Source organism: Podarcis bocagei (assembly GCF_964188305.1).
Source record: "Podarcis bocagei genome assembly, chromosome: 5".
Taxonomy (NCBI): domain Eukaryota; kingdom Metazoa; phylum Chordata; class Lepidosauria; order Squamata; family Lacertidae; genus Podarcis; species Podarcis bocagei.
Window position 1 is genome coordinate 1,801,541 of NC_138129.1, and position 70,407 is coordinate 1,871,947.

The 70,407-nt window shown below is 47.0% G+C and overlaps 4 protein-coding genes across 4 annotated transcripts in view; all 4 read right to left on the reverse strand.

The window, feature by feature from the left end:
• The window catches only part of LOC308587749 (uncharacterized protein), a gene marked incomplete at its 3' end in the record, with an annotated part of 14,580 nt that extends 6,740 nt beyond the window's left edge, over positions 1-7,840 (reverse strand). The window contains exons 1-5 of the mRNA XM_081195515.1: positions 7,409-7,840; positions 6,086-6,160; positions 4,979-5,122; positions 3,741-3,890; positions 1,026-1,253 (exon numbers count right to left, since the gene is read on the reverse strand). Coding sequence (XP_081051641.1) covers positions 1,026-1,253; positions 3,741-3,890; positions 4,979-5,122; positions 6,086-6,128 — 565 coding nt within the window. The 5' untranslated portion in view covers positions 6,129-6,160; positions 7,409-7,840. The remainder of the gene's footprint in view (positions 1-1,025; positions 1,254-3,740; positions 3,891-4,978; positions 5,123-6,085; positions 6,161-7,408) is intronic.
• A 3,707-nt stretch (positions 7,841-11,547) lies between these two features.
• LOC308588093 (uncharacterized protein) lies at positions 11,548-38,798 on the reverse strand. The gene is made up of 13 exons (XM_081196353.1): positions 38,604-38,798; positions 37,104-37,295; positions 31,122-31,262; positions 28,978-29,121; positions 26,489-26,632; positions 25,040-25,150; positions 22,933-23,079; positions 19,632-19,784; positions 18,199-18,348; positions 17,242-17,304; positions 16,168-16,233; positions 14,294-14,431; positions 11,548-11,714 (listed from the first exon to the last, which is right to left on the reverse strand). Exons 1-13 carry the CDS (start codon positions 38,668-38,670, stop codon positions 11,671-11,673), a joined length of 1,560 nt encoding a protein of 519 aa, XP_081052479.1. The 5' UTR covers positions 38,671-38,798; the 3' UTR covers positions 11,548-11,670.
• Positions 38,799-43,638: 4,840 nt separating this feature from the next.
• On the reverse strand, positions 43,639-48,404 carry LOC308588319 (waprin-Phi1-like). Its single transcript, XM_081196796.1, has 4 exons — positions 48,284-48,404; positions 47,118-47,267; positions 46,316-46,468; positions 43,639-43,706 (listed from the first exon to the last, which is right to left on the reverse strand). Exons 1-4 carry the CDS (start codon positions 48,390-48,392, stop codon positions 43,684-43,686), a joined length of 435 nt encoding a protein of 144 aa, XP_081052922.1. The 5' UTR covers positions 48,393-48,404; the 3' UTR covers positions 43,639-43,683.
• A 20,721-nt stretch (positions 48,405-69,125) lies between these two features.
• Positions 69,126-70,407, reverse strand: part of LOC308588321 (WAP four-disulfide core domain protein 2-like) — an 8,212-nt gene continuing 6,930 nt past the window's right edge. Inside the window, exons 3-4 of the mRNA XM_081196798.1 lie at positions 70,255-70,407; positions 69,126-69,307 (exon numbers count right to left, since the gene is read on the reverse strand). Of these exons, the coding sequence (XP_081052924.1) occupies positions 70,256-70,407 (152 nt within the window). The 3' untranslated portion in view covers positions 69,126-69,307; position 70,255. The remainder of the gene's footprint in view (positions 69,308-70,254) is intronic.

Below are 70,407 nucleotides of genomic sequence, written 5' to 3' on the forward strand. Positions count from 1 at the left end.
GTGTGGGGGGGGTGACAAAAAATTTTCTGCACCGGGTACCACCTGACCTTGCTATACCTCTGGGTGCAACCAGCATCTGCAGGAGCCTCTCCCTGTTTGCCTTGGACCACTGAGAAATGGGTGGGGGGATTTTCACTTCCTAAAGACAGTCAATGGCTATGCAGAACTCTAGACTTGGAAGTAGCAGCTCTCCAAGGCTCTTGGTTCCTTTCACCCCCTTTTTATGGAACCTCAGACTGAAGCCATGAACAAAATCTTCTAACAAGTACAATGTGGGCATGACTTTAAGTTAACACCTTACATTAAAAACCCGACAGTACCAAATTATCGAAGGTTATTCACCAAAGCCAAAAGTCTTTCCTTCTGCAGTATTGGATGGCAGGTTGAGAGGAATTCCCTACCAGGACAGACTTTGCTCATGTGCTCAAGACATTGATTCTATAAAACATATTTTGCTGCACTGGGCGAAATATGAGCAAGCCAGGGCAGAATTGATATTATTCTTGCTGGTACCTTTCCCGGGAAAATCAGAGGCTCACTATGTCAGGTTCCTATTGGAAGACCGGACAAATGCTAGAACATTAGCAGTGGGGAAGTCTTTATCGGTGGTTGCAAGAACAAATGATCCCTGTCTTTAAGTCTGAACAAAATGCTTGTTTAACCTGGAGGTAGGCTGTCTGAATTGTGCATTGTTTTGTAATGATTTGTTAGGTCTCTGGACCGTAATAAAGATTGATTGATTGAAAATCAATCTCCTAAGAACACACTTCCTTTGGGACACCTGCCCAACTGTGGAAGACCCACCACCCCACTTCTGTCCCTGTTCGCTGCTGCTGCTTCTGGAGCCTCACTTCCATGTTTAGCGCAGTTTAGTGCAGCGCACAGGGACTCACCGGTTAAACAACCCTCGTGAGCCACTTGTGGCCCATGGGCCTTAGGCTGCCGACCCCTGCCCTAGAGCATTGCAAGGCCCTTGGGTCCCTGCCAACTCTACAGTCCTCTGAGTCTGTGGTTCCACAACTCACCTTCCTCCTGCCCGCCATGCCCGCTGGGCTCAGCCTTCTCCCTTTCCCAGAGCTGCCTTTCGCGCTGCCCGCTGCCCTGATGGTGAATCTCGGGGTCGACACACTTCAAGCCGCAGTCTTTAAAGCAGCACTTCTGCCCAAGGCTGCAACTTCGGTCGTCCTTGCACTCGCTGTCGCACAGGCGGAACGTGGGCAAAAGGCGGCTCTTGGGGCAAAGGCCCCTTTTCTCTGGAGAGGAAGGGAAGAGTGAAGCAGGGGAAAGGCATACTGAGTCTGTTGCCGTAAGAACTTAAGGACATAAGTCGAGCGATAGGAAGAAGTTGCATTGGAGGAAATTTCGATTCAAAATCATGACCAGTGATTCATGTATATGGATTGACAAAGGAAGATGAAATCTACTTGATTAACTGGGGAAATAGTTAAAGAAAAGTCTCAGCAGGAATTGAACATGAGCAGTCAATGGCAACAGAGAATGGATGGGAAAGTAATAGAAATTAGGAAGTATTTTATTGTGAGCAGCAAAGGAGGGAGGGAAGAGAAACGTTTTGAATGGGGGGTTAAAAGTCAACTTTCAAGTCAAGTACTTTATTACGGTCATAGACCAGTATAAGCAAAACATCCAAATAAATAGCATAACAGTGTGAATCTAAGCAAATAATTATTAAATAAATAGGAGCAAGAACCAAACGTAGATTTAAACATATATATAGAATACTTAATTAAGCATAGATAATAGGTGAGTAAAAATGAAGTCGACATTTAAATTTGTGTTAAATTTGAATTAATTTGCTGTTAATCTATTAAAAATTTGGAAGATCAATGAAAATGAATTGGCAAAAAGCAGAGCCCTAAGAGGAGGCTGCAGGATCAGGCCAGTGGCCCATTTAGCCCAGCCACCCTGGCTATGCCAAGTCATCTTCTGGAAGGGGAGGAGCAGACCAGGCAGGGGATGCCAATGGACTCTTGGCTTGAGCCATGTCCGTGACACACAACCCTCCCTGCTCTCAGGTCTGCTGATAAGGCAGGGTCATCCTGACACACCCTTAGCACCTTTGGCACCAAACCTTCTCCTGTGGCTGCATCATGGCTGGCCAGCTGCCCAGGGGGCTTTTCCTTGCCAAGGACAACAAAGGTTGGTGGGCAGGACTGAGGGGCTCTTGGGTTCAAAGTCTGAAGGAGCATCTCCACCCCCATCATTCAGCCTGGACACTTAAAGGTGACCTGGAAACTGTAACTAATCCAGAATGCAGCAGCTAGACTGGTGACTGGGAGTGAAACACTGGTCCTGAAAGACCTACATTGGCTCCCAGGACATTTCCAAGCACAATTCAAAGTCTTGGTCCTGACCTTTAAAGCCCTAAATGGCCTCAGTCCTGTATCCCTGAAGGAGCATCTCCTCCCCCATCATTCAGCCCGGACACTGGGGTCCATCTCTGGGGGCCTTCTGGTGGTTCCCTCCCTGCGAGAAGCGAGGTTACAGGGAACCAGGCAGAGGGCCTTCTTGGTGGTGGCTCCCGCCCTGTGGAACGCCCTCCCATCAGATGTCAAGGAAATAAACAATTAATTGACTTTTAGAAGACATCTGAAGGCAGCCCTGTTTAGGGAGGCTTTTAATGTTTGATGCAATATTGTATTTTAATATTTTGTTGGAAGCCGCCCAGAGTGGCTGGGGAGGTCCAACTGATGGGCAGGGTGTATAGACATATACATATATGCAGGTTTTGGTGTCTTCGGGTGTCTTCCCGTGTAAGATGACGAGTGAGACCTCGTCGAAACGTCGCCTAGACACCCCAACTCTTACACGGGAAGACACCCGAAGACACCAAAACCTGCATTCCTGTACCCGTGAAAATCTACGAAAGCATATACATATATATATATAGGTCTGAAGCTCAACATCAAAAAAATGAAGATCATGGCCACTGGGCCCATCACCTCCTGGCAAATAGAAGGGGAAGAAATGGAGGCAGTGAGATATTTTACTTTCTTGGGCTCCATGTTCACTGCAGATGGTGACAGCAGTCACAAAATTAAAAGACGCCTGCTCCTTGGGAGAAAGGTGATGACAAACCTAGACAGCATCTTAAAAAGCAGAGACATCACCTTGCCAACAAAGGTCTGTATAGTTAAAGCTCTTGTTTTCCCAGTAGTGATGTATGAAAGTGAGAGCTGGACCATAAAGAAGGCTGATTGCCGAAGAATGGATGCTTTTGAATTCTGGTGCTGGAGGAGACTCTTGAGACTCCCATGGACTGCAAGAAGATCAAACGTATCCATTCTGAAGGAAATCAGCCCTGAGTGCTCACTGGAAGGACAGATCCTGAAGCTGAGGCTCCAAGACTTTGGTCACCTCATGAGAAGAGAAGACTCCCTGGAAAAGACCCTGATGTTGGGAAAGATGAAGGGCACAAGGAGAAGGGGATGACAGAGGACGAGATGGTGGGACAGTGTTCTCGAAGCTACCAGCCTGAGTTTGACCAAACTGCGGGAGGCAGTGGAAGACAGGAGGGCCTGGCATGCTCTGGTCTAGGGGGTCATGAAGAGGTGGACACGACTAAACGACTAAACAACAACAAATATGAATCAGGGCTGGGAGCAGGTGCTGGGAGAAAGGATCAACTCTTCTGCCTCCCAGTGCTTGCTTTGGCCCTTCTGGAGGCCCCTGCAGTGTGGGGTGGGGGTGCTGGGGCCTCAGGTGTTTGTCACGGCCGGTACCTGGCTGAGCCTTGGTGCATCTCCTGAGACCACCCCTCAAGCAACACTTCTCCTCTGAGGTGCACTGGGAGTCATCAGAACAGGGGCTGGAGGAGGAGGAGGCAGAAGAAGCAGCTTGATCTTCTGAGTGGGGACAGTAGCCGCGATGCACTGCAAGGGAAGAGGGCAGTCAGTGGGTCTCTTGCGCCACAGGCGAGCATTCTTCTGGGAGCTGCTGGGTTTGCTGCTGCTGGAGGTGGCCATAAATGAAGGCCGGAGCATTGCAAGTTATTTACAGTCATACCTCTGGTTACAGATGCTTCAGGTTGCGTTTTTTGGGTTGTGGACCACCAAAACCCAGAAGTACTAGAACGGGTTACTTCTGGGTTTTGGCAGTCGCGTATGCGCAGAAGCACTTAATTGCAACCCGCACATGCGCAGACGTGCCACTGTGGGTTGTGGACGTTGCGGGTTGCGAACGTGCATCCCGCACGGATAACATTTGCGACCCAAGCATCCATTGTATTTATTTCAAAAAATGTAAACGCCACCGAAAGAATAAAATAAAACACTAATCAACAACAGCCATGTAAGGATTTTGAAAAGTTAAAATAGGGCTGCCATACATCTCGGAATCGGGCTGCCAAACAGCGTCTGGGCGGATTTTTGCTGAATCGGCAAAATTAAGACTAAGGTTCCCACAGATGCAGAACGGGAATTTTGTGGCACCTGCAGTAGTGCCCATTCCACTGATTGAAGTGGTGGAGTGGGAACATGTGAGGTAAGCTGATCTCGTAGGTAAACTGGTCCCAAGTTAAGCATTTTACTGTATATAGTTGGCCCATTTGCAGAGGGCAGATCTCTGAGCACAGGAGTTACATGCTGAAGAGGTCTCACTCCTGCCAGTGCAAAGTGCTTTACCTCCTCATCCACTCAGGCCACTGTAAGGCCACTTACCAGTGGCAGAGAAGATGAGGAAGGGGGTTTTCTTAGGGTGAGGCTCGGCCATTGCACCCTGTGACTCCTCCAGATGCAAGAAACTCAACTCTAGAATTCATGGTTGTGCGCAAAGGGCAGTGTAGGCAGAATCCTTTCTCAAGGGCACTCTGACAAACAGCAGGCAGTTTCAGAGGGCTCCTTAAGGATCTTGAGCATTGCTCCATCCCAGCCAGGGAAGTAGCTGCTGATTTCTAGAAGACCCGTGTCCCTTTCCACCACGCATGGCACTGGGATATGGGCAGCAGGGGCAGCATACATACCTCCTTCTGGAAGGACACACTTCAAAATATTCCCCACACGGCAGCACTTCTGGTCTCCTGGGCAGGGCTTCCTCTCGCTGCAGTAGGCAGCTCCCAGGTGGTGATGGGTGATAGTAGCAGGGCACTTGCCGGGTGTCGGGGACCCTGGGCAGGAAAGGAGACGAGAGGGCACCATTCACCAAAGCACAAAGGCAGTGATGCCCACCAACCTGGGTGGCTGTAAAAGAAGACGAGACGCTTCCACGGAGGAGAGGGCTATCATTGACTGCTAGACACGATGGCAATGATGATGATGATGATGATGATGATGATGATGATGATGACTATTATTATTATTATTTATACCCCGCCCTTCCCGGTTCAAAAGCCGGGCTCAGGGCAGCTAACAACAAATTTAAAACACTTCATTATAAAAGCAGCATAAAATACAGTATAAAAACATAAATAACAATAAAATTCAAAAATCAACTTAGGGGAAATAAGCATTAGATAATCCCCAGGGCTAGCTGGCTGAATTGGTCCTACTTGGGCCAGTGTGGAGACCAGGGGAGAATGAGCTGTGGGGTCTCAGAGCAGGTAATCTTCATAAAAAGGGAGGGAAGGGGAAGAAAAGATCAGGCTGAATTCAGATTAAAGGCCAGGCGGAATAGCTCTGTCTTATGGGCCCAACGGAAGGAGGTTAAATTCTGAAGGTCTCCTGGGACAGAGCAGTCCACCAGGCCGGAGCCATCACTGAGAAGGCCCTGGCCCTGGTGGAGGATAATCTGACTTCCTTAGGGCCCGGGACCTCTATGGTTGTTCATGGACCTTAAGGTCCTCTGCGGGGCAGACCAGGAGAGGCGGTCCCGTAGATACGATCTCCACGGCCATCTGAGTACCAGCTGCTGGAAACTGCAGGAGGGGGAGAGTTTCTCTTATGCTCAGATTCTACTTATGGGCCTCCCATAATGGGACTTGGCTGGCCGCCATGAGAAAAGGATGCTGCACTGAGTTTCACCTGAACGTGGACCGATGGCCACCTGTGGCGTCTTTGGTCCACAGCTTGAGAAACGCTGATGTCCCAAAAGCTTGCTAGACTCCTGCTGAACTTTGCAAATAGTTTCTCACCATTTGTTGAGAGCGCTGGAGTCTGGAAGGTCTCCTCATCCATGTGAATTTCTCCTGTCTCGTGATGATACGCACCTACAAGGAGGAAATAAAAATAATTGATTAGGTGCTCAGCAGAGCCTGTGGGCTTTTCACCATCAGCAGCTCAGCACGGAATTAACCCTCCATACAGCTCTTAATAATAATAATAATAATAATAATAATAATAATAATAATAATAATAATGACAGTTAATAATAATAATAATAATAATAATAATAATAATAATTATTATTATTATTATTATTATTATTATTATTATTATTTATTTGTACCCCACCCATCTGGCCGGGTTTCCCCAGCCACTCTGGGCAGCTCCCAACAGAATATTAAAAACACGATAGAACATCAGACATTAAAAAATTCCCTAAACACTGGGCTGAAACTGTCATTGAGCCACCTTCCACAACCCCAAAATCTCCTTCCTGGTCAGTCCACACCAGTTCAGACTCTGTGATGTGTGTACATGTGAACAGTCGTCACTTCTATGCCTCAATGCACATCACTTTACACTTGCTTAAACTCAACAGCGTTTGTTGGAAGATTCAGGACAGATAAATCAAAGTACTTCTCCATGTAGAGCAGAGTTGATCCCACAGTAGGATCAAACTGAGAAACAAAGGCCCAGAACTTATAAATTTGTTTCTTTAAAAAATCCCCTTTTCTCTCTTCCCAGCAGCTTCTGCTGTTCTTAACAATGTTGTTTACTGATTATAGCTCGGCTTTTAATACCGTTCTTCTGGACATTCTTATCAATAATAATAATAATAATAATAATAATAATAATAATAATAATAATAATAATAATAATATCTTTCTTGTCATTGCCCCCATCGCGGACAACGAAATTACTTGGATGGAACTAGACCTTTCTTCTACCATCTGTGACTGGATTAAAGACTTTCTGAGGGATCGGACACAAACAGTGAGGATTGAGCCTGTAACATCTACCTCCCTGAAGCTCAGCACTGGTGCCCCACAGGGATGTGTGCTGAGTCCCTACCTGTCCTCGTTGTATACACATGACTGTATTTCATCTGATCCATCCACTGCAATTATTAAGTTTGCAGATGATACTACCATAATGGGACTAATTACAGGTGGAAATGAATCAGTGTACAGGGGGGAGGTTCAAAAAGTATCTACATGGTGCTTAGAGAATAACTTGCACCTAAATATTAGCAAGACAAAGGTTGGACTTTCAGAGGAAGAGAGGGGAACTAGCCCCATTATATGGGGGGTTGTGTGGGGAGAGTCTCTTCCTTTAAATTCCTGGGAGTTTACCTTAGTGAAGACCTCACTCTGAAAAACAGTATAGCTCAGGTGGTAGAGACTCCATTTCCTCAGGGTCTTGCGAAAGAACAATCTTAAACAACAATTGATGACCTCCTTTTACTGGTCCACACTAGAAAGTGTCCTTTCATATTGTATCACAGTGTGGTACATTGGCTTGACAGCCACAGACAGAAAGTCTCTACAGAGGGTGGTGAACACAGCACATGATATCATGGGCTGTCCCCTGAGCCCACTAGATGACATCACAAGGGATTGTGGCCTTAGGAGAGCAAGAAAAATTCTCAGGGACGATTCTCACCCTGGCCAGCACCTCTTTAATCTTCTACCCTCGGGCAGGAGATATAGAAGTAGAATCAGTCATAGGTAAAGGTAAAGGAACCCCTGACCCTTAGGTCCAGTCGTGGCCGACTCTGGGGTTGTGGCGCTCATCTCGCTTTACTGGCCGAAGGAGCTGGCGTACAGCTTCCGGGTCATGTGGCCAGCATGACTAAGCCGCTTCTGGCGAACCAGAGCAGCGCATGGAAAGGCCGTTTCCCTTCCCGCTGGAGTGGTACCTATTTATCTACTTGCACTTTGACGTGCTTTCGAACTGCTAGGTTGGCAGGAGCAGGGACTGAGCAACAGGAGCTCACCCCTTTGCGGGGATTCGAACTGCTGACCTTCTGAACGGCAAGTCCTAGGCTCTGTGGTTTAAGCCACAGCACCACTCGAGTTCCATAATCAGTCATACCAGCAGGCTAAAAAACAGTTTCTATCCGTGGACTGTTAGGCTGCTGGACGCAAAATAATATAGCGCAACTGACTTTCGGGGTTGGTGTGTTGTGTGACAAGCGCACAGAGTGCAATGAGATTGAGTGTTTGTGTGGTGGGGAGGGAGGCTCGGTTAATTTCATTGTACACAGGTTGCACATTGGCAATAAGGGTATTACTACTACTACTACTACTACTACTACTACTACTACTACTACTATTAAGGTCGTGGTTTGGGAAAGGCTCCTAGGGCTGGATGGTGGGGCAAGGCAGCTGGAAACAGCCATTGCCTGATGAGCAGCACAAAGTCTCTCTCCCCTCACAGTTCTTCCTCTGGAAACAGCTCCCTTGGGAAGCCTCCTAGGGCTGGAAGGTGGGGCTTCTGAATCCTAGTTTCTGAAAGCTACAGGAGAGGAGAGGGCCACTCTTGGGCTCAGATCCTGTTGGGAATTTGACAACGTGCAATTCTGTGCAGCTGCACACAGAGTCAATTAAGAGTTGGCCAACAGCCAAGGATGACTGAGCAGAAAGGAGAATTTCTGCCTGGAGAGATAGGAGCCTGGCAGTGGCGTAGCGTGGGTTGTCAGCACCCGGGGCAAGGCAAGTAATTTGCGTCCCTAACCCGTGGATTTGCGCCCCCTAACCCCCAGATGTTGTGCCCGGTGCGGCCGCCCCCCCCCTGCACCCCCCACGCTACGCCACTGGAGCCTGGAAACAGCTCTACCGTTGGTCAAGGTCTCACACAGGCATAATGATTTATGACCTACTGACTGGAATGTGTTTGTGAACTCTGCGCATGCTCTGCTAAGGTCCTGCAACAGGTCAAAGTTGCAGAACACCAACAGATCCTGCTTGGGGGCTTCTCCACTGGGGCATCTAGTTGGCCATGGTGAGGATTCTGGACCAGATGGGCCACTGGCCTCATCCAGCGGGCTATTCTTAGGTTCTTATTTTTAATGCCCATTTCCTGGGCAGTCACTGCCACTTCAGACCCCGTTACTCCCCATGTAAAGTTAGAATTTCCGCCCCCAATATGCATCATTTTACACTTGCTTATGCTGAACTGCATTTTTGTTTTAGCCAGGCCGAACATTTCTCTCTCTCAGCAGCAAATTTGGCTACTTCGCCGCTGACTGCTCACTCCGAACCATTTATGAACAAGTTTAAAAGGAAAAATTTCAAAGTTGCTGCTCAAGGGACCATCCGGAAAACTCCCCATTCATTCCCACTCGCTGGTTCTTGCCATGTGGCCGAGTTCTGATCCATCGGGGGACCTCTCTCCTCTTACTACATGACTGCTAAATTTCTCCCAGAGTCTCTCTCTTATAAAGCCACCCCAAGGAGTTTCTTAGATCAAGAGCAACTAACAATGACCATCGCCTCAAAGGCTGTGGGCCATCACTGCCTCCAGAGGCAGGGAGTCCCACAGTTTAACTATGTGTTTCATGAAGAAGGGTTTCCTTTCATGCGTCCTGAACCTTCCAACATTCAGCTTCAGGATGTCTGCGAGTTCTGGTGTCAGGAGAGAGGGAGAAAACCTTTCTCCTTTGCCGCTGCCTGTCATATCAAACCCAGAAGCCCCTCAGCGCCTTCTCCTGTGTTTCCCTTGGCAAATCAGTGCTGGGGTTTCCAGCAATTGCTTTTCAGAAGCATTGGCAGTATCTTATTGGGGGGAACAGAAGGATATTGTGCAAATATCCTCTTTTGCACTCTTTCTTTGAACAACGAGGATTCCCTAAGCAAGAATGATTCCGTTTCTGCCTGGAATGATTCTGGAATGGAAATGCGGGGAAGCAGAATTTCTGCAAGCACCAACCTTGTTCGCCCCACCCACCCGAACAGCAGAATCAGCACTCACCCTGTGCCCTGTGCTTCATCATTTTGGCAGAACTGGGCTCCACTTGGAAGGCCAAGAGCCCCAGAAGGAGGAGAACGGCAAGGTGGGCTCTCATGGCTGTGGCTGGAGCTGGCAGTGCCTCTGCCAGGGTGGGCGAGGCTGGAATATAAACCCCCCAGGCTGGACCTGACTGTTCTGCTTGTGACACACACAGCTACCTGCCCACCTCTTGGTCAGCTGGTGACAATTCCCAGAATCCTGTGTGCGGGTCACTCTGCCAGGGTGTGTCAACAGCCTTATCTAGTGGCCCAGCAAATCTGCTTGGGGCAGGTCAGCGTGACTCTGGCAGGAAGGCAAATGTTGTGAGCTTTGCAAAAACTGCCTGCTTGGGTCTTTCACCTCGCCACCCTTAGCAGCCACCCGGCCAGCCTGGCAGACTCTGGTCTGCAGGGCCCCATGAAGGTGGCCTCACCCCTTGAGAAGCATCTTTTCAGCCACCACCTGGAGGTGGCTCAGTCTCAGATGGGCCGACAGCAGCACATCCCAAGCTGGACCTTCCTTGGGCCACACATGGACATTTGCCTGATGCTATGCATCTTCTGCTTCTTGGGAGTAAAGCAATGGCAAACCTAGACAGCATCTTAAAATGCAGAGACATCACCTTGCCAACAAAGTTCTGTATAATTAAAGCTATGGTTTTCCCGGTAGTGTATGGAAGTGAGAGCTGGACCATAAAGAAGGCTAATCACCGAAGAATGGATGCTTTTGAATTATGGTGCTGGAGGAGACTCTTGAGAGTCCCATGGAGTGCAAGAAGATCAAACCTCTCCATTCTGAAGGAAATCAGCCCTGAATGCTCACTGGAAGGAAAGATTGTGAAGCTGAGGCTCTAAGACTTTGGCCACCTCATGAGAAGAGAAGACTCCCTGGAAAAGACCCTGATGTTGGGAAAGATGGAGGGCACAAGGAGAAGGGGATGACAGAGGACGAGATGGTTGGACAGTGTTCTCGAAGCTACCAGCATGAGTTTGAACAAACTGCGGGAGGCAGTGGAGGACAGAAGTGCCTGGTGTGCTCTGGTCCATGGGGTCACGAAGAGGCGGACATGACTAAATGACTAAACAACAACAAACATGCATCTTCCAAGCCCTCTCCAGGATCCTGGAGCAGTTGGACCCAAAGACATTGCACAACCGGAGTTTCTGCTCCTCTGTTCCCCCTTGCAGAAGTTAATTTATACAATAAAGAACATTTCCATGATAAGATTCTGGCCTCGTTTATTCCGAAGGGAAGAAGAGCTGAGAATCGCACTCAAGCCAGCCTCACCGTCAGACTGCAGCATGAATCAAGACAGTCAAGTTTCACGCAGGCAAAATGAGGCCTGGGTTACCCGCGGCACCAGTCCAGTTTGGTCTTATATATACTGGGCTATTTTCCAAATAGCTGGTGTGCTTAATCCTAGCTCTGACTCCAGTTAATTCTACATTTCCAGGTTTTGCTGTTCTTTATTGCGTTAAAAGAACAACAACCACACACGATATTAAATACTGAACTTTATTTGTTCCCTTCAGTTTCAGCATAACAGTGTCAACAGTTAAAATAAGAGTGTTAAGTTCCAGGTGAAATATTTACTTCATTTTAAGCAGCCTATGGGTTCTACTGGTTATTTATGAACTCTGTAGACAGAGGCCTTCTTGGTCATCACACCTGTAAAAGATAATGCACACAAGTGACAGGTGAATAGGAAATTTTTAGTGAATCATAGCCTCAGACACATTAAGGCTGGGATTTCTGGGCCAATGCCTCCTTAGTTTGATAATCTCATCCCCAATTTTTGCAGAACTGGAAGGGGCACAAAGGGTCATCTAGTCCAACCCCTTGCAACACCTGTGAAACAGCTTGTGAGCCAAGAGCTTGGCCCTCTTCCCATTATGGCATTTCATTATTCTCATTTAAATGGGTAAAACATTCTTTTCAACGCTGCTTCACTTTACTGCAAACTCTTTCTTAACACGGAGTTCATAACTGTGTAAGTAGAATTTGGCTTGAAAATTATGACCACCTATTTTGTCCTGGTTACACATATTTAGAAATGGCTCTACAAGACTGCAGAATCTTCTGATTCATCAAATGCTTTTTTTAGAGTCGAAACAAAATTAAAAAAATCCTTCCAGTAGCACCTTAGAGACCAACTAAGTTTGTTATTGGTATGAGCTTTCGTGTGCATGCACTATCTGAAGAAGTGTGCATGCAAAGTGTCTCTGAAGAAGTGTGTGTGCACATGAAAGCTCATACCAATAACAAACTTAGTTGGTCTCTAAGGTGGTACTGGAAGGAATTTTTTATTTTTTATTTTGTTTATTTTGTTTCGACTACAGCAGACCAACACGGCCACCTACCTGTAACTTTTTTTGGAGTGTGTGGGTAATCAGAAAAGGACAGTATTGTCAGCTGGCTGAGCAGATTGTGCTAAATATGGTCTTGCCACAATTCACCATGGGAAGACCCCAGACTGCTGACCTCGGGTTCAAGACTGATGCAGGAGCCCACAGGTGAAGTTGGTGCTTCAGGACCATGGATAGCTCCAAGCGAGCCACTTGATCCCAAAAATGATGAGCGCAGATTGATGTTTTTGAAACCTCTATCTCCTGACCCCCTATTCTAGACTCCACCCCCTTGCAGAGACTTTTCTAGATTCATACAGGACCAATACTGCAGGAAATGCAGCTCACTGGGTTTAAGCAGCTTGGAAGTTTCCTAGACCTTCTCATGTATAAAAAAAAAGGATATGGACAAGCTGGATGGGGTACAGAGGAGGGCAGCCAAGACAATCAAGGGTCTGGAAACCAAGCCTTAGGAGGAACAGTTGAGGGAGTTGGGAATGTTTAGCCAGAAGAAGAGGAGACTGAGAAGCGATAGGATAGCCATCTTCAAATATCTGAAGTCACCTGGATGAGGAAGCAAGCTTGCTTTCTGATGCTCCAGAGGAGAGGACTCAAACCCATGGATTTGAATGATAAGAAAGGAGATTCTGACTCAAAATTAGGAAGAACCTTTTGATGGCAAGAGTTGCTTGACGATGGGAAAGACCACCTTGGAAGGTGGTGGACTCTCCTTCAATGATGGTTTTTAAACAGAGGTTAAATAGCCCCCCGCCCCCCGTTTGATTTGATTTATTGTGTTTCCTTGCTGCTTTTCATTGAAATGAATCTTAAAGCAGCTTACAAACATTAAATAACAATAATCAGAGCCAGTGTAGTGTAGTGGTTAAGAGCGGTGGACTCGTAATCTGGGGAACCGGGTTCGCGTCTCCGCTCCTCCACATGCAGCTGCTGGGTGACCTTGGGCCAGTCACACTTCTCTGAAGTCTCTCAGCCCCACTCAGCTCACAGAGTGTTTGTTGTGGGGGAGGAAGGGAAAGGAGAATGTGAGCCGCTTTGAGACTCCTTAAAGGGAGTGAAAGGCAGGATATCAAATCCAAACTCTTCTTCTTCTTCTAATGTAATAAAACATAATGGAAAAAAACACCCATGATTTAACTGGGTCACTCGTTTCATGATCCTGGAGGACCAGAGGACCCCAGCCCGTGTTGCATTTGGGTGAGCTGTCTTAACAACGGGCATTATGAGTATTTTATGTGTAGTGAACTGAACAGAAAGATTATGAATCACGGAGGGCAAGGAGAGAGTGCATATGAACTTAACAATGCTCAGCTTATTTTTTTAGTTGCTGTTTTGTTAATGCTCTTTTATAGATTATAGAGTGGCTGGGGAAACTCAGCCAGATGGGCGGGGTATAAATAAAGTATTATTATTATTATTATTATTATTATTATTATTATTATTATTATTATTATTATTATTATTATTAATGCCATATCAATTGCTAATCGTGTGATACGCCTTTTGCTGTAATTGTGATGTTTGGCTTATTTTTTTTAGTTGCTGCTGCGTTAATAGCGTTTCATAGATTGCAGTTGTTTCATGCATGATATCAAATAGCCATTTGTTGGGGATTTTGATGCTGTGATGCCAGCACTGCAGGGGGTTGGACTAGATGACCCCCCGGGGACCCCTTCCATTTCTGCAGTTCTATGATTCTATGAATTCTGGCCTCCACAATCTCTTTGGTGCTTTGCAACTCATCATGGTTAAGAGCATTTTGTCCAGAGCAGCTGGAATTGTGGGTGTTGAGCAAAGGCTCCTGTTGCAAAGGGATAAAGCTGAGTGACCTCCTCTTGCCAGGCAGAAGGTGGGGGGTGGGGTGGGGGGTCTGACTGCCCTTACCTGGCTCCACACACTTCCAGGAACAGCCACTCAGGCAGCACTTCATGGTCCCACTGCAGCTGCTGTCGCTCTTGCATTCATGGGTGAGCATTGTCTTCCCACACTTGTATGCAGACTCCCTGCAATGGCCTGGTTTTGCTGTGCAAACAGAAAGACACCCGAGAATGGAAAGGCTTGAGTCCCCTGGCCAAAAGCTCTGGGCTCAGGCTGACTTCACATTGCCTCAGATGCTGGGATGGGAGCCTCTGGCATGGGAGAAGCAGAAATTACACCCCCCCCCACACACACACCCAATGTTCTCCCCCAATGCCTTCCTCAGCACAGTTGATTGGGCTGGGGCTGCTGGGAGTTGTATATACAGTGGTGCCCCGCAAGACGAATGCCTCGCAAGATGGAAAACTCGCTAGACGAAAGAGTTTTCCGTTTTGGAGGTGCTTCGCAAAACAAATTTCCTATGGGCTTGCTTCGCAAGACGACAATGTCTTGTGAGTTCCTGCTGGGTTTTTTCCCTCCCCCCCCTTTCTCTAAGCCGCTAAGCCGCTAATCAGCTGATCCGATCAGCAGATAAGCCGCTAATAGCGCTAATCCGCTAATCCTTCAATGGGCTTGCTTCGCAAGACGAAAAAACCGCTAGACGAAGAGAATCACAGAACGGATTCTTTTCATCTTGCGAGGCACCACTGTACTTATATTCAGGTCATTTATGAACCGCTACGTCTTTCTTTCTTTCTTTCTTTCTTTCTTTCTTTCTTTCTTTCTTTTCATTGTTCGTGCTCAATGTTTTGTATTTTTATCCTACCTGTTTCTCCAAGGAGATCCAAGCGGCATTTTTTTTAAAAAAAATAATTTCAATGCAAAATTACAACAAAAATTACCAACATTGAATCCAAAATAAAACAGTACTAACAAGCAAAAAGAAAAAAAAAACACAAAAGAAAAAAAGAAAAAACCCCAAAAAACATAAAGCAAAAACACACATCTACAAATAAAACCATATCATCATTCTAATCTAGTCATTACCTACATATACACATGTTGACTTCCTTCCTTTCTTCTAAGACCTCGAAATTTTTACTCTTTCTAAGTTGTTGTGTCTAATGTAGATTACCTCTATCTTTATACTTTTCGCACCATTTTTCTCTTTCTTTAACCCTGCAAAGCATCGTTCTAATGAATGAACTGCTACGTATTTCAAGGAAAATCTCCTAAGCGTTTACAACATCCTAAAAAATATTATAGACAGAAGTCCAATACAACAAGTACAGTTTTTTAAAATAAATAAATAAATCACATTTTAGAGCAGCATAGATAACAGGCAAGGGATCCTTCATCATCAACATGAACTGAAACAACTAGCATGCAGGGACTAGAATGAGTATTAGGAGATCAAAAATTGAGAAATACAGGGAAGAAAAACAATCCCATCCGCCAGTTAAATGACTTTATAGGTGGAAGAAGCACTCTCACTTCTGATGTTTTAAGGAACTCAAAAATCTGCATTTTTGAAGAGCGGGGCACTCCTCAAAACCTGATTTTCCAAAAACTGGACCTACAAATCATTTGTTGCCAGGATTATCTGGTGTAGGGAGACCTTGTTGGTCTATTGCTTAATGGTTTTCTGCAAGTGGATGGTTTTATATTTCACTGATCTTTATATGAAGAATGCATGAAGTTTCACTATTGACTTTTGGGGGGGGCAGCAGGTGAAGGTCCTTCAGCAAGGTTGTGCCTTTCTAACCCCCCCCCCCCAGAGACGAGAGCTACCTGAGCAACCAGCTATGGCCCCTTATTGGTCAGACAGAAAAGGTTGCAGTCCATCATGTCTAGCAGGTGCCACGTTGGCGAAGGCTCTCCTCTCCTCTCGTCCTCCTTACCTGCTGATATCGGTGACTCTGTTGGCTTCTCTGTTTTCCTCAGAAGAGGCGTCAGAGTTGGAGCCCCTGGGGAAAAGCACCATGAAAGAAACAAGAAGCTGTAGATGGACACCTTAAGCCTTGATATTTAATTGGTTCTTGGAATTTGGGCAATTTTCTGGGTGTACCGGACTGCCTCTCTCTAGCAAGAAATACCAACAATAGAAGATTGGCAGATGAAGATGTTGGTTTTTTTGGAGCTGGCTGACTTGACTGGAAGAATCCGCGACCAGAAAGGAGACACAAGAGGATTGGAAGAAATGTAAAGAATATTTAAAGAATATTTGTAATATAAGATTAAATAGAAAATTCTTGGAAGTAACAAATAGGCTTAGGGGTAGAATAAGAATATGTGGTAGTAAACATTAATGATTAGAATAATAATAAAGGAGAAGAGGTTAGTCAATGAAAGGAGTTAATATGATTAGAAATATGAAATTGGAGAACTGTTACACAGGTGATATAATGAAATTCAGGTAGAGGGGATTCGAGGAAGGCAGTTACCAATGTTAAGAGATTTAGGTATTTGAAGTAATAATTTTCTTTTGTGTTTATTTTCTTTGTTGTGTGTTTTGTCATGTTTTTGTCATGTGTGAAAAATCTGGAAAATAAAATAAAAATTTTTGGGGAAAAAGACTGCCTCTCTTTAAAGAGTCTCCAATGGCAGAGTTTCTGACAGAAGAGGGAAGGTTTTCAGTGGGAAGGGATAAAAGCTGGCATGGTGTAATGGTCAGAGAGTCAAACTAGGACCTGGGAGAGACCAGGGTTCAAATCTCCCCCTCAGCCATGAAGCTCCCTGGGTGACCGTCTCTCAGCCTTGCCTACCCTCCCAAGGTTGTGGTGGGGTTTCCTTGAGGAAGCAGGGAAGGATGTACGTTACCTTGAGGTCCTTGGAGGAAAAGGTGGGATATAAAGGTGAGAATAAAATGGGACCCTTGATATCCTGGGCACATAGGGGTCCTTTTATAAGTCCACAGGGGGAGAAAAAAGGACCAGCCCCCTCCCCTCTTCCTTCTGTTCCTTCTCTCTACCAACCTGTGGCTCCAAGTTCCGTCTGGGCTTCAGCGCTGAATGTCGGCAGTTCCATAGCTGGACTATCTAAGAGAAGAGCATTATCAACAGCTTGGCATTAATGTTGCCTGGAGGCAGCAATGGGCCACAGGAAAGCGAACAAATGGCAGCTTAATCCAGACCAGACAAAGGTGCCCATCATCATCATCATCATCATCATCATCATTTATTACTTAAACCCCACCCATCTGGCTGAGTTTCCCCAGCCACTCTGGGCGGCTTCCAATCGAGTGTTAAAAACAATACAGCATTAAACATCCATCATAACATGAATCCAGCCTGTTTTGGATGGGTATGACTCCCATTCAGCGGTCCAGATTACAGTCTAGGGGTGTTCCTGGACTTAACCTCATTCATTCATTCATTCATTCATTCATTCATTCATTCATTCATTCATTCCCTATACCACCCTTCACCAGCAGTTCACAGGGTGGTTCATAATATATATAAAAAACAAAAATACATACCATAATAGCAAACAAAAACAAGAACCCCTCGACATACCATTTAAAAAGCCATAGATTGATTAATCAGCCAAAGTTCTTGTTATAGAGAAACCCCTGGCGTTTAATAATAATAATAATAATAATAATAATAATAATAATAATAATAATTTTTATTTATACCTCGCCCTCCCTGGCCAAAGCCAGGCTTGGGGCAGCTAACACCAGTAAAATTACAATGGAAACATAATGGGGGGGGGACCCCAATTTAAAATACAGGTTAAAATGCAATTTAAAAAGCAGCCTCATTTTAAAAGTAGCCCATAAATCAAAACCGTAAGGGGAATAATTAGTGGAGGTGCCACCCCCAAATGGGCAAAGGAACCTCCAGTCTTCAGCCCTGACTCCAGGATGTGCCCAGTTCATGTGCCACCCCCCCAAGTATCCTCTGCCCTCCCCAGCCAATCCTCAGCCTCACCTGTGACAGCCAGGCAGACCCACCCGCAACTCAGCCAGCAGCACTTCTCGTTGGGCCCGGAGCAGTCATTGTCTCTGACGCAGAAGGTCAAGGTGGAGCAGTCCGGCTCCTGGCTCTTTGCAGCTTGGAGGGGGCAGGTCCCAGGGCGCACTAAGGGGGGGGGGGAATCAGAGGGGAGGAGGGAGAAACTGGGGCCAGAGGGGGTGGCTACAGTGGACAGCCACAGGACTCTCTTTTCTTGGCATGAACGGTGGATTTACTTCCAAAACGTGGCCAGAATTTGAATCTATACATATAAATTAGCATATGCAAGTTTTGTGCAAATTTGGGCCATAGGACTGCAAAACGAATCTCTTTAGGGCCTATAGCAATGCATCCAACTGTCCGGGCTCCCAAAACACAATGGCGGAGGCTCTTACTTGTAGGTGAGAGTAGTAGAATTGCAAAGTTGGACGGGAACCTGGGGGTCATCTAGTCCAACCCCCCCCCCCCCAAATGCAGGAATCACAGTTGAAGATTCCCTGACAGATGGCCATCCAACCTATGTTTGAAAACCTCCACGGAAGAAGATTCCACGATCCTCCAAAGGAGTCAGTTCCGTTGTCAATCAGATTTTACCCTTTGGAAGTTCCTCCTAATGTTTAGGCAGAATCTCGTTTCTTGCAATTTGGAGCCATTGGTTCAGCTCCTAGCTTCAGGAGGAGGAGAAAACAAGCTTGTTCCATCTGCCATGTGACAGCCCTTCAGATATTTGAAGATAGGACTGCCAATCGTCCATCAGAAATAGTGTCATGGCAGAATTTCTGAACATTCCCTCTTAAAAAATATGGTGGTGCATTTTTGTTTTGTTTTTTGAGATTTTGCAAAAAAAGCTCCACAACTTTGTCCAAAAAAGCTCCAGATGTTCACTTATTGAAATATGGCAACGCTATCTGAAGATTGCTCTCATATCTCCTCTCGCTCTCTCTCCAGGCCCTTTGTCATCTTGACCCCGTCCTCTGTGCACGCAAGGAAAATATCTTTTTTAAAGCAGAGTAATAGACTCAGCGGATGTAACCTTTGGTGAAAATGTAATCATACTTGGTGACACAGTAATCGTATAGCAATCTGAATGCAGTACTTTATGGAAACGACCATAAAGAGTCAGGAGAGGAAGAATATATAGACTAGAGCAGATCCCAGGGTTAAATGTGGCAGAGTTTGTTTAAGCCTTGAGCAGGACGCAGCCCTGTGGATCGCCCAGTCTCTTTCCGCTCAGCTCCCCATTAACTTCCGTCTCCAAACTTGCTGGCCGCCCAGTGTGTGTTTCTGTGCAGACTCATCTGTGGCCCCCAAGAGCCCTCCTAGCCAGGCCCAGGAACTGGAAGGGAGGGGAAGAGACAGGATGGGTTTGTGTGGCCCCCAGAGCCTGGGGAGAAGCAGGGCAGCCTTACCTTCTTCGGCCTCCTTGCAGACATTGGTGCAGCTGATGGAGCAGCATTTCTTGGTGCCCTCGCAGTCAAAGTCATGGCTGCAGTTCTTCAGGGATGGTTCTGGGCAAGGCCCCATGGAGCCCCTGAGCTGCAAAGGACACGCTCCAGGCTTCACTGCAACACACAAAACCCATGGACCTCTGAGGCACAAAGGCAATGGTGGTGAGGATCCCACCAGAGCAGGCTGGAGAAGGGTCAGGGGACGAATGAAGCAGGAAAGCTTTCCAGCGTCCATCTGGCTGGACAGTGCATTTCGCAGAGAGAAGGAGCTGGGAGATGGTGACCAGGAGATAACCTAGGAAGCTACCATTAGCTCATCTCGCTCAGTAATGTCAGGGCCGTCTTCACCCACAAGGGGTGTGGGGCACCCGGGCGCTGAATTCTGGGAGGCGCCAGGTGCGTGCTGCTGAAGCCCCTAAGCTCTTAACTATCTACCTATTATGAAATAATAAATAATTTTGATGAAGCTAGAAAAACAAAATACATATATAGGAAAGGTATTAGGAAAATGTATACCTACTGTTTCACTAAAGAACTTTTGACTTTGTGTGCTCATTTACCAAAGATGTGCCGCGCCAGCAGCGGCACTTGTCATTCTCAACGAAATTAACTCTTGCATCAAAATATTAAGTTATGTATTGTAATGAGCTGCTATGTGGCAGCGGGGTCAATGGAACCTTGGACACAACTGATGTTTCTCCTAAGTAGGTGCCCAACAATACTTATAAGTTTAAGTGTGGTGTTGTATACTTAAGTACAGTGGTACCTCGGGTTAAGTACTTAATTTGTTCCAGAGGTCTGTTCTTAACCTGAAACTGTTCTTAACCTGAAGCACCACTTTAGCTAATGGGGCCTCCTGCTGCCGCCGTGCCACCGGAGCACAATTTCTGTTCTCATCCTGAAGCAAAGTTCTTAACCTGAAGCACTATTTCTGGGTTAGCGGAGTCTGCAACCTGAAGCGTATGTAACCTGAAGCGTATGCAACCCGAGGTACCACTGTATAAGTGTATTGTATTGTATTAAGTATAAGTGTATTGTAAATAAATGGGCAAATAAAAAAGTTTGTTTCTTTTTCCTCCCTTCTTTCATAAACAAGAGATAAGGCATAAGCGTGGTGTCTGACATAAGCATAATAAATGTTAATTTGGGGGCTAAACTGAATTTGGGGGCGCTGGACACATCTTTACACCCCAGCGGTGCATATGCTCAAGACGACCCTGAGTAATGTCCACACTGACCGGCCACAACTCTCTGGGGTTAAGGCACGGAGTCTCTCCCAGACCTACCTGAAGATCCTGGTGGGGACTGATACTAGTCAACCTCCTTGCAATGCAGGAAAAACAACTAGAGAATTTTGTGGATAGTTTTTGGGCAAGGACTACTCCTTAAATAAAGAGGAGGTTGGGGTTTGCATGCCACACTAAGCTACGGTTAATGTTAACGATGGTTTGTAAACCAACTACAAGCCTCTAGCCACACTTAATAAACCTCAAGTAAGCTCCTGAGCTGCGTTCACACACAGCAGTAAGCCACAGCTTACTGAACCATAGCTTAGCAAACCATGGTTTCGTGTTACGTGTGAACCAGGCTACTGTGGAAGATCCTGAACTAATGGACCAATGGTCTGACATTGGATAAGGCAACTTCCCATGTTTCTATGCAAAATACCATTAAGAACATCAGAAGAACATCTGCTGGGTGGGGCCAATGGCCCATCAAGTCCACCATCCTGTTCTCACAGTGGCTAATCAGACGCCCCAATGGAAACCTCACAAGCAGTTGTTCGGCACATAGCCTCCAGACTTGATTATTGTAAGTCGCTCTGCGTGGGGCTGCCCTTGAGACTGACCCAGAAACTCCAGTGGGTGCAGAATGCTGCAGCGAGACTCCTTACGAGGTCTTCGCTGCGAGAGCACATTCATCCGGTATTATACCAGCTGCACTGGCTCCCGGTGGAGTACAGGATCAGGTTTAAGGTGCTGGTTTTAACCTTTAAAGCCCTACAGGCCTAGGACCCATGTACCTACGGAAACGCCTCTCCTGGTATTCCCCACAGAGGACATTATGGTCTTAGAACAAAAACATATTGGAGGTCCCGGGCCACAGGGCGGTTAGGCTGGCCTCAACCAGAGCCAGGGCTTTTTTAGCTGTGGCCCTGATCTGGTGGAACGCTCTGTCACAAGAGACCAGGGCCCTGTGAGACTTGATATCTTTCTGCAGGGCCTGCGAGACAGAGCTGTTCTGCTTGGCCTTTGGCCAAGGCACAGCCTGACCACCTCTCTCCTTTGGTAATCCTCATAGCCCAATGGTTGCCATTAATTTGTTTCTGAATTGATTTTAGAATGAATTGATTTTAGAATGCTGTGTTACTTTTATTGTTGTTAGCCGTTCTGAGCACGGCTTCAGCTGGGGAGGTTGGGATATAAATAAAATATTATTATTATAGCCCTTTCCCCCTCCTGCAGTTTCCAGCAACTGGGATTCAGACGCATGGCTGCCTCCATTCATGGACAAAATAAAAAAAATCCTTCCAGTAGCACCTTAAAGACCAACTAAGTTAGTTCTTGGTATGAGCTTTCGTGTGCATGCACACTTCTTCAGATACCAATGAATTACTCCATTCATGGAGTAATCATTGGCAGCCTCCTCCTCCTCCATGTATTCATCTGATCTTCTCTCAAAGCCTGCTCAAAACCACATTAGTGCACCACAGCCGCCTCTCTTCTTGTGTGTCCTCTGAAAGCCACACTCCTCATGTGCATGATGCAGAATGAAGCATGTTTCTGCAGCATCCCTAATACCTGAAGGAGCGTCTCCGCCCCCATCGTTTTGCCCGGACACTGAGGTCCAGCTCCAAGGGCCTTCTGGTGGTTCCCTTGCTGCAAGAAGCCAAGTTACAGGGAACCAGGCAGAGGGCCTCCTCAGTGGTGGCGCCCGCCCTGTGGAACGCCCTCCCACCAGATGTCAAAGAGATAAACAACTACCTGACATTTAGAAAACATCTGAAGGCAGCCCTGTATCAGGAGGTTTTTAATGTTTGATGTTTTATTGTGTTTTTACTATTCTGTTGGGAGCTGCCCAGAGTGGCTGGGGAAACGCAGCCAGATGGGCGGGGTACAAATAGTAAATTATTATTATTATTATTATTATTATTATTATTATTATTATTATTATTATATTATTATTATTATTATTATTATTATTATTATTATTATTATTATTATTATACCTGACCCGTAACCCCCTCCAAGAGGCAACTTACCCAGGAGAGGCACCAAACAGACGCGGGCACAGCCATTCCAGCAACACTTCCTTGCTCCGGGGCACTCGCTGTCAGCCCTACACCCCTGCCAGCACCACCGTGGGGTATTTGGGGGCATGACAGGACAGGCTCCAGGCCGCTCTGCCTCTGATAGGAGAGGGAAGCAGAGGGGGAGAGTTTAGGAATTCCATTTGTTTCCACGATTAAAACTTGTTCATTGGTTACCCCATAAATGCCCACTTTGCCTTTCTCTGTGTTTGACCGCTTTGAACACCAGAACAGGCACTGTTAGTGGTGCTGCACAAAACCCCTTCTGCATTTCTAAGACATTGATGTTCCAGCACCCGCACTTTGGAACTGCCTGCCTCTTGATATCAAGCGGCCGCCTTTACCTGCGCCGTCTGAAAGCACTCTTGTTTAATAAGCAAGCAAATTCTAATTAGGAATTTTAGGACAAGATTTGCCAAAAGATAAGAAGAATCTATTCATGTACACGACAACAGCAGCCAGAATTTTATTAGCTCAAAGATGGAAAAGTGATGAAATGCCAACGAAAGAATAATGGCAAGAAAAGTTGGTGGAATACGCTGAAATGGCAAAATTGCCTGAAAGACTTAAAGACAAGGACAGTGATGACTTCAGTAAAGACTGGGAAGCTTTTATGATGTATATACAGAAACAATGTACTGAAATGGACTCACTTGCAGGATTTGACTAAGGCACTTACAATTAACAAATAGAAAAAATGTACCGTATTTTTCGCCCTATAAGACGCACTTTTCCCCCTCCAAAAATGAAGGGGAAATGTGTGTGCGTCCTATGGAGCAAATGCAGGCTTTTGCTGAAGCCTGGAGAGTGAGAGGGGTTGGTGCGCACCGACCCCTCTCGCTCTCCAGGCTTCAGGAAGCTATCTGCAAGCCGTGGGAGAACTGCGTGACTTCACGCAGCTCTCCCACAGCTTGGGGAGAGCCTGCCTGCACCCAGAAGCTTGGGGCGCGCTGAGCTCAGCACGCCCCAAGCTTCTGGCTTCGCGCAGCTCTCTGCTAGCCGTGGGAGAGCTGCGTGAAGTCGCTCTCCCACGGCTAGGGGATAGCAGCCTGTTCTGGTGCTAGGTGCGTCCTATGGGCCAGTGCGCCCTATGGGGTGAAAAATATGGTAATTATGTGGATAAAATGTTGAAAATAGAAAATGGATCAATAATGTATAACTTTAATCTTAGAAAATAAGGTGTATATCATAAACATAAGAAATAAATATGTGATAAACCAGGAAGGGAAGTTGGGAGAAGTCATGGGGGGGGGTGTAATTATGAAATGTAAAATGTAATTTGAATTCTTGATTATCTTAAAATTTGCTGCAAATTTGTAATAAAAAAAGAAGAGAAAAGAGAAAAGAAAGCATTCTTCTTTAGACCAGCCAGCACAGACGCATTGGGTGCTGCTGGAGCACCTTTAATCTGTGTTTAGTTTATTGCAGAACTTATTTTTTGAATGTTTTCAAGAGTGGCTTTCAATGACCATTTTATTGTTTCATTCTCTTTGTGAACCGCTTTGAGGGTTGTTTCTGGGGTTTTTCAACCATGAAACGGTGCACAGATTTCAAGACCCAACTGGCACAAAATACTCCGCATCCCCTTCCTCCCCGCTCCAAGGGCTCAGAAAGAGGGAGGGACCTTGTTGCCATAGCTACATGCCTGAGTGAGGATTGGCTGAGCAGTGCAATAAGCTGACCAAGGAGGAGGAGGAGGAGGAGGAGAAGGGGAAACTGGCAGAGATGCCCCTCTATGGGCTCCTCCGCACTTCACTGGTGCCTCACCCAGAGAGCATGGCAGTCTGGAGAAACCTCATTGTCCCCTGGGGAAAACCACTCTCTAGTGCTCAACGGGAGCAAGTAGGAATTTTCTCTGGATGGCCATGGTTTCTAGGCTAGGCAAGGCACAAGAGAATTGCGAATGAGCCCCTACAAGGGACCTAAAAGGTGTGGGGAACAGGAAAGGTGTGTGGCTCTGAGATTTTGAGGAGGGTTTTTTGGGGAGGGGAAAGATTCTTGAGTTTCCAGGGGAGGGCTGTGCCCTTGTAGCCCCAGTACTCCCTCCAGAGTTACTCACCTGCAGGTGGGTGGGTCAGGATGGGGCCCTTGCCCGGCTGGCCAGGTGCAGAAACGCTGGCTGAGGTGGGTCCCATGAGTCTTGGCACCGCTGTGTTTGTTTTGGTTGCAGCTGGGGGGGGGGGAATGGGGCAGAATCAAGAGCAAGAGAAGCGCTTCCCATTAAGACCAACTAGAACAGGGATGTCCAACCGGTCGATCGCAATCAACCGGTCGATCGCGGGGCCTTCCTGCTTGATTGCGTGATCCTGATTGATCGCCGACGCCCCCCAGAAGAGCTCAACAACTTTGCTGAAGTCTCCCCAGAAGAAGCTGAACAACTGTGGGGGTTCCTCCCCCCAAAAAACTCAACAAGCTCAACAGCTTGGGTCAATCCATTGGGCAGATCACTGCCAGTGTTTTCATAGTGGGAGTAGATCACAGTCTCTTGGGAGTTGGACATCCCTGAACTAGAACAATAGATCTAGTTAAGGTTAGGTAGCAGTGTTGGTCTGCCATAGTCGAAAAAAATAAAATAAAAAAAAATCCTTCCAGTAGCACCTTAGAGACCAACTAAGTTTGTTATATGCCTGTTGTCTTTGTCCATGGAGTTTTCTTGGCAGGGATACTGGAGTGGCTTGCCAGTTCCTGCTAGACAGCATCTTAAAGAGCAGAGACATCACATCACTAAATGACGAAGGTCCGTATAGTTAAAGCTATGGTTCTCCCAGTAGTGATGTATGGAAGTGAGAGCTGGACCATAAAGAAGGCCAATCACCAAAGAATCAATGCTTTTGAATTCTGGTGCTAGAGGAGACTCTTGAGAATCCCATGGACTGCAAGAAGATGAAACTGATCCATTCTGAAGGAAATCAGTCCTGAATGCTCACTGGAAGGACAGATCGTGAAGCTGAAGCTCCAAGACTTTGGCCACCTCATGAGAAGAGAAGACTCCCTGGAAAAGACCCTGATGTTGAGAAAGATGGAGGGCACAAGGAAAAGGGGACGGCAGAGGATGAGATGGTGGGACAGTGTTCTTGAAGCTACGGACATGAGTTTGACCAAACTGCGAGAGGCAGTGGAAGACAGGAGTGCCTGGCGTGCTCTGGTCCATGGGGTCATGAAGAGTCAGACATGACTAAACAACTAAACAACAAGTTTGTTATTGGTATGAGCTGTCGTGTGCATGCAGGTATCTGAAGAAGTGTTCATGCACACGAAAGCTCATACCAGTAACAAACTTAGTTGGTCTCTAAGGTGCTACTGGAAGGAATTTGTTTTATTTTGTTAGAACAATAGAATCACTGAATTGCAGACCTGCAAGGAACCCCAAAAGACATTCAGCCGAACCCTTGCAATGCAGAGGTTTATACTGGGTGTGTGTGTGTCACCTGACAGACTCCAGCCTTCCTGCGGTGGCTTGAGAAAGAAGTTGACCTTTCAGGAGTGCCACTAGGGGAAGACAAGGTACCTGGGTGAAGCGCTGAACACTTGAAGCCGCAGTCCGTGGAGATGCACTTCTCGCCTGCTGGGCAGTCAAAGTTATCCCTGCAGAAATCAATGCAGCTCTTTGGAGTGGTTTCGGCTGGTGCCTCTGAACACGGAGTGGGAGTTTCTGGGGGGGGGGGAGAGGGTTGTTCACAATCACAATCTTGCTCACTGCCTCCTGCAGGAGGGAGTTCCACAATTTAACCCTGCGCCGCATGATGAGAACACTGTCTTTTATCTGCCCAGAACGCAGCTTCATTTGATGCCCACAAGTTTTAATGTCCTTCATTTATTTTATTTTTTATTTTTTAATCTGTGTATCAGGGCAGTTCACAACATAAAAACACAAGGTAAAAACACACATAAGTAGTTAAAACAAAAACAATGAAACAATAGTACCCCCAGCTAAAAACAGAGTGCTTTTTCCCCTTAAAAAATGCTTAGGGGTTTGACTCAAGAAAACCACCTTTTTATAGTTCAAATCGGGAAAAACACTGTAAATGGACAAAAGTACAAAGATTCACAAAATGTTTGGGGTATGTGTCCCCCCAGAGAAAAGCACTGTAAAAACACATTTGAAAGGCTGTAGAATATTAATCAGCCAAAGGCCTGGTTGTAGAGGAACATATTTTAATTATGGATGTTGATATTTTAATGACTGTATACTGGGTTTCTATGCTTGGAAACTGCACGATAAATAATAATAAGAGTTGGTTTAGCATTTTAAATCAAAAGGAAGAGAAGCATTAAAACCTGAGAGAAAGGGTCTGGCAACCCTTTAAATTGCACAAATAAATCACTGTACCAAAAAATACATTTGATTTGTCATTTGTCCCATGTGCCACATTTACTGTGTGATTAAAGAGACACATGTGCACAGATGACCTGCAAGGGACTGCTTTTCTTTCAGGTCACACAAGCCCACGTATTTAAAACTTTTCCAATGATGTCTTTGGGTTGTTGTTTTTTCGGCTGCTTTTATTTCACTGTGTTTTATGTCATTGCGAACTGCCCTGGATAAACATTAGGGAGAACTTCCTGACAGTAAGAGCTGTTCGACAGTGGAATTTGCTGCCAAGGAGTGTGGTGGAGTCTCCTACTTTGGAGGTCTTTAAGCAGAGGCTTGACAACCATATGTCAGGAGTGCTCTGATGGTGTTTCCTGCTTGGCAGGGGGTTGGACTCGATGGCCCTTGTGGTCTCTTCCAACTCTATGATTCTATGATTCTATGATAAATATTTCCTAAGTAAACATGATGGCAGAAAGTGAGGAGGAATTAAAAAACCTCTTTATGAGGGTGAAAGAGGAAAGAGCAAAACATGGTCTGAAGCTCAACATCAAAACAACAACAACAACAACAAAAAAACACCAAGATCATGGCCACTGGTCCCATCACCTCCTGGCAATGCGGGAAGACCTGGGTGCACTTCTTCCAAATCCTTCATATTTTAACCCTAAGCTTAAAGACACCCCTGTCCAGGAACAACCCTCTCCCATTCTCCAGGCTCCCTGGCCCACAGCCTCTCTGAGCTCAGCCCTATTCCTGGGAGACAGTTGGGAAAGGCAGAGGTTTGTTGTGTGAAGAGGCCTGAACTGGCTGCGGAGGATTTTCTCAGAGCCTTGGGAAACTGGCTCCTGGCCACCTTCTCTTAGATCCAGCAGCGAGTTTGGCAAACAAAACCTGCTGGTGCATTTCATTGAGCAAATAAGGTTAGCAGGAGGGTCACTGGCACAAAACTCCCTCCTCCCTCTGCTCTCTCCTACAACTGTTTTCCAGGTATCGCTGCCCCTCCTTCATCCCTGCCTTGTCACGTGACACAGATAACTGTAAGTGTCTGTGGGTCCATTTAGTTTAGCATTGCCTGCACGGACTGGCAGCAGCTCTCCAGGATTCCAGGCAGGGATTTCTCCCAGCCCTACCTGGAGATGCTGCCAGTGGGGATTGAAGCTTGCATGCAAACCAGGCGCACTGCCACTGATCTGCGGCCCTGCCCTAGGGCTGCTTCATTCCAAACTTGCTTTCTGTGGGGACCAGAAACCAGGACGGACATCGCTTGTCCGGGACTTTTCTGCCCAGGAAAAGGTGCCCAGTTTGGAGAGTCTGTGAGTTTCCCTCTTTTCTCTTCTGGTACGATGTGGCTGGGCTTGCTTCCTTGAGCCACCTCCAACAATTTGCACTGTAAGCAGCTGACTGCTAAGGTCTGGGTGGCCTGGCTTGATCTGTGAGAGGCCGGCTGGCTAGCAAGTTTGGTGTCATGGTGAAGAATCAGACGGGATGGCCATGTCTGCGTTTGCAACCTTTGGCTGGATGCACCTGAGAGTTTAGAATCACAGAATGATAGAATTGTAGAGTTTGAAGGGACGCGAGGGTCATCTAGTCCAACCCCCTGTGACGCAGAAAAGTGAAGCACCCGAAAACTCCCCACCCCCATGCTTTGTGCCCCAGAGATGCTCATGAGACGGCTCTGGTACCTGCAGAGAGCTTCAGGCATTCAAGGCCACAGCCAGCAAAGCAGCACTTCTGGTCCTCAGGGCAGTCTCTGTCATCTTCGCATTGGTTCCGGCAGGGGGTGCCATTCGGCCATGCCATCCTCCGTGGGCAAATGCCAGGCCTAACTGGGGCAGAAAGAAGCACAACGCCATTCAGTCGAAGCCTTTGTTCTCCTGCTCCAAGGTTGCTGCCCAAGAGCCTTTCAGTATGACATATATTGCAGTGTCTACACTTTGGGTTAGACCCAGAATGCAGATTTCTCAGAGGCCAGGGGTGCCCATACCTCCCCCTCCTCAGAAGCGACATTCCTGTCCTCTGGTGCTAGTTATGCAAGTTTATTGATTTGGAGTGTTTATTTTGCTCCCCGATCTCGGGACCGCCAGGCCTCTTCCTGCCTCTGCCCATCAACGCTGCCATTAATCTTCTGTCCCAGTGACCTGTTTCAGTCTGTTCCCTAAACATGAACACCATGATTTAGAAGAGGCAACACGGAGGGCACCTACCGTTTTCGCAGGCAGCGAGTGCCAGAATGTTGTCATTGTTGCCACCTGGAAAGCTCAACCCCTCGCAAGCGGAGAAGGAACGTTATGTGCCCATTACGGAGGTCAAAGCGGTTGGCGGGATACTTAGATTGCGGGGGAAGGCGATTCTTGGACCGAACTGACTCTAAGTTGTGGAGGGCTTTATCTACTCAAAGGGAAACCTTTGAATTTGGCCAGGTAACAAATTGGCAGCCAGGGCAGATCTTTGAAGAGGGAGGATTTCTTCACTCAGCACATCTGGGCGTTAAGCCATGTGCAAATAAATAATGTCTGGTATCAGCAGTGCTCCCCCCCCCCCAGAAAAGTAGGTGCTGGCCATGAAGTTGTTGCACTAAGTGCCACCCTTTTTAACAACAACAAAAAGAGGTGCCAGACTACATACCCTTGAGTGCCCCCTGAAAAAAAGAACTGGGTATAAGCAACCTCACAATGCCTGCTTGAAATCATGGAGAGCTGCTACCAGTTTGTGTAAGCAGTGCTAAGCTAGGAGGCAGCAGCTGCTTGTGTTCCTAGGACCAGCTCTCAATTGCCTTCATTTGCTTCATGAATTTGTCTGATCCTCTTTTGTTGTTGTTGTTGTTGTTTAGTCGTTCAGTCGTGTCCGACTCTTCATGACTCCCTGGACCAGAGCACGCCAGGCCCTCCTGTGTTCCACTGCCTCCCGCAGTTTGGTCAAACTCATGCTGGTCACTTCAAGAACACTGTCCCACCATCTCATCCTCTGTCTTCCCCTTCTCCTTGTGCCCTCTTTGTGACTCTCAAGAGTCTCCTCCAGCACCAGAATTCAAAAGCATCAGTTCGGCGATCAGCCTTCTTTATGGTTCAACTCTCACTTCCATGATCCTCTTTCAAAGCCATCTAAATGAATGGCCATCACTGTACCAGGTGGGAGCAAATTCCATAGTTTAGCTGCATGCAGAGTGAAGGATTCCTTCCTTTAGTGACTGGTCTGAATCTCCCATTTTTTTGCTTCGTCTTATGCATGTGGCATAAGGTCTATTCTACCCTTGGTCCAGTTCTGGACAACAGAGAATGAGAACGACAGAGGATGAGAAGGTTGGACAGTGTTCTTGAAGCTACCAACATGAGGGAGGCAGTGGAAGACAGGAGTGCCTGGCGCACTCTGGTCCAGGGGGTCACGAAGAGTCGGGCACAACTGAATGACTAAACAACAAAGCCTGGAAAAGAGGAGTCTGAGCAGAGATATGATAGTCTTCTTCAAATATCTCAAGGGCTGTCACATGGAACAGAGAAGAAGCATGTTCTCTCCTGCTCTGGAGGGAAGGACTCAACCAATGGATTCATGTTACAAGAAAGGAGATTATGACTAAACATCAGGAAGAACATTTGGACAGTAAGAGTTGTTTGACAGTGGAACGCACTTCCCTCGAAGGGTGTGTCTCTCCTTGGAGAGGTTGGAAGGCCACCTGTCAGGGCTTCTTCAGTTCTGATTCCCGCCTTGTAGTGGGTTGGACTTGGGGATTCTTTCTGAATCTACAGTTCTGTGATTCTTTGGTTAGGAAGACAGGCGAGAGCTTCCATCTCCCAAGCTGAGATCTGCCAGCTCAAAGACCCCCGCTTACCTGGGGCAGCTGCCACACAGCGCATGTGGCAATCGTCAGGGCAGCACTTCTCCCCGGGGCCACACCAGGTGTCATCCAGACAGTTCACTTGACAGGCCTCCTTCAGTCCAGAGCAGAGCTTCGGACAGTAGCCTGGGCTCACTGGGGAAGAAGAGGGATGGGGGCCAAAATCATTTCCAAACTCAAGTTCAGTTCCCCATATTGCCATGGATTTTCTTCATGAAAATTCACCATATGAACATAGAAAGAGCTCTGCTGGATTAGACAAGTGGCCTATCTAGTCCTGCCTCCAGTTCTCCCAGTGGACAGCCAGATGCTTCAACAGGAAACCCACAAGCAGGATCTGGGTGCAAGGTCACTTTCCCCTCCTGTGGTTTCCAGAAACTGGTATCTGGAAACATTTACTGTGTCTGACATGGAGGCAGAGTATAACCGTCATGGCTTGTCACCATTGGCAGACTCTTCTCCATGAAAATATACATGCTTGTCTATGCAGTTTGGCTGAACATATTAGTTTCACATATGCATGCATTTTTATGCACACACTCCCCTGTTATTTGCACTCTTGTACACATTTCTCATACATATTTTTTAAAGTATTATTTTTTATTTATGATTTTCAGTTATATACATTTCAATAATTTTACAATCATTCTCACATTTCAGAAACCGACTTCCTTCCTTCTCTTTCTGCGGTTCCTTAAATTATTATATATTTTTTTACATTTCCTGCATATTCTAACTTATTAACTTATTCTTTCATCAGATTTCTCATGTGGGAAACTGTGCTGTGCTGGAGAAGTGCAAAATTTGGAGGATGCCTGCATTTTTGGAAGGAGCAAATCGGGCAGGTTTGTCTGGAAGTGTGACCTGAACGGAATTTCACCCCATTGGCGAAGACTTCAGCGAGAGGCGAGTTTCTTCCAGGAATGTTCTTGATTTGAGGCCAAGCCAGGTGGGAGCAGGTCAGGGACTGAGTTAGCAGAGAGTGAGGAGGTCTTGTGGGTCTGTCCCAGCCAGGAGGAGACAGACCAGAAGGGATGCTGTGTTCCCACAGCAGAAACCCCTTTGGCCAGGGAGCCTGTCCCTCAGAGTGGCCTCAGGGCTTGTGCTGGTGACTCAGCGCTGAGGGAAGATTCATCCTGACCTTCTCCTCCCAACTCCAGCTTGATAGATAAAAAGTTGTGGTTGATTCACCTGCAGGAGGCATCAAAGTTCTGGACTGGATTCAGGAAGATCGGACGACTCAATAGAGGTCAAAGAAAGAACACAATGCATAGATAAACTATGGAACTCCCTGCCACAGGAGGCAGTGATGACCACCATCACTCACCATTAGAGGGAATAATAATAATAATAATAATAATAATAATAATAATAATAATAATAATAATAATAATATATTATTTATACCCCACTATCTGGCTGGGTGGCTTCCAACAAAGTATTAAAATACAGTAGTCTGTTAAACTTTAAAAGCTTCCCTAAAGAGGGCTGCTTTCAGATGTCTTCTAAAAGTCTGGAAGTTGTTCTTCTCTTTGACATCTGGTGGGAGGGCATTCCACAGGGCAGGTGCCACCACCAAGAAGACCCTCTGCCTGGTTCCCTGTAACTTGGCTTCTCGCAGGGAGGGAACCGCCAGAAAGCCCTTGGAGCTGGACCTCAGTGTCTGGGCAGAACGATGGAGGTGGAGACGCTCCTTTGGGTATACTGGGCCTTTGAGGCCGTTTAGGGCTTTAAAGGTCAGCACCAACACTTTGAATTGTGCTTGGAAACGTACTTGGAGCCAATGTAGGTCTTTCAGGACCGGTGTTATGTGGTCTCGGCAGCCACTCCCAGTCACCAGTCCAGCTGCCACATTCTGGATTAGTCGCAGTTTCCGGGTCACCTTCAAAGGCAGCCCCACATAGAGCGCATTGCAGTAGTCCAAGCGGGAGATAACTAGAGCATGCACCACTCTGGCCAGACAGTATGCGGGCAGGGAGGGTCTCATCCTGCATGCCAGATGGAGCTGGGAGACAGCTGCCCTGGACACAGAATTGACCTGAGCCTCCATGGACAGCTGTGAGTCCAAAATGACTTTAAAAGAGAATTGGACAGATTCATGGAGGAGGACAGGACCATGGATGGCAGGGTGGCTCTGCTGTGCCTCAACAGATGGAGGCAGCAGTGCTTCTGAATCTCAGTTGCTGGAAAACAAAGGAAGGGAGATGGTTCTCGTGCTAAGGTCCTGCTGGCGATTCTTCCACAAGAGGCATCTGCTCAACCCTTGCGAGAAGAGGATGCTGGCCTGGATGGGGCCCCTTTGGCCTGATCCAGCTGCTACTGCAGGTCTTTGCTGAGGTTATTCCTGGAGCTGATTCTTTCACCCTGGTTTGACAGTCATCTTGCCAAGAAACCGAGCTAAATGAAAATCATGGCCCCCTTCCCACTGACATTTTTTCTCTAAAATTTATGTAGAACAGAAATAATGGTGCCTATCTACCGACTTCAATGTATGTGATTTTTGCATTGAAGAGAGTTGGATTAGATGAACCTTAGAGTCCCTCCCATCTCTACAAATCTATGATTCTATGAAGGTTTGCTGCTGGAAAGGCAGAATCAGGAGGTATGTTTCAATATCTCTTTCCTGTTCACGGAATATAAGCATTTTATCTCTGAGCCACTTTTTGTTAGCATTTCAGAACAGAGTCTTTCCCCTCAAAAACACTCAGAGTGTTTTTGAATATTAATGGCAGAAAGTTGGCTGAGCCAATGGCCAGGGGTGAGGGGAGGCTTGAGAAGATAAGAGGAGCCCGGGTGAATCAGGGCAATGCCCATCTAGTCAGAGAAGCATAGAAGCATAGAATTGTCGAGTTGGAAGGGGAGCCGAGGGTCATCTAGTCCAACCCCTGCAATGCAGCTAAAGCATCCATGAAAGGTGGCCACAGGCCCAGACAGAGGGGGGGGGCATATGGCCCACTTGGCCTGGGCCTCAGATTCCAAAGGGGGCCTCAGTCAGCATATTCACAAAATGAATTAAGTCTTTCTTTCATAGAATCATAGAATCATAGAATCATAGAATCATAGAGTTGGAAGAGACCACAAGGGCCATCGAGTCCAACCCCCTGCCAAGCAGGAAACACCATCAGAGCACTCCTGACATATGGTTGTCAAGCCTCTGCTTAAAGACCTCCAAAGTAGGAGACTCCACCACACTCCTTGGCAGCAAATTCCACTGTCGAACAGCTCTTACTGTCAGGAAGTTCTTCCTAATGTTTAGGTGGAATCTTCTTTCTTGTAGTTTGGATCCATTGCTCCATGTCCGCTTCTCTGGAGCAGCAGAAAACAACCTTTCTCCCTCCTCTATATGACATCCTTTTATATATTTGAACATGGCTATCATATCACCCCTTAACCTCCTCTTCTCCATGCTAAACATGCCCAGCTCCCTTAACTGTTCCTCATAAGGCATCGTTTCCAGGCCTTTGACCATTTTGGTTGCCCTCTTCTGGACACGTTCCAGTTTGTCAGTGTCCTTCTTGAACTGTGGTGCCCAGAACTGGACACAGTACTCCAGGTGAGGTCTGACCAGAGCAGAATACAGTGGCACTATTACTTCCCTTGATCTAGATGCTATACTCCTATTGATGAGGCCTAGAATTGCATTGGCTTTTTTAGCTGCCGCGTCACACTGTTGGCTCATGTCAAGTTTGTGGTCAACCAAGACTCCTAGATCCTTTTCACATGTACTGCTCTCAAGCCAGGTGTCACCCATCTTGTATTTGTTCCTCTCATTTTTTTTTGCCCAAGTGCAATACTTTACATTTCTCCCTGTTAAAATTCATCTTGTTTGTTTTGGCCCAGTTTTCTAATCTGTCAAGGTCGTTTTGAAGTGTGATCCTGTCCTCTGGGGTGTTAGCCACCCCTCCCAGTTTAGTGTCATCTGCAAATTTGATCAGGATGCCCTTGAGTCCATCATCCAAGTCGTTGATAAAGATGTTGAATAAGACCGGGCCCAAGACAGAACCCTGTGGCACCCCACTAGTCACTCTTCTCCAGGATGAAGAGGAACCATTGATGAGCACCCTTTGGGTTCGGTCAGTCAGCCAGTTACAAATCCACTGAGTGGTAGCAGAGTCAAGACCGCATTTTACCAGCTTCTTTACAAGAATATCATGGGGCACCTTGTCAAATGCCTTACTGAAATCAAGGTAGGCTACATCCACTGAGTTCCCTTCATCTACCAGGCTTGTAATTCTGTCAAAAAATGAGATCAGGTTAGTCTGACATGACTTATTTTTCAGAAATCCATGCTGACTATTGGTGATCACAGCATTCCTTTCTAGGTGCTCACAGACTGTTTTCTTAATGATCTGCTCCAGAATCTTCCCTGGTATTGATGTCAGACTGACTTTCGATCAATAATGGCTCAAGAACGCCTAAATGGTTTAGCAATGATAAACATAAACCACGATAAGGCGAAGTTGCTTGATTTTTCCTGCGTAATTCAAGAATTTGCAGAAAAGAAAGCTAGGAAAGCATTTTTAAATGTAGATACTTAAAATAATCCTTTCCCCTATGTATTTTTAAAAAGCACTATTGTATATCTATATTTTCCATTTTGTCTTTATATGCAGATACTGTTCAAGCCTTGAAATAAAATTATTTGTCAGCATAACTTTTGGGAAAATTATTTATATACTTACTTATTTATAAGATAAGACCTCAGTTATCCCCAGGGTAAAAAAAAGGGGGGGACAGATTATCTACCTGGCCTGGGCCTCTGCCTGGCTCTGCCAGGCCCTGGGTGGCCATCCAACCTCTGATTAAAAACCTCCAGTGATGGAGAGTCCACAACCTCCAGCTTCCTCTTCTCACAGTGGCTCACCAGACACCCACTATGGGAAACCTGCAAGCAGGAGCTGAGGGCTACTCTCTCCTCCTGTATCTTCCAGCAGCTGGTACTCAGAAGCATCACTGCCTCTGACTCTGGAGGCAGAGCAGAGCCATCGTGGTTACTAGCCATTGAGAGTCCTCTCCCCCATGAACTTGCCTACGGTATTTTTTGCTCCATAAGACACACTTTTTCCTTCCTAAAAAGTAAGGGGAAATGTCTGTGCGTCTTATGGAGCGAATGCCTGGTCCCTGGAGCCGAATTGCCCAGGGGCAAAAAGCAGGTCGTGCTTTTTTTTGAAAGAGGGAAGGGGGTGTCGAAACAAAGCCTCTGATCGTTTGCCGATCAGGGAGGGAGATAAGGGACGCTAGAGATAAAGGAGGCTGCCTGGGAGGGGGGAGGTAAAGACAGCAAACTTGCAAAGCGGGGGGGGGGGACAGGAAGACTAAAGCAATAAGGAGAGAAATTAGAAGAAAAGGAGGAGCAAAAAACTGCTCTGGCTAAGGAAAAGACACTAAGGCAAACAAGAGGGAAGGGAGTGTTGAAAGGAAACAGCTGATCGGTGGGATCGGAAGAGAGATAAGGGACGCTAGCGGAAGCTGCCTGGGAGGGGGGAGGTAAAAGCCCATGGATCCTCAGGATTTTCACACTGGGTCACCCCAAATTCACCATCAGATCACATAGCATGTCCATGGCCACAGCCTGCACCAAAAAAATCATGCTTCCACTGTTTCCTGGGGCTGCAATGCTACAAAAAGGTGGTAACGAAGCATGGATCCACATGGATTTTTGCATTGGGTCACCCCAAATTCACCATCAGATCACATCTTTGTGGCCACAGCATGAACCACAAAAATCATACATCCACTGTTTCGTTCAGAATTTTTCTTTTCTTGTTTCCTCCTCTAAAAACTAGGTGCGCTTTATGGAGCGAAAAATACGGTAATTTTCTTTTCAGGGCATCCAGAATGGTGGACACCACCTGCCCTTTGTGGGAGAGAGTTCCATAGTTTAACTCTGTGCTTGTGGAAAGTCAAACCATTTGGCCTCCCCTAAGCAGGTGGTTCTCACCATCACTGCTCCCATCCTCTGTCTGCCCCACTTACCCATTGCAGGATGTGCACAGATCCTCAGAGTCCCCACGTTGCAGCACTTCTCACTGCCAGGACAGGAAGCGTCGGAGAGGCAGAAGACCTTGGAGGGCTGGGCATCCGGATTCCTCCCTGGTGGGCACAGGCCAGCTTTCTCCAGGGCAGAGGCAGGAGTTGAGGGCAGTGGGCTTCCCTTTCCAGCGCCTGCTGTGGAAAAGAAGAGACCATTCGGGCAGCAGAGCCTCTCAGAGAAAAGTCGCAGCCTCCCAGCTTCCTCTTGGTTGGCCGGCCTTTCCTGTGAATTCCTCTGCACCAGAGGAAGGAGAGAGGGTGTTTCTCTGGAGAGGAAGGTCTTCCAGAAAAGCTGCCAGTGGGGGCTGCTGATCCCTCAGTGCCAGAGCAGCTGCCTTGCAAGCGGAAGGTCCCAATCCCCAAAGGCATCTGCAGGTAGGGCTGGCATAGAGTCCTGCCTGAAGCTCTGGAGAGCCATTGATTCCAGCCATTGTAGGCAACACTGGACTAGGTGGACCAACAGTCTGATTCAGGAGAAGACAGCCTCCTAGTGCGAGCCAGTACAGTGTAGCGGTTAGGGTGTCAGAGTAGGACCTGGGAGAGGCCAGGGTTCAAATCCAGCTCTGGCTATGAAGCTCACTGGGTGTGACTGGGAGGGGGCAGATGGTGCCTCTTAGCCTAGCCTACCTCACAGGAGTGGGGATTAAATGAGGAAGGGGGGGGGAACCACGTACGCCACTTTGAGCTCCTGGGAGAGAAAAAGGTGAGATATAAATGCAATTAGTAAAATAAAAAATAAATAGTCCCTGAGCTGTAAATCCCTTCGTAGCAGCTCCTGGAGAGGAGAGGAGAGGAACTCCCTGCTTCTGCAGGAGAAGAAACACATCTCTTTCTTGCGACTTGTACAAGATTATGATTCTAGCTGGAATGGCATTTATTGCTCTGGGATGGAAAGAAAAGGCCAAATGCAATATGGAAAAATGGATTGGTTATGTTTTTGAACATGTACAATCAGAAATATTCACACAGATAGTGGCAGAGGATAGATGGGAAAATAAATGCCAAAGAATCACAAATAAATGGGCATTTTACAGGAACTGGATAGAAAGGGGGGAAGCGAAACCCTAACATACAAGCTCGAATGAACAGACTGTGTACATGGATAAAAATATGATGGGGGGGGGAGAGGGTTGGAGGGGAGAGGGAGGGGGGGAGAAAAAGGTAAACCGGATGGTATTTTGAATTGATTTTGTTATGTAAGCCTTTTTTTTCAGAAACCATATATATTAATGTTATGTAGTTATGCATTGTAGCATGAATGAATGTTGTTTTGTATTCTTTGTTTTATAGAATATATATAATAATGTTATGTTACTAAGCAAATTTAATAAAATTAGGGAAAAAAGAGATCTCTTTCTTGCAAACCCAAACACACACACACACACAAACACACACACACGCGCGTTTCTGTTTGGCTCAGCTTGCACACCCTTCTCCACTAACCTCCCAGCCCTGGCTTGGCCACTGAGACGATCAGCCCCGCGAGAAGGCAGAGGGATGGGAGCTGCATGGCGCTGCATGGAAGCGGCTGGCCTGCCCAGAGTTGGACCGCCTTGGGCTATATATATACATTGGCCTGGCGGCCCTCCCTCCCTCGCCGCCTTCCCAGGAGAACAGGGGGCGCTTGCACAGGAGTTTCCCATCTGAGGCGGTGGTGGGTCCCTGCCAGCATGAAAGCAGCCTCTGCCCTCCTTCTCCAGGGTTTGGTTATCCTGGTTCCCGGCAAGCCTCGATTTCTCATCTGCAGCTGTCACCGTGACATGAGCAGAGCTGCTGGGTCAAGGCCTTGGAGCAGCGGAACAGAGACCCAGGGAGGCCTGAGCACTGAGCCGTGGAAACACAAGAAGCGCTGGAGGAGATGACTCTGCCGTGCTTCTGAATTCCAGCTGCAGGAAACCGCAGGACGGAAGAGAGTTGCTCTCGTGCTCAGATTCTTCTTGCTGGTTTCTCATAATGGGCATCTGGTTGGCCACTGGGAGAACTGGACGCTGGACTCAGTGGGACTGGGAATCTCCCCTACCTAAGCCTGAAATGTTGCTGTCAGCCAGTGCAGACAATACCGAGGTGGATGGACCAACCCTCCAATTCAGTATAAGGCAGCTTCCTATGTATGTTTCTACACAGTAATACTAGAAATATGGCAAAAATGTAGTTCTGTTTTGTTGTAAACAAAATCTGCCCTTTTTCCCTTATGGGGTATCCAAGAGCCCATATAGAGTCCTTACGTGGGTTCCCTATTGGTAGGAGAAAATAACAGAGGCCAACCAGAGAATATTGAGAAGCAAAGCAGCTAGTAAGCTTGATCTTTATTGATCTGTTGCAACAGGGTGCTCCCCTCACACGCAGGAAAGGAGGAGGACCAAGACCCCAGGTGTGTCTGCCCTTATATAGACATTTTAAATTCCCTGCCCTGGAGCTCCAGACCACCCCTCCATACATCATATCTGCATCACAGAAGGGATGTAACCCAAGACCACCCCCCACAAGCATCATACCTACATCACAGAAAAGGTGGTCTACAACAGAAATTTGAATGTTGTTGTTTTTGCTGTCTGCCAGATTATCTGATAATGCCTTACCTGATTGCCTTTCCTGGTAGTCTGCCCATTCCTTTGAGATGGTGATTTCCCAGTTCCTGAGACAATGGGAAGGTTCCCTCACCCCCTCCATCTTTGTAGAGAAACACTTGGTCAGCTTGGGAGTCAAAATGGTTTCAGGTTGGTCTTCCTGTGCTGATCTATGTCAGTGCTTGGTTGGTACATTTATGAACATTTATTATATATAAGACCTTAAAATTCTTATAACAGTTTCATTGGAGTTAAGCTGTCTTTGTTGGCAGGAACTGGTGGTAAGGGGATGCCGTTAAAATTGAAGTGATTGGGAGGGTGAAGTGACTGGGAGTGATTGCAAGAGATATTTTTCTGCTGCGTTGCTGCCTGGCTGTGTCCATTTGTCACCAGTTGCCTGTCCATTGTTCTCTGCAGTCAGTGAGGGGAGGACAAGGGGAATCAGAGTCGGGTCACGTTGCCAAGGACTGGGGGAGTCCAGAAGCAACAGAGGTTTCCTGCTTTGTCCATTGAATTCCAGGACAAGGCAGCTCTGCCCCTCCAGCCAGAGGCCACAGAAGCACCTTGCCAAGTTTGCACAGCTGCTGCTCCTACAGTCATAGAATTGGATGATTAAGGCCTTAAATAATAATTTTAGTTTATATGTTAGTGACTAAGTTTTAATTTATATATTTTTTAACTGTTGCTATATCTGTAGTGTCCCTGTCATACCTAACTGCAAATTCAAATGTATCCCTATTGTGCTTTATGATTTCCTTGATATTGTATGTGGGCTGGAACTGGTCTGTGACCGAAATAATAAATTCTTCTTCTTCATAGAATTGAAGAGTTGAAAGGGACCCACAAGGGTCATCTAGTCCAACCCCCTTCTGCAATGCAGGAAGCACAGCTAGAAGCTTCCTGGCAGTTGGACAACCAACCTCTGATGGAAAACCTCCAGTTAAGAGAGTCCAGCCGCTTCTGAGGTGATCAGCTCTACTATCAAGCAGTTCTTGCTGTCAGAAGGTCTAGTTGGAAGCTTAATTCTCCTTTCTTGTTGTTGGAATCCTTTGCTTTGGGTCTTCTGCTCCGGAGCAGCAGAAAACAAGCTTGCTCCATCTTCTGCAGGTCTGCCATTTCCTAACGAAGGGCTCTGGGTCTCTTGGGTGCCAGTCAGAGAGGCCGGCGAGGAGGAGATGGACTCAGATGCAACTATGGCAGAGTCCTCTGACACCTCATAGAATTGTAGAGTTGGAAGGGACCCTCGAGGTCGCGAGGAAGGAGATTCCATCTGGACATTAGGAAGAACTTTATGAAAGTGAGATCTGTTGGGCAGAGGAACCAACTCCCCTGGAAGGTGGCGGATCAAGTATTTTCCAAAGACTGGAGTAAAATTGTCATTAATTTAGAAGACCACCATAAACAGTTAAAACCTTTGGCAGGGATGGAAAGACGCTTGTAATGTGGAATTGTTGTAATGGTAATTATGGTTATAGAATAGCTAGATAAGGGTAAAAAATGCAGTAAATTTAATCTTAAAGATGGAAGCCATGGAGGGAGAGAAGGAGGTCTAAGGGTTCAAAAGAACTCTGCATTTTGATGTTTGAAATGGCTTTGTTTTATATGCATTCCCCCCAAAAAAAATAATTAAAAAATTATATAAAAAAGGAAGGTGGTGGTCGATGCTCCTTCCTTGGAGGTTTTTAAACAGAGGTAGGATGTCCAACTGCCAGGAATTCCTTAGTTGTGAATCCTGCCTTGCAGAGGGTTGGACTAGATGACCCTCAGGGCTCCCTCCTGACTCTACAATTCTACGATTCTGTGATTCCTCTGGAAGGGCTATTTGTATTCAGAAGAATCCACCTTTGGGCATGTACCCTCCGCACCCCACACCAGCTGATACCATTTGTGCATTTTCAAATAAATAAAAAACCTTGCCCATACAATGCCCTGGGTCTGGTTTGACCCTCAGATTGTCAGCTTGCAGGCTGGGCCTGTTCCTTGTAATATGATTAATCTGCAGCATTGAACTGTTCCTCTAGAAGCAGCAGGAGTTATTCATCTTTTTAATTTACTCATGGATTTTTAAAAACCCTCCTCCTCCTCCTTCAAAAAAAGGCACTTTTCCTTTTATTGCAACCATCAGTAAGAAGAGATCAGCAGGATATGCCTTTTCTCTGGCTCATTTTATTTTATTTTTAATATCTTTATTGATTTAAAATGCAAACATATAACGGAGATAAGTATAGAAACAAAAAACAAATAAGTTTGAAAAGATCAAGAAGAAAAGAGAAGAAAAGAAAACCAAGGATTTATACAACATCATATCTATCAAATAAAAATTCTCTGGCTCGTTTTAACGGATCAGGGCATCATTCCATCGGGACTCATAATACAAAAATCTGGGCCCTTCTTGGTGCCTTGGCCCATTTGTGACATTGAGCTGCCACAACAGTGTTCCTGGCTCCAGAGACTGGAAGGAGGAGCACCTGGAGAAACTGGCGACCAGAGAAAACCTGTTGATGCATTTCCACGGCCATGAATAACTCCAAAGAAATGCCCAGAGAAAACCTGTTGATGCATTTCCACGGCCATGAATAACTCCAAAGAAATGCCGATGCCCACTTTTTTGGCTCGCTTGATGACACCTCGTAATTCATAAGATAAAGCTTGTTTTTCTCAGATGCAGGAATTTGCCCTCTTCACCTCATGTAGGCATGGCTCCTTATAACCATTTATGTGACGGTGTTTGTAGAATTTGTACTGTGAAAACAGGAAAGGGGTCAAACCACCGCAAGAGGTGCTGAAATTTTGGGAGGTTGGATAGTTACAATGGAATGGTCTCGGGGGTGGGGCACACATTTCTATTCTTATTTAATTTTTATTCTTTTTTATTATGGAAGTGAAAGCTGGACCATAATGAAGGCTGATCGCCAAAGAATGGATGCTTTTGAATTATGGTACTGGAGGAGACTCTTGAGAGTCCCATGGACTGAAAGAAGATCAAACCTCTCCATTCTGAAGGAAACCAGCCCTGAGTGCTCACTGGAAGGACAGATCCTGAAGCTGAGGCTCCAAGACTTTGGCCACCTCATGAGAAGAGAAGACTCCCTGGAAAAGACCCTGATGTTGGGAAAGATTGAGGAGAAGGAGAAGGAGAAGGAGACGACAGAGGACGAGATGGTTGGACAGTGTTCTCGAAGCTACAAACATGAGTCTGACCAAACTGCAGGAGGCAGTGGAAGACAGGAGGGCCTGGCGTGCTCTGGTCCAGGGGATCACGAAGAGGCGGACACGACTAAACGACTCAACAACAACAACAATTTTTTATTATTACGTTGTCAAAATAAAAAAAAATATATAAAAAATAATTATTGATGATGATGGTGATGGTGATCATAATCATTTATTATTTATACCCCGGCCATCTGGCTGGGTTTCCCCAGCCACTCTGGATGGCTTTCAACAGAACATTAAAAACAGAATAAAACTTCAAACATTAAAAACTTCCCTGAGCAGGGACATGACATGAAATGTTTTGAAGAATTTCTTCAACTCCATAATTAGCAGGAAACACAGGGCACAGGGGGCACATGCGCAGAACAGAACAACAAACCCTTAATTCTATTGTATATGATAAGAAGCACCTTTAATGCGTTTGCTTGTGGTATATGATCTACATGGCTGCTTTCTTGGCTTGGCTTTCATTCTGAGCCAGGAGGGAGGGACAGGAAGTGGGACCCCAAATCCAAAAGGGAGGTCCTACAGCTTCCTGATACTGTCAGGTGTTGTGTGCATGCACAGAGCGACGGGCGCAGGTGGTCTGGAGGACGGAGCAAGCAGTGGTGACTAAGCCATATGAATTGAGAGCTACTGTGCAAAGGGAGAAAGTGGGTGAGGGACTCCAACGAACATGGCGAAGGTGAAGAGGAGGCTCTGGGGTCGGGGTCTGTGGAGGGTCCCCCACCTCAGGTGTTCTATGGGGTCTCGGCTTCTGGATCTGCAGAGGGAAGATGAGAGAGGGATTAGAGAGCATAACTTTGCTGGAGGTGTGCAACACACTGTATGCGCGGTCTATCCAGAAGATATTTGTGTTTCGAGGGCCCGGTCTTATTCAACATCTTTATCAACGACTTGGATGATGGACTCAAGGGCATCCTGATCAAATTTGCAGATGACACCAAACTGGGAGGGGTGGCTAACACCCCAGAGGACAGGATCACACTTCAAAACGACCTTGACAGATTAGAGAACTGGGCCAAAACAAACAAGATGAATTTTAACAGGGAGAAATGTAAAGTATTGCACTTGGGCAAAAAAAATGAGAGGCACAAATACAAGATGGGTGACACCTGGCTTGAGAGCAGTACATGTGAAAAGGATCTAGGAGTCTTGGTTGACCACAAACTTGACATGAGCCAACAGTGTGACGCGGCAGCTAAAAAAGCCAATGCAATTCTGGGCTGCATCAATAGGAGTATAGCATCTAGATCAAGGGAAGTAATAGTGCCACTGTATTCTGCTGCCAAGGAGTGTGGTGGAGTCTCCTTCTTTGGAGGTCTTTAAGCAGAGGCTTGACAACCATATGTCAGGAGTGCTCTGATGGTGTTTCCTGCTTGGCAGGGGGTTGGACTCAATGGCCCTTGTGGTCTCTTCCAACTCTATGATTCTATGATTCTATGAGTTAAGTGATCCGTCAAACCTAGACAGCATCTTAGACAAACCTAGACAAAGCTAAACAGCATCTTAAAAAGCAGAGACATCACCTTGCCGAGAAAGGTCCGTATAGTTAAAGCCATGGTTTTCCCAGTAGTGATGTGTAGAAGTGAGAGCTGGACCATAAAGAAGGCTGATTGCCGAAGAATTGATTCTTTTGAATATTGGTGCTGGAGGAGACTCTTGATAGTCCCATGGACTGCAAGAAGATCAGACCTCTCCATTCTTAAGGAAATCAGTCCTGAAGCTGAGGCTCCAATACTTTGGCCACCTCATGAGAAGAGAAGACTCCCTGGAAAAGACCCTGATGTTGGGAAAGATGGAGGGCACAAGGAGAAGGGGACGACAGAGGACGAGGTGGTGGGACAGTGTTCTCGAAGCTACCAGCATGAGTCTGACCAAACTGTGGGAGGCAGTGGAAGACAGGAGGGCCTGGCGTGCTCTGGTCCAGGGGGTCACAAAGAGGCAGACACGACTAAACGACTCAACAACAACAACAAGTGATCCGTCATGGTTACCCTTCCTGCCCCCTGTTCCTTTCCCCTTCCCTATCTCTTGTTAAGCTCTTTGATGGCTGAGAAACAGCCTTTAATGTCTTAATCTTTTGGAAGGAAGTGATAGTACTGGGTACCTTCTTTGATGGGTCGGACATTGTTTGGAGAAAGTGAGGCGCTGGGAGAGGTGGCTAATGAATTATCTGCACGTAGCCAGTCAAGCAAGCCATGCAGGCTAACAGGCTAGTTAGCTATAACTGGATGGTTTGGGGCATAGTTTCTGAGAAGCTCATGCACAGACTGATAGCTGTGGGGCTGTGCAAACTGAGGCTACCTTCGCCACTTCTTGAGGGCTTCCCAGTGGCAGACTGAGGCGCTTCCTTGGCATGTATATATTGCTTGCTGTTTAAAACCAAATCTTCAATCTTTTCACTCGTGTTTTGTGTCACTTCTGAATCTCATTTTAAAAGAACCGCCTTGCATTTGGCAAGACACACAGCACCATCTCTGTAGATGGTGTTTGTAATGTGCCTGTCCCAAAGGCTGTGCCATTTACAAGGTAGAGACACCTGACAGGAAGGGGACAGAAATTCAAGTGAACAGGGGAAGGACATGGGATGATTTCAGTTATGTATACAGTGCAATAGCATCTTATGCATGTTTAACTTGAGCAATTTTAACTGTATGCGGTTGAAGGTAGGATGGTTGAAACTGCACAAGTTAAACCCAAGCAAAGCGGAGAAGCTCATTTCTTGCCAGGTCTGCTTGGGTGCAAAACTCTCTGCTTTGCTGGGGGGCGGGGGCAACATCTGCTCAGCATGCTGCATCTGTGAAGCTCAGAAATGCTCTTGCAAGTGCCATATGATTTTCTATGAGATCTCGCACGACCATCCCTAGCCTTATTCAGCATGAATATAGCTTTTAAGCTCTCTACTTTGCTTGTCGGGCAAGGTCTACTCAGTGGACTAGGGTGGAATCTACACACATGTAAAAATAATGGTGTGAAAATGCTTTTTTAAAAAAGTTTTTTTAAAAAAATATATATACATTGAATTTGCCATAGCTCACTTTCGCCATCTAGTGTCACATTTGTATATTGCGATTTGTAACACACTTAAAACATTTTATTTGCAGCTGTGTAGCTGAGTCCTGGGAAATCTCTGTCTTTGCTTCACCTGCTAGCTGCGAAGGAGCCTCCATCAGATTGCAAAAGTGTGCATCTCGGGCAAAATCACATTCAAAGGTGTTCATATTAGGAGAAACATGAGATCAGCTAAATGAGAAACCAGCAGCAATCAATACTGACAGGTTCACGGAGACCTTCATCTGAAGACCCACAACACAGAAATGATGTCTTCACCCCCCCCCCCCAAATGCTGCTCTTCTGCCACTCACTTACCTTGCTCTCTGGGAGGGACGCAGTTCCATTTCTTGCAGCCGCTCATGCAGCACTTCCTGTTGCTGGGACAATCGGAGTCCTCTCTGCACTGATCCCTGCAGATGCCCAGCAGTGAGATGATAGGGGGATCCGGAGGGCAGAACCCAGGTTTATCTGCATGGGGAGAGAGGGAGAGCATCAGACTCCTAATCTCAAGGTTGTGGGTTCAAGACCCAAGTTGGGCAAAAAAAATTAAAAAAATCCTGCATTGCAGGGGGTTGGACTGGATGACCCTGTGGGGTCCCTTCCAATGCTACTGTTTGCAGGCATTGCCTGGAGAGACAGGACATCCATCCATGCTGTCTTGGCAGAATTCCAGACGGGTTTCAGGCCGGCTCCTGCACAGCTTCCCCTCCCTCATCCTACAGAAGGAGTGGAATTCAGATTGTGCTCCTTGCAGGAATGCTTCACCCATCAGGAGTTGCTTGCTGCAGCCCACTCATCTCTCTGGCAGCTCACCAGCAAATGCTGTTAGCCCAAGTCACAATCTGAGCATTGGGCATGCTTTTCCTGGACACTCTCCTGCGCGGAGGGGCCCCTGCCTGGAGGCGGTGCCACTGCTGGGCCCCTGGCACAATGGGCAACTTGCCTCCCATCACAGCTATCCCCCCATGTTGCATCCAGCACCTTAAAGTGCGACTCCTGCAGCGCAGGATTGGGCCCCTTCCAGCTCTACATTTCTGTGAACGTGGCATTGAGGCCCACCTGAGACTGGGTCCTGGGGGCAGGAGAATTGCAGGGGGCAAAGGAGGGCAAGTGTTACCATTTGGGAGACGGCAAGAGGCCCCGCAGCCCGTCCAGCAACACTTCTCTGTCCCCGCACAGCTGGCATCCGACTGGCACTCTTCTGTGCAGTTTCCACGGGCCGTCACCAGCGTTGCATTGGGGCACGTGCCAGCTTTCTCTGCAGCAACTAGAAAAGGCAAAGAGAAGTAGACATTATGAAGAACTTTCGGGCTTTAAAAGCTGTTTGGCCCTGGAACTGCCTCCCTCAAGATTTTCCTTCCTTGGAGGTTTTGAAGCAGAGGTTGGATGGCCATCTGTCATGGGTGCTTTGGCTGAGATTCCTGCATAGCAAGGGATTGGACTAGATGACATTCTGGGGTCCCTTCCAACTCTACAGTTCTATGATAGCCACCTTCAAATATCTAAATGATATGGGAGATGGAACAAGCTTGTTTTTGCTGCTCCAGAGGGTAAGATCTGAACCAACCTCTTCAAGTTATAGGGAAGGGGTTTCTGGCTAAACATCAGGGAGAACTTTCTGAGGCTGAGAGCTGTTGGTTGGTGGACTGGCAGCAGGCCTCCAAGATTCCAGGTAGAGGTAGCTTCCAGTTCTACCTGGAAATGAACCAGGGATTGAGAAGATGGGTCTTTCTGTCGGCAAGGCAGACACTCCCCCCGCTGAGCTTTGGCCCTTCTGCTCCTTTGTCCAACTGGGCCAGGCTGGAGACAAGGGCTTTCATGGAATCATAGAGTTGGAAGAGACCACAAGGGCCATCGAGTCCAACCCCCTGCCAAGCAGGAAACACCATCAGAGCACTCCTGACATATGGTTGTCAAGTCTCTGCTTAAAGACCTCCAAAGAAGGAGACTCCACCACACTCCTTGGCAGCAAATTCCACTGTCAAACAGCTCTTACTGTCAGGAAGTTCTTCCTAATGTTTAGGTGGAATCTTCTTGTAGTTTGGATCCATTGCTCCGTGCCCGCTTCTCTGGAGCAGCAAACAACCTTTCTCCCTCCTCCATATGACATCCTTTTATATATTTGAACATGGCTATCATATCACCCCTTAACCTCCTCTTCTCCAGGCTAAACATGCCCAGCTCCCTTAGCCGTTCCTCATAAGGCATCATTTCCAGGCCTTTGACCATTTTGGTTGCTTTTCTCTCCTTCTCTCCTAGGGACTGCCACCCGCTCACACCCACCTGTAACGTTCTGCCCGGGTGTGTCTATCAGGTGAGCTGAGGCTGTGAGAAGCCCCACCAGGGAGACGAGGAGAAGGTGGTGGAAGCAGCTGCTATTCCTGGGCGTCATGGTGATGCTGCTTGCATGAGGCAAGGAAGGAAGGGCTACCCCTATACTATTCATATAACCAGTTATCAATAATCAATATATTCAATATATATGCTTACACGAATCAAGGATTACAGTATTTTATAAATCCACTTGAATCAAAAAGGGAAGCTGTGCCTTAGCTAAAAATGCAAACTGCTTGGAACAGCAAGTAGGAACCGACCTTTCCCCTAGAAACATCTGTGAACCCCGGACAAGACATGAATCAGAGATTCTGGTACAAATTCCCCATCAGGAACAGGCTAAATTAATCCTCAGAACAGGAAGAGCAAAACCACAGAATGTCCAAGCTCCCTGTCCTGTCATAATTAGGGGAAAGGTTAGACTGAGCGTCACTGGGAGCATTGGAAAGCGGAACTTGAACCCTGTGCTGGACCAGTGCTATACCAGTAGCTAGGAGCGTGACAACTGCTTGCTGATTGGCTGATATTTTGCTGACCAAGTTATGAGTCCTTCATGATTGTCTTATGATCTATGATTTGCTGTGATTTGCTCAGGTATAAAGACCCCTGTATTTCTGTCAATCGGGGTCCCAGTTCTTTGGAAGAGATTCCAACTGGGTCCTTATTGCCTGGCAATAAACTTCACCTTCTTATTCTCCATTGCTGCGTCTGGCTGATCCTTATCAGTTGCTTCATTTGGTGCCGCGATCGGATCACACAGGCCAGTGGGGTTTTTTTTTACCCAAAAAGAGCCGGCCTCCGGTTCTCGAGGGGAGGGCGCCCCGAGGGTTTTGGCTTCGTTCCAGGCGCCAATCGGACATCATTTCCGAAGGAGGAAGGCAATCGCCTTCGGCGCGGACTCCCGGCGAGACGGAGGCAAGGACCGAACCAGGAGAATCTGAAGGGGGGCCAAAAGGAAAGGCGCGCCACGACAGGAACTCACGGTGAGTTGAGATAAAAGGAGTGCTGATCAACACTCAGGGTGACCCACCAGTAACCTCCCGTTAAAGGGAAAGGATCACCAAAAGGGTGAGGGAGGAGAAGCTGGGTCAACCAAGGGAAGGGAAGAGGTTCTGCAGGAAAAGTTGGGGAAAAACAGCTGTGGGGGGAGAGAGAGAAAAAAAAAAGGGTAAAAAAACGCTGTATGAAAGAGTGTGCTTTTCTGCCAAGTTGTTTGCCGCAGGCAAGGGGGGAGAAAGGGCTGTGTTGTCTGTGTGAAAGTCCCGGGACGCGAAGTGAATGTGTAAGATCTGAGTTGAAAAAAGGAAGTGTGCTGTGGTTTTCCCTTGCTCTATTTTTGAAACTGCCTAGCTGAAAGTGTTTGTCTGGCGAAGAGGGAAGGTTTTTGCAGAACTATGGGGGGAAAATGCTCAAAACCAATTCAAGCCTGTACACCCCTAGACTGCATGTTAGAAAATTTTAAAATGGTTTTTCCAGAAGAACCAGGGGGGGTCAGACCAAGTAAGGAAGTTTTAAAGAAATATTGTCAACGGTTGTGGCCCCAGCAGGTCAAATCCTGGCCACAAATTGGCTCCTTCAGGGTTGAGAAATGTCAGGCAGTTATGGACTCAATAATGAAAAATCCGGATTTATATAAGGAGCAGTACTATTACATTTCAAGGTGGACTGCTATTTGTTTAAAAAATCCAGATTGGATGAGAAGAGGAAGTGACAGCTGCGAGATTTTCGCTGTAAGGCAGGAAGCCAGAAAACCCTTAACAGTTTCTGCAGCTGACAGGAAAATTTATGTTGGTCCTTCAGAGGAGGATGGAATCCCTCCCCCGCCATACAATTATAGCAGCAGTAATCAAGCAATACAGCCGCCTTCAAGGCAAGCATTGCCAGATCAAAATGCAGTGGCAGGACAATCCCAAACCCAACGGACCCCTATGCCCAGCCAATCTCAGCCAGAATTGAATAGAGCCCCGCAAGCCACAAATGGCGCTTCGCAGGCAGCCCCACCTTCTCAAGCATCACTGGATGTGCCTAGCCTTCCAGAATTGCCTTCCCAGCCAAAACAAATAGCAGCTCTAGATCAAAGCACGTTACCCTCCCCTCCCGAGGAAAAATACAACCAGGACATGTCAGCCTTGCAAACACAGACGGAGGGAGCAGGAGGGGAAACCAGCGCATTTCAAATGTCTGGAGCATGGGGGGAACAAATTAATTCACTGAGAACCCCAGAAAACCATGACAGTTCAAAATTATGGAAATTGATGGATGCAATTACAGATTCTGGACAAAAGTTGGTCCTTAAAATGAGAGAAAGTGATTTACCCAGTACATCTCAAAGCCCAGCCTCGCCTAAGCTTGCAAAAGGAGGCTATTACTTACGTAATAACAAAGGGGCACCAGCACCAATGCTTCCCCTAAGGGCTGTTTTGGGGCCCCAAGAGCCACGGCCAGTGGATGGAAATGGGAGACCAACGGGTCCTTGGCCTTCCAGGGCAGTTACACTTCAATATGTGCCCTTTACAACCACAGATTTATTGAATTGGAAAACACATACAATACCCTTTTCAGAAAAACCTCAGGCCATGCTGGATTTGGTTGCTTCCATTATGGTAACTCATCTGCCTACATGGCAAGATTGCAGGCATCTTTTGATGACTCTTTTCACCTCTGAGGAAAGGAGAAGGATAGATACAACTGCAGACAACAATCTTAAAGCTCAGGTGCCAAACTCAGAAAACAATCCAGATGCTTGGGTCCGTGCCAGATATCCACTCACAGATCCAGGGTGGGACCCAGAAAGGGATAAGGACGCCTTGGACAATTATCGACAGGAAGTTATAAAGGCTATAAAAGGTGCTGCTAGAAAGCCCACAAACATCTCTAGGGTAGCTGAGGTTCTTCAACTCCCAGATGAATCTCCTTCTAATTATTTGGAACGCTTAATGGAGGCTTATAGAATTTACACCCCCTTTGATCCAGAAGCCCCAGAAAGCAAGCAAATGGTGAATGCGGCATTTGTGGCTCAAAGTGCTACGGACATTAAGCGGAAATTGCAAAAGTTAGACGCTTTTGAAACATTGCAGATGGATCAGCTCCTAGCAATCGCTCAAAAGGTTTATTTGAACAGAGAGAATGAGGTTAAGAAGGACAGAGTTCGGGAAATGAAACAAAAGGCAGTGTTTTTGGCTGCAGCCATCAGCCAGGGCTCAGCATTTGATACGGGTGCCCAAGGGAGAGGTTCCAGTAGGGCACGAGGAAGAGGAAGAGGAAGGGGATTGCCATTGGGAAGGAATCAGTGTGCAATTTGCAGAAAGGAAGGTCACTGGAAACAGGAGTGCCTTGAAGCAAGGGACACAGAGGGAGAAGGTGAATACAGGGAACAGAGGGAGAGAGGAAGATCGCAGAGAGGAAGGATGCAAGCTGGAAGATATGTGAGGAACAGAGGAAGTAGCAGAGACTTTGTTGGATTAGCGCAACTGGAGGAATATGAGAATGAGAATGCATAGGACAGACCGGGCTCAACTCTTTCTTTAGGCTCCCAAGAGCCCATGGTCTCGGTTAAACTGGGGAGCCGCTTAGTAAATTTCATGATTGACACTGGAGCGCAATTTTCGGTGCTCACGAAGCCGTTAAAAGCAAAAAGCAATCAAGCAGTGACAATTGTGGGGGCCACAGGCAACAGGGTCCTCACACCGTTTTTGCAACCTCAAGAATGCCAGATTGGGGGAAAAACCCTCACACATCAATTTCTGTATGTGCCTGAATGCCCAATCCCCTTGCTGGGACGTGACTTTCTGTCAAAGGTTCAAGCACAGATCACCTTCACACCAAAAGGGGCAGAAATGAAATTACCCCAGGCTGCATCAGGGATTGTCACAGTAGAGGTGCCTAGGGAACAGGCATGGAAAATGATGGGGGCTTTATCAAAAACAGACTCCCAAAAGGACATTTCACAGATTCCTAAAAATCTGAGAGCCCCACCTGGAGTATGGGCAGAGGACAACCCACCAGGCATGGCAAAGAATATAGCCCCATTCATAATAAACCTAAAGCCAGGGGCAAAGCCAATAGCAACCAGGCAATACCCTATTCCAAGACAAGCAGCAGAGGGAATGCAGAAGCATATAGACAAGTTTTTGCAATATGGGCTTTTGGTAAAGTGCCAGTCTAGCTGGAATTCTCCACTTTTCCCTGTGCGCAAGCCCAATTCAGATCAATTTCGCCCAGTCCAGGATCTGAAAAGGATTAACAATTTAATTCAAACGGTGCATCCATGTTTGCCCAATCCTTACAATCTCCTAGGATTAATTCCATCGGAGGCAACTGTGTTTACAGTATTGGACTTAAAAGATGCATTTTTCTGTTGCCGGATTGCCTCCCAGAGTCAGCCAATATTTGCATTTCAATGGGAGGATCCTTACAAGGGGACAAAAACCCAATTAACGTGGACAAGATTGCCCCAGGGCTACAAGAATTCGCCAACACTTTTTGGAACAGCCCTTGCCCAGGATTTGTCTAAATTCCCTTCAGTGCCAGGGAAAACAATTCTTCTTCAATTTCTGGACGACTTATTGATTAGTTGTGATACCTATGAGACTTGTAAAAAGGCCACAGAGGATTTGCTTCATCTCCTTTGGGAGGCAGGATACAAGGTGTCTCGGAAAAAGGCACAAATTTGCCAAGAGACAGTGAAATATTTGGGTTTTCACATTTCTCACCAGCAAAGGGCGTTAGGATCCGAAAGGAAGGAAGCCATTTGTGTCATTAAGGAACCCACAAGCCGCAGGCAATTGCGGGGATTTTTGGGGGCTGCAAGTTTTTGCCGAATTTGGATCCCTGATTTTAGCACCCTAGCAAAGCCTCTCTATGAAAGTACAAAAGGCAGAGAAAATGCTCATTTTGAATGGCAGGCAGAGCAAAGGAAAGCTTTCAATACATTAAAGTCTAAACTGATGCAGGCTCCAGCCTTGGCTTTGCCAAACCCAGAAAAAGCTTTTTTTCTTTTTGTTCATGAGAAATCTGGAATTGCAGCAGGGGTCTTGACTCAGGTGTTGGGGAGTTGGAAAAGACCTGTAGCTTATTTGTCAGAACAGCTGGATGCAGTGGCAAAAGGATGGCCACCTTGTATGCGATCGGTAGCTGCAACAGCAGTATTGGTCAAAAAGGCATTTAAATTCACCTTTGGACAGGAGATTTATGTGAATGTGCCTCATGCTGTGTTGACATTAATGGAATACAAAGGAAGTTATTGGCTTTCCAACGAGCGCATGGCAAATTACCAAGGGCTTTTGTGTGGTAACCCACAAGTACATTTGCAAGTTGTAAACACCTTGAACCCCGCTTCCTTGTTACCCCTTCCTGAGTCAGTGGATCATGAACCTCATGATTGCATTCAAGTAATGGACTCAATTTATTCTAGCCGTCCAGATTTGCAGGATGAACCGTTAAAGAACCCAGATATAGAATATTTTACGGACGGGAGCAGCTTTGTGAAGGAGGGGCAAAGGAGGGCTGGATATTCTGTGGTTACACTGACTGATGTCATTGAAGCACAGCCTCTACCAATTTCGTCCTCAGCGCAGAAAGCAGAACTTGTGGCTTTAACCAGAGCCCTTCAGCTAGCGGCTGGCTGCAGTGTAAATATCTACACAGACTCAAAGTTTGCTTTTTTAACTCTACATGCCCACGGAGCTTTGTGGAAAGAGAGGGGGCTCATAGGGGCAGAAGGGAAAGCACTGAAATATGGCCCAGAATTGGAAACGCTTTTGGAAGCTGTGTGGGCTCCGAGGAAGGTTGCAGTCATACATTGCCGAGGCCACAGCAAGGGAACCACAAAAGCAGCAAAGGGAAATCAATTGGCGGATCTGGCTGCAAAACGGGCAGCTTTACTGCCACCGCCACCTGCCTCTATAACAGCATCTCTTCTTCCTACAGCAGTTGATTTAGAGCAAATAAAGCCCATCTACACGGAGGCAGAACAGGAATGGGCACAGCAGGAAGGGGGATACAGAATGCCACCACAGGATGGATGGTTTATCCTTCCAGACCAACGAGTGTTTGTTCCAGAAGCCTTAGGCAGGAACATAGTGAAACAATATCATGAGTCCACTCACTATGGTGCCACAGCATTGCGGGAAAGCCTAAATAGGCAATTCTACATAACAAGGATTTCCCAGCTGGCAGAAGCAGTATCACGTGCATGCCTTCTGTGCGCAAAAAACAACCCCAAGCAAGGCCCAGTTCCTCCACCAGGAATACAGCAAACAGGCTTAATGCCAATGGAAAATTTAATAGTGGATTTTACAGAAATGCCAAAGGCAAAGGGGTACAAGGCTCTCTTGGTCTTCACGTGTTCTCTTACAGGTTGGCCTGAAGTATATCCTACTAGAACAGAAAAAGCACAGGAGGTTGTAAAACGCCTCTTAACGGAAATCATTCCAAGGTTTGGTCTACCAAGGTGTATAGGCAGTGACAATGGTCCAGCTTTCATCGCATCAATAGTGGATGGTGTATGCAAAGCCTTGCAAATACAATGGAAACTACATGCGGCCTATAGACCTCAAAGCTCAGGGAAAACAGAAAGGATGAATCGGACTCTTAAAGCGCAGTTAGCAAAATTGTGCCAGGAAACTCATTGTAAATGGGTAGACATGTTGCCTATTGCCTTGTTTAGAATCAGATGTTCACCAACAAAGAGACTGAAACTTTCTCCGTTTGAACTTTTGTATGGGAGACCACCTCCAATAGCAAGGGGGAAAACAGCAGACTTGACTCAAGTGGGGGGGCAAATAACTGCAGATCAAATCCAGGCTCTTTCTCGTATTTTTCTTGATTTAAACAGGTGGTGTCTCCAACGCATTCCCATCTGCCTATCCGAGCCAGTACATCCATTTCGGCCAGGAGACCGAGTTTGGGTTCGAGATTGGAAAGACGAACCGCTGACGGCTCGGTGGAAAGGTCCCTACACGGTTCTGCTAGCCACACCGACTGCGGTGAAAGTTGCGGAAGTAACCCCGTGGATTCATCATTCTCGTCTGAAGCGGTCTGAGGGTCATTGGAACTGTGAGCTGAACCCATCTAACCCTCTGAAGTTGAAGCTCACCAGGAACCCCTGCACCTAGCCCCACCGGAAGCGGGCAGGAGCACGGGCAACGGGACTACAGGTCTGCTCTCACTGCACCCCGGAAGCCAGTGAGTCTACGCACACCGGAAGATTGAGGAGCTGCGCCGGCGTATGGGAGGACCCCTACCAGTTAAAATTACAGTCAATCCCAGATTCCAGCCAGACTTTGCTCATAAACCCTTAGTAAAAATAACAATAACAAGGGTGAACAAAAGGGGGGTCCTTATTGACAAGTGGGTGGATTGGGTAACTGCATACGGTTGTTACATTCCTTTCTTTCTTTGGGAATTCTACATACCAGATTGGGCACAAGCAGGTCCACAACAATAGTTCACATACAAGGGAAGTACATGCCAGGGGAACCTAGGAGGGCCATACGTTGCTTTTCCTACCCACCTCCCCAAGGAGCATTTCCCGGTGCTATACTGGTCACTGTAGTTGTTTTTTCTCCACCACCCACAGGTCCCTTCAAGGTAGCAGTTGCAGAGTGTATACGGTGTGAGTTGACCTCACCAGTTCGACCAGAACCTGGGGACCACCAATAAGTCCACTAGGTGCGGCCGAGCGGGAGGCTATATCTCACTAAAGGGTATGTTCTGGTACCTGCTACCTTATATAATTGTTGCAATTTCACTCCTTCTGGTCCTAATCATTGTATATTGTGTATATAAGAAGGACCACCGTATAAACATCAACCTAGAGCCAGAACTAATAAGATTCAACCTTGAAGGTATACGTGGGGAAGATGAAAATGAAAATGAAGCTCCTGTTGAGTTTGATGTGCTTGTGGCTCCAGAGAGGCCCAATGGTAGTAGGTAATGTTTTTATACACCATGCTGAACACATGTTCCAGATATATGGGGAAAATGCTACCCTATATTATGAACACCCAAGGAAGGTAGCAGATATGTCCCTTATACCAGGATTAATCAAGGATCCTGATGTCGTGTTGGCAGGCCTACTTTACAATCAGAGTGGTCTCTTTGCAGCCCCACCTATTGAAATGAATGACATCCCCTACAGATATCTCAGGTATACCAGAACCACAAAAGGTCTATGTTTTTGCTGTCATGCCACCGGAGTATGGAATTCTAAATGGAAGTATTGGCCCCAAGTTAAGTACCACATGGACAAAGGATGGCTGGGAAATTATACCCAATGCTCAGATAAATTTTGGCTTTGGGGATCCCACAATGCCTCCTACCAGGGCAATACTACCTCTTCAGATCTATACCCATACTTTCCTCAATACTCGGTTAATTTCACTGGACAAGGGTCCATTTGTTCTGGTTGGATGATTAAAGATCCTAACCTCTGGTTTTTATATGATGGATTGGCAACAAATTTCCACCCAGGAAAATACCAGTGTGTTGGCGTAGGGGCATTTACCTTTCCGGTTGCAGTGGAGATCAATCACAAGGTACCTCACCTTGCAAGCAGACGGAAAAGGGGGGCCCTGGGCGACCACTGTGAAGATGAAATTTATCTGACAAATTCTGTAGGGAGCGTTGGGGGTGGATTTATAGGATTCCTCTCAATGGGGATTTACCCAGGAATAGTTGCTGAGCAAAATAGAAAGGCACTGTTTGCTCTTACATGCAGGCTGGAGAAAACTATCAATGCCACCACCCATGTCTTGCGCTCCTTACAGTCAGAGGTTGAGGATTTGAACCAGCTGACAATGACCCATAGAATGGTTTTGGACTACCTCCTTGCACGAGCAGGCGGGTTTTGTAAAATTGTCCCAAAAGGTCGGTGCCAGGTTAAATTCCACGACCTCAACAAAACAATTGAGGACCAATTGCAAAAACTGCAGTCTCTGGTAGCTGACAACACACCCACCCAGAATCCCTGGGAAAAGGTATGGTCGTGGATACCAGGAGAGGGGTGGGTGCATGGCATTCTGACTGTCCTAGCCATAGGAGGAATTGTTTTTCTGTTGTTTCTTTCTGTAATTCCTTGTTGTTTGTCTTTGCTTAGGGGAATGATAGCCCGCAATGTTAAGCATCTCACTGACCCTCACATTATGGCAATATACAGAGCTTTGCCCCCAGTGCCAGATGAGCCAGAGGAAGACGATGGTTACGAGCGAATGCATAGGGAACGCGTCCCAATGCCTGGGGAACAGGTCCCAGTGCAGGAACAAGCCCCATTGCAGGAAGCAACGGTTTACTCTGATGTCCTGAGTGGTGTTCAAGCTCAGGAGTCAGATGAATCTTCTCTCTGAGCTTGAAAAGGGGGGAATGAGGCAAGGAAGGAAGGGCTACCCCTATACTATTCATATAACCAGTTATCAATAATCAATATATTCAATATATATGCTTACACGAATCAAGGATTACAGTATTTTATAAATCCACTTGAATCAAAAAGGGAAGCTGTGCCTTAGCTAAAAATGCAAACTGCTTGGAACAGCAAGTAGGAACCGACCTTTCCCCTAGAAACATCTGTGAACCCCGGACAAGACATGAATCAGAGATTCTGGTACAAATTCCCCATCAGGAACAGGCTAAATTAATCCTCAGAACAGGAAGAGCAAAACCACAGAATGTCCAAGCTCCCTGTCCTGTCATAATTAGGGGAAAGGTTAGACTGAGCGTCACTGGGAGCATTGGAAAGCGGAACTTGAACCCTGTGCTGGACCAGTGCTATACCAGTAGCTAGGAGCGTGACAACTGCTTGCTGATTGGCTGATATTTTGCTGACCAAGTTATGAGTCCTTCATGATTGTCTTATGATCTATGATTTGCTGTGATTTGCTCAGGTATAAAGACCCCTGTATTTCTGTCAATCGGGGTCCCAGTTCTTTGGAAGAGATTCCAACTGGGTCCTTATTGCCTGGCAATAAACTTCACCTTCTTATTCTCCATTGCTGCGTCTGGCTGATCCTTATCAGTTGCTTCATGCAGAGAAGATGTTGTGGTCTCTGGCTGTTGCCAGCCAAGCTTTAAGCTCTCTCAGGTGTGGCTGGTGGAGGGGGAGGGGGAGGGAGGCAGGGAGGTGGGGAGGGCAGAGAGAGGCTCCTGGGCGACGACTGGAGAACAAGGTGAGCCCAGCTCCCTCCTCCTTCCATTGCACAATCCGATCAGGTAACACCCCTGGCTCTGGTGTGAACCAGGAAGCTGGAGGCTCAGAGAGCGGGGGCTGATCTTTCCTGAGAAGCACAGCCCAGGCCAGGTGGTTTGCCATCAGCAACCTGGAAGCCCAAGGAATAATAATAATAATAATAATAATAATAATAATAATAATAATAATTTATTATTTATACCCCGCCCATCTGGCTGGGCCTCCCCAGCCACTCTGGGCAGCTTCCATAAAAACCAAAAATACAGTAAAATATGGCTCTTACCTGTGTTGGCCAGGAGTTAAGGGCTCCCCACAAATCCTGTGCTTGCATCTGAGCTGTGAGGGGTTCTCGGGGTGCAGCCTGAGGAGCCTTGCAACTTCCATGCAGCTTCTTCTGGGGTGGGACATATCTAATGGTGCAGCAGGAAAGAATTACTAGCCACAACAGTGCTTCTGAATACTGAGATAGGAATTTTGAGGTCATAAAGGTAAAGGGACCCCGTGACTGACTCTGGGGTTGCGGCGCTCATCTCGTTTATTGGCCGAGGGAGCCGGCGTACAGCTTCCGGGTCATGTGGCCAGCATGACTAAGCTGCTTCTGGAGAACCAGAGCAGCGCACGGAAACACAGTTTACCTTCCCGCCGGAGCGGTACCTATTTATCTACTTGCACTTTGACATGCTAGGTTGACAGCAGCAGGGACTGAGCAATGGGAGCTCACCCCATCGCGGGGATTCGAACTTCTGATCGGTGAGTCCTAGGCTCTGTGGTTTAACCCACAGTGCCACCCGCATCCCTTTGAGGTCTTAGATATATGTTAAATGTTCATAAGTGTACCAACCAAGCAGGTACATAGATCAGCACAGGAAGACTGACCTGAAACCATTTTTGATTTCCAAACTGATTTCTCTGCAAGGTCAAAGGAAAATGGAAAAGCCTCCCCATTGTCTTTTCCTTCACAAATCCTGTCTTAAGGGCACATTTAAGATATGAATAGGGTTCCAGTTACAGATAGGTAGCCGTGTTGGTCTGCCATAGTCAAAATAAAAAAATTCCTTCCAGTAGCACCTTAAAGACCAACTAAGTTAGTTCTTGGTATGAGCTTTCGTGTGCACTGAAACACTGTATCTGAAGAAGTGTGCATGCACACGAAAGCTCATACCAAGAACTAACTTAGTTGGTCTTTAAGGTGCTACTGGAAGGAATTTTTTTATTTTGATATGAATAGGGTGTGAGCCTGACCTGGCTCAGGAACTACCAGTAAGTATTTATCATTACAAAAGACTGGCCAGGCTCCCCAGGCAGTCCAATCAAGTGACCATTAAACAGGTAACCTGAAAAAGTACTCAGGATTTCTGCGGACACACCTTGGTTCTGGGTTCCTCCTCCTCCTTTCCTGCGTGTGAGGGGAACACCCTGTTGCAACAGATCAATAAAGATCAGGCTTACGAGCTGCTTTGCTTCTCAATATTCTCTGGTTGGCCTCTGTCATTTTCTCCTACCGATAGAGGACCTATGTAAGGACTCTATATAGGTTCTTGGGTACCCCATAAGGGAAAAGGGCAGGTTTTTTTTACAACAATACCAGCTGTCAGGTGACACAGGAGGGGAGAATGTTCCTCTTGTTCTGCTTGTGGGTTTCCCATTCAGACACCTGGTCGGCCCCTGGGAGAACAGGATGCTGGACTAGGTGGACCATTGGCCTGATCCAGCAGGATCTCCTGATGTTCTTAGGAAGGAGGGAGCCTAGACTTGGTGGCTGCTGGTGCTACGGAAGAGGAAATGCCCCACAAGGGTGGTCTTTAAGGTGCCAGTAGAGACATTCCTCTGCCCTCTTTCAGGACATATCCAGAACTTCAGCCCTGTAAAGCTGCAAGGCAGCCTCCCCCCCCCCCACTGAGTTATTGGGGGTGAGGAAAAGCAGAGTTTCAGAGTGGGCACCAGTATTGGCTGAAGAATAATGTGCCAAATTCAAGCTTATTTGAAATGGTTGTTGAGTGACTTTTGGACCTGCTTAGTGTCGGTTGTTAGAGAGCACTCTCTCTCTCTCTCTCTGCTGTCCCACCCCCTGCCCAGACCATGAGAACGGAGGCTCTTACTTAAGAGTAAAGGAGAGATTGAGCAGGACGATCAGGGCTGGGAGCAGCAGCCCACGTTGAAGGAGTCCACAAACAGGGCAAGGAGCTCAGAACTCCAGGGAAGCAAACTAGGTGGCCTCCTAGGAAGGGCAAGGCACATTTCCTCATAGAATCAGAGAATCGTAGAGTTGGAAGGGACCCTCAAGGGTCATCCAGTCCAACCCCCTGCAGCACAGGGATCACAGCTCAGGTGTCCCTCACAGGTGGCCACCCAAACTCTGCCTGAAAATCTCCAATGAAGGAGAGTCCATCACCTTCTGAAACCATCCATTCCACCATGGCCAGACAGCCGTCAGAAAGTCCTTCCTAATGTGGAGTCGGAATCTCCTTCCTTGCCATTTTAATCCGTTGGTTCGGATCTTCCCCTCTGGAGCAGCAGCAGAAAGCGAGCTTGCTCCATCTTCCATGTGGCAGCGCTTCAGAGACTTGAAGTTGGCTAACATATCGCTTCTCTCTATTGGTTCTTAGGTGGAAAGCCCTATAGGGCCTGGAGAAGCCAGATGGACCTTCCTGGGTCACTGAGGTCCAGCTACGTGTCTCTGCTATGGATGCCTACTGCACTCCTCCCTTTTGGGTCTGTATCATCTCCACACATTGACCACCAAGGATAGCTCAGTTGGTTTGAATGTGGTGCTGATAACACCAAGGCTGCAGGTTCAATCCCCATGAGAGACAGCTGCATATTTTTGCTTGCAGGGGGTTGGACTATATGATCCCCAGGGTCCCCTTCCAACCTTGCATCTATATTTCCATGAACAGCAAAACCTTCCCTGCAGTTGAAGACTTTGTGGCCACTTGGAAAACTCCAGAGGTGTGACCCTGGCCTGTTGAGACAGGTGAGTCACACTTTCCTTTTTATGAGAAGGTTTCGCCTCTTCAGTGTCACGTAGCTGGGTTGTGTTTGCAGCTAATTTGCAGACGGCCCCCGGGCACAGTCCCCTATGCAGCACCTCTGAAGCTTAGGTGAGCCACTGCTGCTGCCAGTCAGTGTTGGTGACAAATAGTGCTACATGGACGGTCCGAGGCAGCTTCCAGCATTCCTACCATATTGATGTAGATTTGGTCTGTTGCTTCCTCTGGATATCTTAGCATATACCAGTGGCACTGCTCCTTCTCTTGATCTGGATACTATATTTCTGGATCAAAAGTAGTGTCCAGGTCAAGGGAAGTGATAGTACCGCTCTGATCTGCCTTGGTCAGGCCACATCTGGAATATTACGTCCAGTTCTGGGCGCCACAATTAAGGAGGATATTAACAAGCTGCAAGGTAAGCAGAGGAGGGCGGCCAGGATGACCAAGGGTCTGGAAACCAAGCCTTATGAAGAATGGTCGAAGGAGTTGGCTTTGTCTGGCCTGCATAAGAGAAGAAGAAAAGTTTGGATTTGATATCCCGCTTTATCACTACCCGAAGGAGTCTCAAAGTGGCTCACAATCTCCTTTCCCTTCCTCTCCCACAACAAACACTCTGTGAGGTGAGTGAGGCTGAGAGACTTCAGAGAAGTGTGACTGGCCCAAGGTCACCCAAAAGCTGCATGTGGAGGAGCGGAGACGCGAACCTGGTTCCCCAGATTACGAGTCCACCGCTCTTCACCACTACACCACACTGGTGTAGGAACTGAGAGGAGATATGATGGTCCTCTTCAAATATCTCAAGGGCTTTCACATGTGAGAGGCAGCAAGCTTGTTTTCTTCTGCTCTGGAGGGCAGGACACAAACCAATGGCTTCAAGTTAGAAGAAAGGAGATTCCAATTAAAGCTTGGGAAGAAATTTCTGGTGGTAAGAGCTGTTCAACGGTGGAATGGATGACCTTGGAAGGTGGTGGACTCTCCCTATTGGGAGGTTTTTAAACAGAGGGGATTATAAATCCTCAAACACCACCAACTTGGGTCCCTTTTTACTTACGCAAGTTTCACTTCTTCATTTCCCTAGTGCCAGAAGAGCAGCAAGGGAACAGCTCTGCCCCTTTAGGAAATGGTCAGCCTCCACAGTGCAGCCACCTAGTGGCAGGAAACGGACATTGCCTGAAATGTACTTCATCTGCACAGCTGGTAGTCACTTGGGTTATTTCCGTTTTGCAGAAGAGCGACTGGAGGCGTGTCAGTTAGTGCAATGACAAGCAAAGTGATATTGGCCAGAAACTGTGGCTCAGCTTTCAGAGGAAGGCAGGGTCTGCTGTCCTGCAAGCACTTGCCCTGACTGGCATTGGACTGGGAATTTCAGGTCTAAGGAAGACAGAAGCAAAGTGAAAATGGCTTTGCAAAGTTTCCTGGGCTGCAGGTGAATCCTGTTCCATGATAAGGTTTGCAATAAGACTCGCTGCTGGGCCTCCTCCACGAGAGGCCAGGAGGGTGCTGGCTGTGACGCCCCACTTTGCATGGGGGGTAGGAAGTGGATCTTGCTGTTGGGAAGGGTTGCCATAATAATAATAATAATAATAATAATAATAATAATAATAATAATTATTATTATTATTATTATTATTATTATTATTATTATTATTATTATTTATACCCCGCCCATCTGGTTGGGTTTCCCCAGCCACTCTGGGTGGCTTCCAACAGAATATTAAAATACAGTAGTCTGTTAAACATTAAAATCTTCCCTAAACAGGGCTGCCTTTAGATGTCTTCTAAAAGTCTGGTAGTTGTTGACATCTGGTGGGAGGGCGTTCCACAGGGAGGGCGCCACTACCGAGAAGGCCCTCTGCCTGGTTCCCTGTAACTTGGCTTCTCGCACTGAGGGAACCGCCAGAAGGCCCTTGGCGCTGGACCTCAGTGTCTGGGCAGAATGATGGGGGTGGAGACGCTCCTTCAGGTCTACTGGGCCAAGGCCATTTAGGGCTTTAAAGGGCTTGCCGTAACTTGAAGAGCAAAAAAGAGGACAGACCAAGCTGCTGCCAGTCCAAGCTGGGGGAAGAGGCATGCGGGGCCGCCACTGCCATGCCCTTTTCCCTGGTTCAGGTTGGCAGCGGCAGTGGTGTGTAGAGGAGCCCAAGTCCAAGCCACCCATGTCTGAGCCTGAGCCGCCCAAGCCCAAGAAACCACTAACTAACTAACTAAATCAATCAATCAATCAATCCCCAAACCTGGACATTTCCCTTAAAATGTGAAAATCCCCCCAGATGGGCATGTTGGACCCCCAAAAGAGGACATGTCTGGGATCACCCAGATGTATGGCAACCCTACTTCTGGTGGAGCACCATCTTCTCCTTGCTCTGCAGCTTCCCCTCTGAGAGTGACCAGGCTGACCGTGCAAGTGGGAACAAATGTGCAGAAAGTCATGCGCAAGGCAGGCAAAGAAGAAAGGTCCAGCAAGCCCCCCAGGTGGTTGGCACCCTGTTGGAAGTTTGAGTGCTGAGACAGATATGGACCTCCAGATTCCCAGACTACCCTTCTACCTTTATTTCTATGCTGACCTCTCTCATTGTCTCTTTTTTGGTTAGACTGATACCTCTCCGGTTGCATTGTGCTTTTGGCTTCCTCTGCCTTCTCACGCTCCTCTCTCAGACCTCGAGAGGTCATGCTGGAACGTTCCTCCAGGAGATCACAGGAGGAGCCAGCGTATTGAATAAAATAACACCACATGCTAGTCAGTTAGTCTAGAACCAGGAGCGTTTCTATCCAAGTATGTAAAAAGGTAAAGGTAAAGGGACCCCTGTTGTCTTTGTCCATGGAGTTTTCTTGGCAGGGATACTGGAGTGGCTTGCCGGTTCCTCCTCCAGGTGGATCACGTTTGGTCAAAACTCTCCACTAAGACCTGTTCATCTTGGGTGCCCTGCTCGGCATAGTTCATAGCTTCTCTGAGTTCTTCAAGCCCCTTCGCCATGGCAAGCCAGTGATCCATGAAGGGGATCCAGAGACCAAATTGCAAACATGCGCTGGATTATGGAGAAAGCTAGAGACTTCCAGAAAGACATCTACTTCTGCTTCATTGACTATGCAAAAGCCTTTGACTGTGTCAACCACAGCAAACTATGGCAAGTTCTTAAAGAAATGGGAGTGCCTGATCACCTCATCTGTCTCCTGAGAAATCTCTATGTGGGACAAGAAGCTACAGTTAGAACTGGATATGGAACAACTGACTGGTTCAAAATTGGGAAAGGAGTACGACAAGGCTGTATATTGTCTCCCTGCTTATTTAACTTATATGCAGAATTCATCATGCGAAAGGCTGGGGTGGATGAATCCCTAGCCGGAATTAAGATCGCTGGAAGAAATATCAACAACCTCAGATATGTAGATGACACAGCCTTGATGGCAGAAAGCGAGGAGGAATTAAAGAACCTTTTATTGAGGGTGAAAGAGGAGAGCGCAAAATATGGTCTGAAGCTCAACATAAAAAAAAACCAAGATCATGGCCACTGGGCCCATCACCTCCTGGCAAATAGAAGGGGAAGAAATGGAGGCAGTGAGAGATTTTACTTTTTTGGGCTCCATGATCACTGCAGATGGTGACAGCAGTCACGAAATTAAAGGACGCCTGCTCCTTGGGAGAAAGGCGATGGCAAACCTAGACCTAAACCTAAACCTAAACCTAAACCTGTTTAGTGAAGCTTTTAATGTTTGATGTATTAGAGTATTTAAATATTTTTTTTGGAAGCCGCCCAGAGTGGCTGGGGAAGCCCAGCCAGATGGGCGGGGTATAAATAATAAATTATTATTATTATTATTATAGGCAGCATCTTAAAAAGCAGAGACATCAACTTGCCAACAAAGGTCCGTATAGTGAAAGGTATGGTTTTCCCAGCAGTGATGTATGGAAGTGAGAGCTGGACCATCAAGAAGGCTGATCGCCGAAGAATTGATGCTTTTGAATTCTGGTGCTGGAGGAGACTCTTGAGAGTCCCATGGACTGCAAGAAGAACAAACCTATACATTCTTAAGGAAATCAGCCCTGAGTGCTCACTGGAAGGACAGATCCTGAAGCTGAGGCTCCAAGACTTTGGCCACCTCATGAGAAGAGAAGACTCCCTGGAAAAGACCCTGATGTTGGGAAAGATGGAGAGCACAAGGTGAAGGGGATGACAGAGGAGGAGATGGTTGGACAGTGTTCTCGAAGCGACCAGCATGAGTTTGACCAAACTGCGGGAGGCAGTGGAAGACAGGAGGGCCTGGCGTGCTCTGGTCCAGGGGGTCACAAAGAGTCGGACACGACTAAATGACTAAACAACAACAAAGGGACCCCTGACCATTACGTCCAGTCGTGGCCGACTCTGGGGTTGCAGCGCTCATCTTGCTTTACTGGCCAAGGGAGCCAGCGTACAGCTTCCGGGTCATGTGGCCAGCAGGACTAAGCCGCTTCTGACAAATCAGAGCAGCGCACGGAAACGCCGTTTACTTCCCGTCGGAGCAGTACCTATTTATCTACTTGCACTTTGACGTGCTTTCGAAGTGTTAGGTTGGCAGGAGCAGGGACCGAGCAACGGGAGCTCACCCCGTTGTGGGGATTCAAACCGCCGACCTTCTGATCGGCAAGTCCTAGGCTCTGTGGTTTAACCCACATCGCCACCTGTGTCCCATCATCCAAGTATGTAGGTACGGCAATAAACGGCTTTGTGATTTTCCTACCTGCAAGCATTTCCCTGTTTGTGTGATGGCTGGTTGCCACAAGCAAAAGTCTTCTCTCTAACTGGGATCCACTCCCTTAGTGCTTCATTGCTGGGTTTCAGCCAGTGACCCAGTGAAGCCCAGCACACTTGCAAGGAACTGCTCATTCTACCACCTGCATGCTCCAGATGAGTCCCTGTGCGCACACTGGAAGCAGCCCCAGAGAAACATCCCACGAGAGAATGAAATCAGGTCTGCATTTTCAGGAGGAGACACTCAGCCCTAAAGTCTTCCTTTCTGCTTTGAAATTTGGCCCTCCAATTCTGTTTCATGTTGCCTCATTTGCACATAAAGTGAACTGTGACTTATTAGATGAGGCTTAGACCTGGCCAGGGGCTTAACTATGGGTTGTTTCCTGCCAACAAGCAACCGTCTGAAGCCATGGTTTGTGATTTGTGGCTTGACAGGCCATCTAGCAGCAGGTTCTTGCCAGGAGATAAAGGCAGGAGGAAAGAAGAGCCAGGCAGCAGACGTTGGAAATACAAGCCATGGTCTGTTTGCTTATCCTGATTTATTTATTTTTTAATGTGTTTGTGGGAGGGGGTGCTATTGTTTTGCTTTTGCTTTTATTATGTTTTCCATGTTTTTATCTTGTATCTTTATGCTGTGAACCAACCTGACATCTACGGATGAAAGGAAGTATGCAAGTTTAATAAATAAAATAAGTAAATATTCAGGCACAGGTTGTGGTTAAGTCTTGCATTGTCAAACAAAGTGAGTAATTGTCAAGTAATTTAAGCTTTGCAAAAACTGAGCTATTTGGTTAGAGCGTGGTGCTGATGCCAAGGTTGTCCCCATCTGGGGCAGCTGCGTATTGGACGAGATCCTCAGGGTCCCTCCCAATGCTATGATTCTTTGAGAGCAACCAAAGAAAAGCACTTTGCACGACACCTTTGCTAAACCCGGCAGCTCTTGCTTTGAATAATTTCCTTAATCCCATAACTAGCAGGTGTGATGGGAATTATAGAATCATAGAATAATAGAATAATAGAATCATAGAATCATAGAATCATAGAGTTGGAAGAGACCACAAGGGCCATCGAGTCCAACCCCCTGCCAAGCAGGAAACACCATCAGAGCACTCCTGACATATGGTTGTCAAGCCTCTGCTTAAAGACCTCCAAAGTAGGAGACTCCACCACACTCCTTGGCAGCAAATTCCACTGTCGAACAGCTCTTACTGTCAGGAAGTTCTTCCTAATGTTTAGGTGGAATCTTCTTTCTTGTAGTTTGGATCCATTGCTCCGTGTCCGCTTCTCTGGAGCAGCAGAAAACAACCTTTCTCCCTCCTCTATGTGACATCCTTTTATATATTTGAACATGGCTATCATATCACCCCTTAACCTCCTCTTCTCCAGGCTAAACATGCCCAGCTCCCTTAGCCGTTCCTCATAAGGCATCGTTTCCAGGCCTTTGACCATTTTGGTTGCCCTCCTCTGGACACGTTCCAGTTTGTCAGTGTCCTTCTTGAATTGTGGTGCCCAGAACTGGACACAGTACTCCAGGTGTGGTCTGACCAGAGCAGAATACAGTGGCACTATTACTTCCCTTGATCTAGATGCTATACTCCTATTGATGCAGCCCAGAATTGCATTGGCTTTTTTAGCTGCCGCGTCACACTGTTGGCTCATGTCAAGTTTGTGGTCAACCAAGACTCCTAGATCCTTTTCACATGTACTGCTCTCAAGCCAGGTGTCACCCATCTTGTATTTGTGCCTCTCATTTTTTTTGCCCAAGTGCAATACTTTACATTTCTCCCTGTTAAAATTCATTTTGTTTGTTTTTGCCCAGTTCTCTAATCTGTCAAGGTCGTTTTGAAGTGTGATCCTGTCCTCTGGGGTGTTAGAGAGTTGGAAGAGACCACAAGGGCCATCGAGTCCAATCCCCTGCCAAGCAGGAAACACCATCAGAGCACTCCTGACATATGGTTGTCAAACCTGACATATGGTTGTCAATTTTGAAGTCTTAGATATATGTTAAATGTTCATAAGTGTACCAACCAAGCACGTACATGGAACAGCACAGAAAGACCGACCTGGAACCATTTTTGATTCCCAAACTGTCCCAAACTCTGCAAGGTCAAAGGAAAATGGAAAAGCCTCCCCATTGTCTTTCCCTTCACAAATCCTGTCTTAAGGGTATGTCTGTGTTTGAATAGGGTGAGCCTGTGACCTGACTCAGGAACTAAGTATTTATCATTACAAAAGACTGGCCAGGCTCCCCAGGGTACCCAATCAAGTGAGCATTAACAGGTAATCTGCTAGACAGGAGATAAACAACGCACTCAGATTTCTTTTGTAGACAGCCCCTTCTGTGATGTAGGTATGATGTATCTGGGGTGGTGGTCTTGAGCTACAGGGTGGCAATTTAAAATGTCTATATAAGGCCTTGCACGCCATTGTTCTGGGTTCCTCCTCCTTTCCTGTGTGTGAGGGGAGCACCCTGTTGCAACAGATCAACAAAGATCAGGTTTACAAGCTGCTTTGCTTCTCAATATTCTCTGGTTGGCCTCTGTTATTTTCTCCTACCAATCGGGAACCTACATAACGACTCTGTATGGGCTCTTGGATACCCCATAAGGGAAAGGGGGCAGATTTTTGTTTACAACACAGGAAACACAGGGCATGTGTTACTGTGCAGTCTGCATTTCGGCACACGATCTGTGTGGCTCTTTTCTTGGCTTGGCTTTCACTGTGAGCCAGGAGGGAGGAATGACAGGTGGGAGGAATGGGAGGTGGGCCTCTCCTGGGGTGGGGGGGGGGGTGCTCCATCTCCCACTTCCTGGTGTGTCCCCCAGAGCAAGGGAGGCGGGTGGTTAAAGGGCAGAGCAAGCGGCAGCAACAAAGCCACAGGAAGCAGGGACTGCTGTGCAAAGTGATTTACTGCAAAAGTGGGTGAGGGGGTCCAGCAAACATGGCGGAGGTGGGGAGGCGACCAGGTGCTGAGAGCAGAGCATCAGGGAGACGGTGGTTGTCACTGCCCTCAGGTCAGGGTCTGTGGAGGGTCCCCCACTGCTGCTGCTCCACAAGGTCCGGGACGCTGCATCTGGAGAGGGAAGATGAGAGAGGGAGAGGGTAAGTCCAGCCTTGGTGCAGGCGGGTGCATTTGCAATTATTACCATTTATTAAATTTAGACTCTGCCCTCCATCTGAAGATGTCAGGGCAGTTCACAACATAAAGGTGGGAAAAGGCGCTGTTGCAAGGCCTGTGTTTTGCAGGCACTCCAGAGCTAGGCTGGCAGAATCCAGCCCACGACACTCACCACCCCAGCATCATAAACGTCCCACAGAAATCCTGCTAGCGGGTCGATACTGTGATGCCTAAGTAAACCCTGTGGGGAGCTCATGGCAGGTTATGGGATTTGTGGGATGTGAAACACAAGAGCAGTCAAGTACAACATTCCTAGAGTGAACATGTTTACACATGGGGAGGAAAGTTTGTCCAGCCAGCAGGTAAACTTCCTGTTTCCTTCTGGGCTGGGACAGACTCATCTACATGTGGCTAGAGGTGGGCGTGGCCTCACCTGTGCAGGTAATGAGAAAAGCACAGGGCAGGGCAGCCATTTCTCTCTCTGTGTGACTACATGTCTCAAAGAAGCAACATCTGCTTAGCCAAAGATGCCCTCTTGACCTCCAGCCAAGAGAGGACAGGGGGACTGGCTCCTTATGAGATAGTTTCTAGGTATATGTTACTTTTCTAAGCTAAGTCTGCCTTCTGGCATCCTACTGTGAACAGAATGATGTGTGAGTAAACCTTTTTATACTTTTATAGAAGACTGTGTCGTGTCTTATCTTTTATGAGGGAATAAGGGGAAAATACCAGAACAGTTGTTATAGAGGCTTTAGCGAGCCTGAGCTAACGCATCCGCCGTGAGTTTAAAAAGGGGAATGTTACTCTGCTAAATTGTGAGCTTGTTAACACAAGTTGGAAAAGGATATAATCAGACAATATATCCTCTCCTGCATCCCTGAACATTCCCACAATGGGGTCACCTCAGAATTCAGGAGTGGAACAGGCCAATTTGCCGCAGCCGTTCTGGCAGCATTTCTTGTCCCCTGGGCAGTTCGAATCCACTTCACACGCATTGTGGCAGGCGCCCAGCATGGAGATCCCGATGGAAAGGCTGGGGCAAGTGCCTGGCTTAT

Coding starts and splice junctions, on each gene's coding strand:
- LOC308588093 (XM_081196353.1), bottom strand. CDS start 38,670: ATGCAGCTCCCATCCCTCTGCCTTCTCGCGGGGCTGATCGTCTCAGTG. Junction 26,633..28,977: donor ATGCCTGAAGCTCTCTGCAG/GTACCAGAGCCG, acceptor CCCCCCCCCCAG/AAACTCCCACTCCGTGTTCA. Junction 16,234..17,241: donor GACGGAACTTGGAGCCACAG/GTTGGTAGAGAG, acceptor GCTTTTCCCCAG/GGGCTCCAACTCTGACGCCT.
- LOC308588319 (XM_081196796.1), bottom strand. CDS start 48,392: ATGACGCCCAGGAATAGCAGCTGCTTCCACCACCTTCTCCTCGTCTCC. Junction 46,469..47,117: donor CTCTTGCCGTCTCCCAAATG/GTAACACTTGCC, acceptor CTCCCCATGCAG/ATAAACCTGGGTTCTGCCCT. Junction 43,707..46,315: donor CGTCCCTCCCAGAGAGCAAG/GTAAGTGAGTGG, acceptor TTCCCTCTGCAG/ATCCAGAAGCCGAGACCCCA.